Raw genomic sequence first — 72089 nt, forward strand, 5'->3', positions numbered from 1 at the left:
AATAATAATAATAATAATAATAATAATAATAATAATAATTATTATTATTATTATTATTATTATTATTATTATTATTATTATTATTATTATTATTATTATTATTATTAACGGAGCTACAGAGAAGATTTTATGACGGCATCTTCCCTGTCAAGCCACAGTCCTGTCAAGCAAACCCTAAACCACGGTCCTTCTCACTACTCTGTCAACGCTCACCTGGCTAATATGAGCCTAAGGACCACCGGTTATGTTGTCATAACCAGAATTTACTGCATGTACTGTTAAATTGCCTAGGCTTTAATCTCAACCTTAGAACCGTCGGGTGATATAATGTATAACTAGTAGAAAAATATGATATAAAAGTAGATTAATATGCATAAGTTCAACACAACACCTGAGAGTGTCGGATTGTGGCCAAGTGACCTTTTCTGATTTTTTATTCCAAATAACATTTATACAAAAGGGTGTTCTTTACAAAGGAATGCTAAAAAGAGATAGAAGTGTTGCCAAGGCCTGCCTTCACCTTAAAAAATGAAATCCTTATATAATGGATCCATCTCTAAACGGACAAAAACTTAATGGCCAACAAAATAATTACACCATGCCCGACAAGATAAAAAGGAAGTACTTAAACAAATAACTTTTATAAAGTTGATTCTTCCTTATTAGTAGGTCTGACTGCTTTTCAAAGTCTTTTGTCTCTATTATTCCAATAATTCTGAGAGATGGAGTCTTGTGTCTTTACACCTTTTCTTTTCCTTTATTCTTGTTGTTGGAAGATTCTTCCACAATTTCTTTGAATTGGTTAAATTATTGTAAATATTTTTCAATTTCTTCGGTGGCTTTCATATCTTGAGATACTCCCGCTATGACAGTTTCTTCTTCCATGGTATGACCTGTTGATGTCATGGAGATATCATCTGGTATCTCTATGTCCTGATTTTTATTTAAATCTCTCTTTACTTCCTCCATATATGAAGCCAATATTTTTGATTTATACATAGTCCCTTTCTTCATCTGAAGCTTTCTGGTTATTTTGCTAAAAGGACTATCATCCATTATTTCAATTGTGGTGCTTCTTATTTTTTATATTTACTGATAGCACTCTTTACAGCTTCAATAATTTCACTCCCATAGAGATTCTTCTGGAGTTATTTATTCCAGAAATTTGTATAAAAAATCCTCTTTAGACAGGGAAATCTATTTATATAAGTATGGACTTCTACGGACCATCTCATTATCCATGGTATAGAAAATTCTATAAAAAAGTACATTAATGCAATTCTAGGGAAGAAGATATTACTTCTTTGTAATTTTAATATTTTTGGAGATACTTCAATCCATTCAGTATATAAACTTTTATATAAATCTGGTAAAATATTCAATGAAGGACCATATGATATCCACCATTGACCAAACCAATTTGAAATTTGTTCTGTAAAATTATGAGAACAAATCTTTATAAACCAAGAATATTTTTTGTTTGGATTTTCATATAAAAGAGTTTTGTGAAAACTATCAACGTAGTCTGAATAATTGAATTTTATTGGAACTTTTTATTCTGGGTGGGTATAATCCTTTTCTTTGAGAGTACTAAGTACCCATTCATTTGAGGCTAATATCCCTTTTATGATAATTTTTGAAAAGTTATAAACCTTCCTAGTATTAGCTGGAGAAAAATGCTGCATTTCAGTTGATCCTGTTGATAAAAGTATAACCTCATTATGCATAATGTATTTATAAGTAGGGGTGGCATAATTTACCGTATCAAAATATCTATTCATAATCGGCCATGGAACATTTTTTCATTTTAAATCAGAATATTCTAGTAAATGTATAACTTGCTCACATGTATTCTTATCATATACCTTTGTGTTTTCCTTACTATCATTCATGAGTGTTGCAGAATATGATAGAGAACTATTATCTTCCTTCTGCTTGGATTTCATAAAAATCATAAAGTCTTTGTACATGGGATGGTATGTATTAAAACCAATTGTATTTGCAATATTTGAAGCTATTAGCTTTTGTTGTCCCATCTGGACAAGAATTTTATCTCTTCCCACATTTGTCCTTCCTCTTCCTCTTCTAATAGAAGAGGGATTGAAACTTGGTCTCATCTTGACAAAGATCAACAAAAAAATATTAATCCAGATATTCTCTAGTAAGAAAGTCAGGAAGGCTATTATCAGACTCTTTTTTATAAATTATTTCAAAATCAAATGGAGCTAACATGGCTTGTTATCTTGCAAATATCTGTTTAGAAATATCATATTTACAATATTTATTAAAGATAAACTTTGTTGCTTGGCAATCAGTTTTTATTAGAAACTTCTGATTGTATAAATTAGTCTAGAACTTTAATACACAATTCACTATGGCAAGGATTTCTTTAGCCACAGTAGCATAATTCTTTGGGAATTATTCCATTTTCTCGAATAGAATTGAACACGCTATTCTTGTTTATCAGGTGGTGAATATTATTTTAATATTCCACCATATCCAATATTCGAGGCATCAGTTTCAACAGCCTTTGCCCAACTTGGATTAGCAAGCGTAAGGCATGGAAGATTATTAACCTTCTGCTTAATTCGTTGGACTGATTTACTATGATCATCAATCCATGCTTTCAAATTTTTCTTTAATCTTTCATAAAGAATTGAAGTATCCTTAGCAAGGTCCTTTATGAAAGGAGAAATATAATTAAGGCTTCCTAGAAACCTTTGGAGTTGAGTCTTAACAATTATGACATCAGGGAGCTTGGATAAAAATTCAATGCTTCTTTGGATAGGAATTATTCTTCCATTTTGAATATTATGACCAAAGAATCTTACATTGGCCTGAAAAAGGGTCAATTTTGGTTTAGAAATGACTAAGCCATTTTGAATTATAATATTTCTAAAAAGATCCAAATGTTTAAAATGAATTTCAATATTTTTTGAAAATACTAAAATATCATCAATATAAACAATTATAAAATTTGTATAAGGCATGAAAATATCATTCATTATTTTTTGAAATTCCAGAAGGGGCATTTTTTAAACCAAAAGGCATGATATTCTATTCATACTGACCCATTGGGACATTAAAAGTAATTTTGTATTTATCTGACTCAGATATCTGAATCTGCCAATAACCAGATTTTAAATCAAAATTTGAAAATATTACGGCATCATGCACTCTATCCAATAAATCCTTTTTATTAGGGATGTGATATTTAATCCACTTTAATTATAATTGATAACTAATCTTGGAACTCCTCATTCCTGTTCAACATGTTTATTAATATAAAAAGCAGTACATGACCATTTAGACCTTGAAGGTCTTATAAGACCTTTTTGCAGTAAAGAATCTATTTCTTTTTTGCATAATTCCAAATGATCTGAATTTATTTGGCAAGGTCTAGCCTTAGTTGGAATATTATCTACCGAAAAGTCTTCTTCATAGGGAAGACTAACTATATGCTTTTTTCCTATTGCAAAATTGGTTTGGATAGTCCCCACATATTTGTAATAAAAACTGATTTTTTAGAAAATCAAAATTTTCTATAAGCGTTGGGTTTTGTAAATCTTTTGCAATAGTAAAACTACAAATTTTATTTTTCAAGAAATCTATTTGTCTATTTTTTGCAGAGATATTCTCAGTCATTTCATTTAAAAATCTTTTAAATGGTTGAGTTATAAAATCAAAACTAATTTCTTTATTATCAAAGGTTTCTGTAAAACATTGGGCATCCCATCTAGTAAAAGGAATTATATGATGAAAAAATGGGACTCCTAATATAATATATGGGATATATCCTTTACCAAAACTAATATTTCAGGTATACAAACCTTATTTGGCAAATAAAAGCTTTTGACAATTTATAAGAAATACGCATCCTATCACCACTAGCATTTCTTAATCTATGAGTAGTTTATGAAAATATCTCGAAGGTATTATTCCTTATTTAATACAGTTCAAATCTGCACCATTATCAAATAAAGCAGTAAACTCTTTTTTGAAATTATGGTCTATTAAAAGAGTAACTTTTATTAAAAAATTTGAGTAGTAAAAAGCTAATATTTTTTGTAAAAACTCATTATCAACCATATTAACTGCTCCTAGAAAATTACGTTTTGCCTCATCCTTAGAGGTACCAACATTACTATCATTAAAACCTTCTTCAGTAATATTAGTACTGAGCAGTATTCCTTTCAAGGGCTTCCGGTGTCAGTTGAAACTGCTGTCCCCGGTCTTGATTTCCACCTGTCTCGCTTTTTATATGTCTCCAGTTCCACATGTCTCTCCATTATACGAGTATTTAGAACTCCCTCCGTTTTAATTTATATGAACCTATTTGACTGGGCATGAAGTTTAAGAAAAGAGAGAAGACTTTTGAACTTGTGGTGTAAAATAAGGCACATATATTTTGTGTGGCTATAAATCATTTCATAAAGGTAAATTATTTCCAAATAAGGAAAGGGGCCATTCTTTTTGGCACGGACTAAAAAGAAAATAGATTTACGTAAATTGAAATAGAGGGAGAATGAACTAATATTACCCTATACAGTAGTTCACCCAGTTGTTGCAGCATAGGTCAGGTAGAGGCCCGCTATATCTTCTGAGGCCTTGATGAGGATGGATAAGTTTACCAAGCTCTTCCCTATTCATTTCAGTGGTTCACCTTTTGAGGACCCACATGATTACTTGGATCATTTCCACAAGGTGTTGTGCAACATGGGTATTGTTGAGACCAATGGGGTCGACTTTGCAGTGTTCTAGATGACATGTTCTACCAAGAGATGTTGGAGAGATTATGTGTTGCCCAGACCAGCTGGTTTGCCTTCACTTACCTGGGATAAGTTTTCATAACTATTTCTAGAGAAGTTCATTCCTTTCACTCTGAGAGAGGAGTATCGCTGGCAGTTTGAGCGCCTTCAACATGGTGGCATGACCGTCACCCAATGTGAGACTTGATTTTTGGACCTAGCTTGCCATGCCATTGTCTTGATCCCGGCTGAGAGGGAGAAAGTGAGAAGATTCATTGATGGACTTACTTTCAGTATCAGGCTACAGATGGTCAAGGGTATTGGAGATAATATTTCTTTTCAGAGGGCCGTAGAGATTGCAAGACGGATCAAGATGGTTCGTGGTCAGGAGAGGGTGCTGGTGTCTGACAAGAGGCCTTGTTATTTCGGTGGTTTCAGTGGTGCCTCATCTGGAGGCAGAGGTAATTTTGGTATAGGCCATCCTCCTAGGCCATTCCAGCCAGTGCTTCAGGCATGGTCCGTTTGGGTCAATCTCAGCTTCAGCAGCCAAAGCAATCCAGAAGGTGTTTTGAGTATGGGGGTACATGTCACATCAGGAGGTATTGCCCTAGATTGTCGAGCAACATGCCACAACAGAGTTCTCGTGCCATGGTTCCGGCATCGGTTGCTTAACCGCTCGCTCGGCCAGCTAGAGGAAGGGGTTAGGCTACTAGAGGTGTAGGTTAGGCTATTAGAGGTGGAGGTCAGGCCGCTAGAGGTAGAGGCTAGCCAGCTAGAGGCCGTCTGAGAGGCGGAGATCAGAGTGGTGGGCCCCAATCCTATTTTTATGCATCCCCAGCTAGACCTGAGGCCGAGTTATCTGACGCCATTATCAAAGGTATTATTCGAGTTTTACATAGAGATGTGTATAGACTATCGACAGTTGAACAAAGTCACTATTAAGAACAAGTATCTGTTGCCGAGGATTGATGACTTATTTGATCAACTTTAGGGTGCCAAAGTGTTTTCAAAGATTGATTTGAGATTTGGTTACCATCAATTGAAGATTAGGGCATAGGATGTCCCTAAGACAGCTTTTCAGACTCGGTATGGGCATTATGAGTTTCTAATGATGTCATTTGAGTTGACAAATACCCCAGCAACATTTATGGATTTAATGAACCAGGTATTTAAGCCCTACCTGGATTCTTTTATGATCGTATTCATTGATGATATCTTGATTTACTCTCGCAGTAGAGAGGAGCATGAGTAGCATCTTTGGGTTGTACTTCAGACCCTGAGAGGTAGTCAGTTATACACAAAGCTTTCAAAGTGTGAGTTTTGGTTGGATTCAGTAGCCTTTTTGGGACATGTTGTATCCGTTGAGGGCATTAAAGTGGATCCTAAGATGATTGAAGCAGTTTAGAACTGGCCTAGACCTACTTCAGCTACAAAGATTCAGAGTTTCCTTGGTTTGGCTGGTTATTATCGCCTGTTCGTGGAGGAGTTTTCATCCATAGTAGCCCCATTGATTAGATTGACCTAGAAGGGTGCCCCATTTAGGTGGTCCAAAGAGTGTGAGATGAGCTTTCAAAAGTTCAAGACTGCTTTGGTTACAACCCAGTGTTAGTGATGCCTACAAGTTCAGGATCCTACACAGTGTATTGTGATGCATCATGTATTGGGCTCGGTGAAGTATTAATGCAGGATGGTAGGATAATTACATACGCGTCACGACAGTTGAAGGTTAATAAGAAGAATTACCTTGTTCATGACTTAGAGTTGGCAGCCATTGTTCATGCGCTGAAGATTAGGAGGCATTACCTTTACGGTGTATCGTGTGAGGTATTCACGGATCATTGGAGTCTACAGTATTTGTTCAAGTAGAAGGATCTCAACTGAGGTAACGGAGGTGGCTGGAGCTGTTGAAAGACTATGATATCACCATTTAGTATCATCCCGAAAAGGCCAATGTGGTGGTCGATACCTTGAGTAGAAAAGTTGTGAGTATGGGTAGCCTTGCATATATTCTAGTTCGTGAGAGACCGCTAGCATTAGATGTTCAGTCCTTGGCTAATCATTTCGTGAGGTTAGATGTTTCGGAGTCTAGTCGGGTTCTAGATTACACGGTCTCTCAGTCTTCTTTGTAAGAGCGCATTAGAGAGCGTTAGTATGACGACCCCCATTTGCTTGCCCTTAAGGACATGGTGCGGCATGGTGGTGCCAAGTAGGTTACTATTGGAGATTATGAGGTGTTACAGATGAAGGGTCGACATGTATGCCCAATGTGGATGGGCTTCATGAGTTAATTCTTGATGAGGCCCACAGTTCACGGTATTCCATTTATTCGGGTGCCGGCTAAGATGTATCAGGATTTGAGGCAGTATTATTGGTGGTGAAGAATGAAGAAGGATGTAGTTGCATATGTGGCTCGGTGTTTGAATTGTCAGCAGATAAAGTATGTGTATCAGAGGCCTGGCGGTTTACTTCAGAGGCTTGAGATTCCCGAGTGGAAGTGGGAGCGTATTGCCGTGGATTTTGTTGTTGAGCTCCCACGGACTTCGAAGAAATTTAACACAGTATGGATCATTGTGGACAGGTTGACTAAGTTGGCGCATTTCATTCCAGTGGCAGTTACATATTCTTCAGAGCGGTTGGCTGAGATCTATATCCGAAAGATAATTTGCCTTCACGGTGTGCCGGTGTCCATCATTTCTAATTGGAGAACGCAGTTCACATAGCACTTTTGGAAGGCCGTACAACATGAGTTAGGCACACGGGTTGAGTTTAGTACAATATTTCAACCCCAGACAGACGGATAGTTAATGGTAGGCTATAATTACGTATTTTAGTCGCTTATTATACTCTAATTCATTATACTTTATTTGTGTTTGACCTTTAATTGGTAGTGTTTTGCACTTATTGTGTGTTTTATGTCTTGCAGGAAGTAATTCCAAGCTATTAAGATAATTTGGAACTAATTTGAATAAGTTGGAGCATTGAAGTCTGAGTAAAATCCCAAGAATTTAAGTCGGGATCACGTTCGGGGGTCGAGGACCAAGTCTGGATGTCAAAACATGGTCGCGCCATGCGTAGCGGGGCGCAGGGAGCTAGTGCAAAATTCCTGCAAAGTGAAAAAATTAGCTCTCTGAATTTTTCCACTAATGCCCCGCATGGCGCCTCTTCCCATGCGGCGCGCCTGTGTATTTTTTATAGAGTAAATATCCTATTTCGGCTAGGAAAATGTGATTTCGTATGAGCCCGACCTTAGTTGGTATAAACACATAGGAAAATATTATTTTCTAGACTTTTTGACATATATTCGACCTAAGGAGGCGAAGGAGGAGTTAGAAGAGCACGAGAACGAGGATTTCATCATTCCTTCCTCACTCAAGACACGAGTTTGGATTGAATTTATGTTTTCCTATACTTTAACTTTATTTGTGATGACTTTCTCAATATGTATGGAGTAGTTCCCTTTAGGGTTTTATGGATTTGGTATATTGATGATTGTTTGTGGATTATAACTCTAGTTTTATGTATTAAAGTATTTTTGGATGATTTAATTGTTGCATCTATATACACTTATTCAAGTAATCGAGAGAGGCATAACTTGTGATATCTTTGCATTATATTTTTGGTTGAGTTCATTAATTCTTCTAAGTAATCTAAAGAGGCTAGTTGAATCATTAATTAAACATAGTTAGGAGAATAATCAAAAGAGATTTTCCTAAAGACCAATCCAGTGCGCATTCGTGCATATCTTCACGTGCTTAAATTGGTTCATCTAGTGAGGTTAAGACTTAATCGAGAGAGAAATTTTAGATGAACGTTTGAACTAATAATTGAGTGAATTCGAAAGACTCACTTGAACATTAGAAGTGAATTATCTAGAGTTAGATCCCAAACAATTATCTTACACTTATCCCATCAATCCCTATTTTCTCTCACTGATAACTTTCTTGCTTATTCTTGTTTCAATTGTCATTAGTCCATAGCTTAATATCTTAGTTAATTTTAGTTAGAAATCATATAAATCTCAATTATTAATCATCTTGGATATCAATCAAACTAGAAATTACGAGAATATTGGTTAAATCCAATCCTTGTGGATACGATATTATACTATACTACATTTGATTAGCGAACATAATTTTAGTGTGTGTTCTGAGATCGTCAATAGTCTGAGCGCACCATTCAGATATTGAAGGATATGCTTCGCGCCTGCGTTATGGATTTTGGGGGTTCTTGGGATCTGTTCTTGCCGCTTGCAGAGTTTGCCTACAACAACAGCTACCAATCAAGTATTCAGATGGCTCCCTATAAGGCATTATATGGGAGGCGGTGTCATTCACTAGTTGGTTGGTTTGACCCGGAAGAGGCTCGGTTGTTAGTACCGATTTGATTTAGGATGCCTTGAAAAAGGTCAAGATAATTCAGGATCGACTTCACACAGCCCAATCTAACTAGAAGAGTTATGTCGGTCGTAGAGTTCGATATGTTGCATTCATGGTTGGAGAGAGGGTTTTGCTCCGGGTTTCACCCATGAAGGGTGTGATGAGGTTCGGAATTAAAGGCAAGTTGAGCCCTAGGTATATCGGACCCTTTAAGATTCTTGAGAGAGTTAGTGAGGTAGCCTACAAGCTTGCGTTACCACCTAGTTTATCGGCAGTTCACCCGGTGTTCCATGTCTCCATGCTCTATAAGTATCACGATGATCCGTTTCATGAATTGTCACGCCCCGTTTTCTCGCAAAAGCGGGTTTCGATATGTGACAACTCTTTTAAATGGGTATTAAAAGAGAAGAGTTGTCACCTAATAATTTTAAGGTGTGTTAGAGCACCTATTTATAAATAACTCTGTTTAACTAGTCTATATCACCAAATAAAGGGTAATGGCTCAAATTACCACAAAGAGAAGGGGTTAGGTACTCTTCGAGGTCCACAACTGTGGTTCTCAGCCGAATTTACGCTATGTGGTATTATTGGATTATAGTTGTCCTATGTGATCATATAAGCTAAAGAAAGATAAGGAGTCTAAATATCTAATTATAATGGGAAACAAATATTAAAAGAGATTGAACATATGAATGAGGTAGATTATACATTAATAAGTGATTGGTACAATCTTTTAAGGAATACAAGGTGCAACCTAGTTTGATCTAAGTTCAAATAAATAGGGGTGCAAGTAGTAAACATATATGGGGGGAGGGGGTCCTAAGTTTTTTAGACTAAAAGATCACCCCGTTCAACATATATAATACTTCGCAACTCCCTCAAAGGTAAGGATTGCTCATATTATTCAGCGGGCACATAAAATCATCTCCTGCTACCCAATTACTATCTTAAAGTTGTTTATCTAAAGCGTTCTAGTTCAATTCTAAATCGCGTCATATGTGTGCATTACTCGTCCCATGCCTATGGTCCATGAGGATTTGGACCTACTATTTTGGTGGTTCTAGACTTTACATAGGATGCTCAAAATGATAAAACTAGGCGCACATTCAAAACAAGTAGGACTGCACATAGTTAACAGTTAAGGGCTCAAATTGTCCTCCACACATAGGCACCAATGCACACAAGCAGTCATAAGTTCATGATAATAATGTTCCATATTTTGAAACGGTTGTATTTGTAGGTTTTCTGGCAAACTCAGTAGAGCTTATGACATGTACTACCGGTTTTGAGAATTGTAAGTTGTGTAATAAGGTTCTATTTTCTAATTATTAATTGTTGGTCAAATTCTTCTATTAATTCAGTAAGTGTTAGGCTTACCTAGTCTTAGAGACTAGGTGCCGTCACGACATCCTACGGAGGAAAATTTAGGTCGTGATAAATTTCACCTAGTAACAATTTCATCTGGCATGAATCTCGGGTTAAAGTTATATTTAGTACGCTTAGCCTTAAATTCTCTAAGTCTAGATTTTCTATTATTTTCTTGAATAACATCAATTGCTCTTCTAACATGAGTAATCTCAGTCGAAAATAAATCAATGTCACTTTTAACAATTAAATTATAAACATGACATGCACACCTAACATAAAAGATATCATCAAGTGGTGGTTGCATATGTAGTTTTAATAGTGAAATGGCGGCATTAATGTTAGAAGCATTATCAAAAGACATACACAATAGTTTTTTTATTAAGACTGTAAAATGCAACAACTTCGCAAATAAAAATTAAGTATGCAACTAAAATATTAAATAAGAGAAAGAGTTGGAACGAGTGCATCGAATTCTGCAATAAATTGACACTTGATGATTTTTGAAGTCTTGAAATTGAATTTCTAAACTACGACGTTACCACGAATAAAATTCAGATAATACCATAAATAAAATTTCAAAAAAATGAGAGCCAAATAATTGATAGCAATTTAGTTGAAAAATGAGACAATGACAATTGAGAATTTAGGTTAGAGAATTGAGAGATGAGTGAAGAAATGAAAAAGAGGTGAGAGAGGGGAGGAATGGGGGTCTATTTAAAGTTTTTCAAAAGGTTTAAATTAGTAAATAATGAAAGTGTTATTTTTTTTAAAAATCCCTAAAAAGGGCTATTCTTGCAATTAAGGCCGTTGGGCAATGGTCAAATGTCATTAAAAAAATGAAGAGGAACTTGTAGTTAAACTGGTCTGGGTCGGTCTGCTCCACCGGTTCAAATTTGACAAGATATTACTGGTTTTAGCTGGTATCAAAAACTCCACCAGCACAAGCCAATTCAACGGCTAGCCCACCTATGTCCGGCCCCTTTAACCGACCCGGTCCGGAACCGGGTCATCCTGACCTGGTACGGATTTACATTGAGTAGTATAAAAAAAGAAAAAAAAGAGAGAGAAAGAGAATGTTACAAAAGAACGAGGGTCGACGTGTCTATTGGTCAAGAAGTGGCCAGAATCAATTATTTCTAGTAGTATAAACTGTTTGGGAGATTTCTTTTTCCAATGGCCAGAATCAATTATTTCTGGTGCAACTCATTTTTTCCTTCAGGGTAGACAAGAAGCTGGCCCTATATGAATTTAAATAAATTACAATACTACTTCGTTTAATAACAATAGTGTAATCTAATCTATTATGTATTAGAATTTACCTGCATTATCTTTCAGATTGTTTCTTTATTTATTATGTGAAATTATTTTTAATATCTTTTAGGCAATTTAATTGTGTAAAAGTCCAAATATGTACAAGTTAAATTGGATGAAGTACACAAAGCTGTAAATGTGGATGATCTTGAATTTTTGTTGCCCGCAAAACTTAAAATTTAATATAGGGGTGTCAAAACTAATCTAAACTTATTTGACCTTCCCAAACCGCCCAAGTTTTAATGCGTTTGGGATGGAATAGTTTTAAAGATAGGTAATTTTAGGCTAGTCCAAGTTAACCCATCACATAACATCAGCCCAAATGGACCCATGATGATGCCCAATCTTGACCAATGAAAAAGCTACCTTGACCTATGTTATAGCTTCAATCTCTTGTTTAGTTGTTCATTTCCCATTCTCAGGTACTTGGTAATTAGTAATTTTTTATTCTGTTTATCCATGTTTGTATTTTTTTCTTAGCAGAATAGCCTGAGAGGCCCCTATACTTGTCCAGTTTTGTCATGTCGGTGTTCATACTTACAAGTTAGCCAACTAAACCCTCTACCCTTAAAAAATTGAGCATTTTAAACCTCGCTCATCCTATGTGATATTTTTTACTGGAGTGTGTGCTACACTCGTTTAAGGAGCGTGAGGCCTATTAAAAAGGCACCAAGAGCCATTTTTTGGTTGTCTATCTTCTTTCCGATTATTCATCCTCCATTGTTGAACAAAAGTGAGCTTTTCTTTATTGCTTTTCTCTCTCTCTCTCTCCAATATTTTCTGTCCAATTTTTTTTTTACTCTCTCTCTCTCTTCAACATTTTTTGTCCAATTCTTTCTCCCTTCCCCCATCTTCTTTGTTTGTTTGTTTCCTCAAATCTGAAACTTTATCATGAATTTAGAATCTTTTGGCCAATATTTCAGATCTCTTTTAAAATTTAATTATATGCCCTTTTGTTAGAAGGGAAACACATCAAATTATCAAAATACCAACAAACCAAAAAAAAGGGTCAACCAAAAAATTCTCAAAAATCACCACACCTCAAAATTAACCCATAAAGGATTTTGAAGCACAAATTATACATATTTTATCAATTAATTCTTTAAAAAGAGTAGAGCTTTTTGAGAAAATTTAACCCCCAATTTCAAACTAACTTTAACATCTCGTCGAACACCTGGTGTCTGCAATTCTGCAGATTTTATTTTTTGAATTGTTGTGACGATTGGTTCATTGTAGTTGTTGTTTGATCGTTTAGCATCAATCACTTGTTCAGTTGGAGTCAATTGGCATTGGGCTTGTTCAATTTGGACACTTGTAGCTCCATGCTCGACCAACTAGTGTTTGCCGACCATATTCAGTTGGTTGGAGGAGACTATTACGATATTGAAATTGTCTGAAACTTGGTGGGTCGATGGTATTTAAAGTGGAGAACAATATCCACTGCTTGGAATCACTCGATTTGAACCAGAACCGATATGATAAATATCAGTTTTTCCCAGGCGATTTTTCGCTGCAATACTCGATCCACCATTGTTGAAATCTGCAACAGCTTGGGAAGAAATGAGAGGGGCGCCTAGGCGGGGTGTATGCACAATGGTGAGACACATCTTTTGGGACTGGTCCTGCGATTTTTCACCACCGGACGACGGCACAATGGCCATTCCGTCATTACTGTGTTACTGTTCACAGCAATCGCACCATTTGAGGGAGGGGATCAGGGATTAATGTTTGAATTTTATTTTTATTTTAATTATTTTTAATCTACCATATGACATGACATCTACACAGTATTATTTTTTAACGTGGTAGCCAACATGGAAGAGATTATGTTACACGCACTGACAGCCTCTTGTCATAAGCATTTATTATACACGGTTTGAAGAAGTGTAAGTGTTCAATTGACAAATTGTTGAGTTTGGGGACCGACATGACAAAGTGGCACAAATATAGGTGCCATTTAGGCCATTCCGCCTTTTTTCTTTTATGAAATACTTTTGTCATTCTATTCACCATAAAAGTGAGACTACTACAATAACTTATATACATATATACTATTATGTTAATCAGGGACACTTAACTAGATGCCAATTATTTATAAGTATCATAATTTAAACTCAAACCTCTTAATATCTTGATTATAATTAAGGTAAAAAGGAATGACAAAAGAAACAGAAAAATAGTGTATTTTTGTTTTGTTTTGTAGTTACATCATTAAACATGATAAGATAAAAAACACTAATTTGGATCAATTAGTGTATTAGTATAACCTAAGAAAAGGTATGTTTGAAACTTAAACTAAAAGAACTCGTCGAATGATTTATTTAACTAACTGTTGTTGACAAAAATAATAATCAAACATGAAGAAAGTCTGAAAATAAAGCAGAAACACATTAACACTGCACTGAAAATAACAAACAAAATTTATATTAATAAAATAAAGGACGAGCACTGGGCTATTTTTGAGATACCGTAAAATAATTTACAACATATCATGATTTGAATCACAGGAGATTATTTGCGAATATATTTTTAATTCTTTTTAAAAAAATTGGGTTTGATTTGTTTTAAAATTGAGAATATTGAAAAGATTTAGATCAAATTGGATGGGTTGGGTTACGACCTATTGTTTAGCCCGTATTGATCCAAATAAATTTTGGACAGGGTTGGGCATTAGCTTATTTATACTCAGCCCATCTTGACCTGCCCAACTTCAACCCAAATAGCCCATTTGCCACCCCTAATTTAACAAGTGTTAGCCCTTGTCTTATAATCAACACTTTTAACCTTTGACGCTGAAGTTTTAAGCATAAAATAAGCGAATATCAAAAGTTAAAGACCACCTCTAAAATGTCATATTTCTTCAATTTTTTGAGTTAAACTCATACTCCATAATCCATATTATACCTTACGTACTTGGGAAAAGGCTCAAATATACCCCTCTACTTTCATATATTGTCTATATTTAACCTCCGTTATATTGTGAGGCCAAATTTATCCCTACAATCAGCAAACTTTTAAAAATACCCCTTGATCTGTTAAGTAATCCAAAATTTCCCAAATTTCTTTTATATCACTTGATGTTCTTCTTGGTCCACTATTTTTGAAATAATTGGCACTTACCTACTTTCTGAATTAGAGAAAAAAATAAGAAAAAAAATATTAAATAATACAACCGAATAAACAAAGTATAGTAAATTATAACAACATACCCAGTAATATCCCACACTGTGGGGTCTGGGGAGGGTAGTATGTACGCAGACCTTACCTCTACCTTGTGAGGATAGAGAGGCTGTTTCCAATAGACCCTCGGCTCAGGAAAGTATAAGCACAACAACAACAACAATAACAACCCAGTAAAATCTCACTAATGGAGTCTGGGGAGGGTAGTGTGTACGCAGACCTTAACCCTACCCCGAAGGAGTAGAGAGGCTGTTTCCGAAAGACCCTCGGCTCAAGCACCATATTAGTAAAAATATAGAGAAGAAGAGACAGTACCAAAAAGCCATATAAAAGCATAATAAAAAATAACAAGATAGTAAGGTGATCAACAATGAAAGAAAATAACGGTTAGTCATAAAAACCTACTACTAACAGAAAGCGAGACTGCGTGTGTCACGGCCCAAAATCCACTATAGGTCGTGATGGCGCCTAACGCGCCGTCGGACAAGCCAATGATGATTGATCCACTTAATTACTCATTTTTATTCCTTTTGAAATTATAATTTCCATTAATTAAATAGTATGAAATAGAATTTACAGGGTGAAACAATCATAATTACGTGAACTACTATACTAAACATCCAGTAGGAACCCCCAAAACCCGGTATCACAAGTGCATGAGCATCAACTAGGAAATATGATAAAACACATCTGACTGGAATACAAATTAGACAGGAGAATGCAAATAACTCTGATGGAGACTTTGTGTGTTGCAGACTCGTAATGTGGGATGCAGCTCACCTAAGTCCCCGCAATAGCCACGCCTCTGCACCCACAAAACCACTAGACATAAATATACTTGCACAAAATGTGCAGCAAGTGTAGTATGAGTACGTAAAATAACGTGTACCAAGTAAGTATCTAGTCTAACCTCGAAGAAGTAGTGACGAGGGGTCGACTTCGACATTTACTATAGGCTAACAATAAAATACCGAAATTATAATTAAGCATGGATTATGTAAATACAACTGAAAACTCAATAACAAAAAATAAATAAATAATTCTTTCACTGATAGTAAATCCCAAATTAATTTTCATCATTTAACAAATTAATCTCTCAAACCAATGAAAAACAATATCAATTATAATTGGACTCCAAGAATTAAGCACGAATTATATCGAGGTCGTATGACCCGAACCAACATACAAATACATAAACTGTGCACTGCCGAGGGTCGAACGACACGAACAATAGATGCATCTATCTACTACCGAGGCATTCGACCCGCTCCACAAGAAGATAAAATACTTTATAAACAACCGATTCAAAATTATTAAGAGGCTAATATTCAAAGAAACACCAATTCTCATTAACGATCAAGTGACTCGTCCAAAACTCAAGTAAATGAAGTTTAACTTTTTACAATTCCTTCATCAAGTTTCAATATGATTTAAGCAATTAAATTAACAAGTAGGGTACAAACATCGCAAGTATAACATGATTTGAGTCCTAGACTACCCGAACATAAGCATAATTAGTAGCTACGTACGAACTCTCGTCACCTCGTGCGTACGCAACCCTTACAAATAGAAGTACATATTAAATCAATTCACTTATGGGGTTAATTCCCTTTTAGAAGGTTAGAAAAGACACTTACCTCTCTCCGAAGTTCCATAACCAGCTCCAAAGCTTTTCTAAAAACTCAAACCGGTGCCCGTCACTCCAAAACTAGTAAATAAATGTGAAATTCCATGAACATATACTCTAATACTCATAAAAAATCAATTTATAATAATTTTCAACTCCGCTCGAAAAATTGATAAAGTCACCCTCGGGCCCACGTACCCAGATTCCGAAAATTTCCGAAGATAATCATTACCAATAACACTACGAACTCAAATATATGATTCATTCTCAATTACATGTCCAATTTCGTGGTCAAAATCCAAAAATACCAATTGCTAGGTTTTCCTTTAAATCCCATATTTCTACAAATTCTCATGTCTAAATCCATATATAAATCTTGTATTTAACTCACAATACGCGGGAATCACTTACCTTAATATAGATGATGAAAATCTCCCCTTAAAACTCTCCAAAATCGCCCAAACCAAGAGAGAAATGAGAGAAAATGGGCCAAATCTCGTTTTTAAAAGAACCTTCTGCCCAGACGATTTTTCGCATCTGCGATTCACTAGCCGCATCTGCGGCACCGCTTTTGCGGAATTCACTCTTGCCGACCAGCAGACTCAACCCCGCTTCTGCGAGTGCGCATCTGCGCAAAAGCGTCCGCTTCTGCGGACCAACCTCCCCACTCATTCTCGCTTATGTGCCAATTGCACCGCATCTGCGCACACGCAGGTGCGGAAAGGACCTCGCACCTGCGACCTCTGCCTGCTTCCTACTTGACCGCTTCTGTGGGCTCGCATTTTCGGTGCCCACTCCGCACGTGTGATTACACAAGCAGCAACCAACTTCAGCAAAATTCTTTAAGTTCAAAACTTGATCCGTTAACCACCCGAAATTCACCCGAGGCCTCCAGGAACTCAATCAAACATACCAACACGTCCTATAACACAATATGAACTTAGTCGAACCCTCAAATCACCTCAAACAACATCAAAAACACGAATCGCACAAGGATTCAAGCATAATGAACTTTGAAACTTCCAATTTCTACAACCGACGCCGAAACCTATCAAATCACATCTGATTGACCCTAAATTTTGCACACAGGTCACAAATGACACCACATACCTACTCTAACTTCCGGAATCGAAATTCAAACTCGATATTAAAAAGTCACTCCCGGTTAAACTTCCCAAAAACCTCCAAATTTTATTTTTTTGCCAAATGACCCCGAAATGATCTACAGACCCCCAAATCCACATCCGTACATGCCCCTAAGACCAGAATCACCATACGAAATTATTCCTAGGCTCAGAATCTCAAACGGACATCGATAACATCAAAATACACTTCAACCCAAATTTATAAAATTCTTCTAATATGCTAACTTTCCATAATAAGCACCGAAATGCTTTCGAGTCACCCAAAACCCAATCCAGATATACGTCCAAGTCCGAAATCATCATACGAAACCTATTGGAACTTTCAAATCCCGATGCCAAGGTGGTTTACTCAAAATTCAGACCTTAGTCAAATGTTCCAACTTAAAGCTTCCGAAATGAGAATTTTCTTTCCAAATCAACTTCGAACTTCCCGAAATTCAATACCTGAAGTGAAGCTACCTAGGGCCTCAAACCACCGAACGGCGCACTAGAGCTCAAAACGACTGATCGAGTCGTTACAGCGTGCTAATACTACTGTTATAAACACTCTAGACTACCTACTCTATTACCCTAATCCTCGACCTCCATATCTTCTTATCAAGGGTCATGTCCCCGGTCAGTTGAAGTTGCGCCATGTCTTTTGCCTAATCATCTCTCCCCACCTCTTCTTTGGCCTACCTCTACCTCTCCGTAGGCCCTCCAATGTCAACATCTCATACCCCCTCACCGGGGTGTCTGTGCTCCTCCTCCTCACATGACCAAACTATCTAAGTCGCGCTTCCCGCATCTTGTCCTCAATAGGGGCCACAGTATAGTAAATTAAAAAATCTAAATTAGGTAGATTTTCTAAATTCTAAAAGTATTTACAATATCCCAATTTTAATGAATTTGTTGCACCAAATGTATGAAAACTTTGCAAGTATTACTGATTGAAGTTGAAGTTCCTTGGAGACTTTATATTGTCTAATTCAACTTTGCTTTAATTAAATGCATACACATTATGCACTCTTAAGTTAGTCGATCGAACTCTATACTAACCAGGCAATGACAAAATATATTTGAATATACATGTATATACATGATGATCAACTGCATATAATACATAATAAATAGACCCACTAAATTCTATGGTGTGTATATAATTAAAAATAAATAAAATTTTAAACCAATTTTATTTATTACAAGAGAAATGAGTGCATTGGTAATTTAAAAAAATTATGAATAATTTGTATAGTTTAGCAACTTTAGTATTCACATCAATAGTAATTTTTGAAAATAATGGAGCAAGAGAACAAGTGATTTAAATAAAAAGAATTTGGGAGATTTTGGATTACTTAACAGATCAAGAGATATTTTTAAAAGTTTGATGATTGTAAGGATAAATTTGGTCCGAAAATATAACGGAAGTTAAATATAAACAATATTTGAAAGTAGAGAGATATATTTGACCTTTTTCCGTCCGTACTTTTAGGTCCCGTTCTTTTACCGAAGACGACATCGTTTCACTGAAACTCCTTGACTCTTGTACCGATGGTCCAAAAGCAGAGCAGAAATAACAGCTGGATGCCTGCAAGAAAGCAACTTCTTTCTCTGGCTTTGCATTGTACCCCATTTGATTGCTCTTTGTGTCTGTTTTGGGTCTCTGTGTTAACAGTAAAAGATTAATTACCATACCCCAATAATCTTTCTCGCGCTTCACTATTTTTTCTTCTAAAATCCACTAACCATGCACCTTGGTACTACCATTCAAAGCACAGATTCCAAAAGCTGCTACAAGACAATAAGCCAAAGGACAATAAACTGTGAGACTTGTACCTCTCCAATAGTACCTTTCCTTTACACCCCACTTCTTTTTTGCGCCTCTCCAGCTTTTTCTATTCAAAAAACTCACAAGATTTCAGCTAATTCTAACACTATAACCAACCCCATTTCCTTCATTCTGCATTTCCTCTCTAGAAAATGTTTAAACCCTGGTATTTTTTCCTTCTTTATTTTGCTTTAAATGGTATGTAACTGATCTTCAACTTCTACCAAAATCTTGTCTATTGTTTATTTGCTGTTCCTATGTGTAGTTTTCTTGTTTCACTTCCAAGTTCTAAGTTTCTATTAATTAATTTTGCAGCTGCAGTTGGTCTGAGTGACTCAAATCTTGTGCAACTACAGAGTTTTCCAAACACTGGCATTTCTATTGCAGTTTCTTTGCCTATTGAAGACCTTAAAAATGTCTACACTAGTGTTGTTGAAGCTGAAAAGTGGCTAAGGACTAATGTTCTTGCTCAATATCCAGCTACTAACATCACTACTATTCTTGTTGGTCACACTCTTTTGTGCAATGAAGAACAAAAAAACAAAGTGAGCTTAATCTTGCCTTCAGTCAAGAACATTTACTACTCTCTTACAAGGTGGGGTTTGCATACGGAAATCAAAGTCTCTACTTCTTTTTCTTCCAACTGTTTGGACCAAGATTCTGGATTTTACAATGTTCAAAAGGCTGATGAATATATTAAACCTCTCCTTCACTTCTTTCAACAAGTTAATGCACCCTATGTAGTGAGCTCAACAAGAGATTTGGATGAAAAGATTGAAACTTTAGTGAATAATCATTTAGAGTCTATCAAAAAGCTAGGAAATTTTAGCCAAAACAAGATTTTCTTGATAAGTGAGAACCTAAAACAAACAAGACCCTTGAGTAGAAAGCTCTCAGTTCTTGACTCAAAATACACTATCCCTAAAAGGCCAACCCCATTAGCCCCAAATCATGATTTTTCATCTCCAGCATTTGCTGCAAACAGTCCACTTCCTCCACTAATAGGAACCATTTCACCACCACCATTATCTCTTCCTTTTGCTCCTGAAATGCCTCCAGTATTCAATCCTATAAGCCCTTTTAATGGACCCCACTTGCCACCTTATATTCCATCTCATGGAGGTGGGGCCCATGAAGCAGCTCCACCAACAACAGGGGTGCATAGTAATGGGCTATGGTGTGTAGCTAAGCCAAGTGTTCCACCTGAGACTTTGCAAGAAGCTTTAGACTATGCTTGTGGTGAAGGAGGTGCTGATTGTGAAGCTATTAGTCCAACTGGAAACTGTTATTCCCCTGATACTGTTGTAGCTCATGCTTCTTATGCTTTCAATAGTTATTGGCAGAGAACTAAAAGTAATGGTGGAACTTGTGGATTTGGTGGAACAGCTATGCTCATCAACTCTGACCCAAGTAAGCACTTTCTTCAGTTTATCCCTAGTTTGAGAATTAGTGGGAGTTGTTTGATTCAAATGCTAGTTATGTCCGGATTATAGTACAATGAAGTGAATAATAAAAATAAATAAATTATTATAGACATGTTAGTTAGGACTTAGCTATTTTAAGAACATTTTTGTCTTTAAATATTAAGCTTCGCATTGCTAATATACTATTATTATTTTTACATATTTTCCGCGTAAAGAAATGCATAAATATTGTTAATATACGTTGCATTAGTTATGTGGAATTTTTTTCCTTGTACGGCTAACCAAAGGATGCACAAGTTATTTGATAATTGTTTTCCTAATACCTCCGACAAAACATTTTATAGTCGTAAATGACACTGTACAGTAGTTCTCAAAATATAGCCGAAATATATATATTTTTTGTAATAGTTGCCTTATTTTTTACACTGGACTTCATATTGGAATTACTTTGTCTAACCCCTCCAGCGAAAAATCCCTTAATTTCTTATTCTCTTCGATACTTTAGGCCTAAACTAAATCTTCTACGGATAGAAGATGAATGAACATTTTTGGTATATTATTGCAGGCTATCTCCACTGTCGATTCATTCTTGCATGATAAGATGAATTGGGACTTGAGATGCAAATTGCTTGGAGTGAAGCTGCTGCCACGAAGAGAATAGGGATTAAAGGTTAAATATTTTTTTTGGTGTTAGCTCTAGTATAGATTTGTAGGAATTAGGAATTTTCTTTATGATGTCTCAAACTGGGAAGTTAGGAGTTTAAATGAGCCCATGGCACTACAAACTCTTTATTCTGTCACTTCCATTTTTCATATATTAAGCCTATATTTTATTACTTAAAAGTTTGTCTCTCTGCCTTTGCTCGACTCTTTGGTAGAGTGGTGAGAGAGGCCATTTAAATTAATGTAAACTAAGCATGATGTGCTAATAATACATAACATGTTAACAACTGAAAAGAGTTGACAGATCAATGAAGATTCGGACATGCTCCTAGAATCCTAGTGTCTATGACCAGAATCAAAGTCATATTCCTATGCTCCAAAATCAAAGACATTTATTAGTTTCTAATTTCAAATGCCCATTTCCCCCCCTCAAATTCAACCATATATTCTCCAAACGCCTCCTAGATATTGTGTACTTCGAATACTCTTTTATTTCAACTTCAATCAAATGTTGTCTAAATGCCTACTACGTACTCTATTGCTTTACGCTAGAGAAATGAATGATGGAATGTTAATCGCTTGGTTCTCCATACTTTTCACGTTTTGCCATGTTGAATTTAACTTCTATTCTTACCGTAGAAAGAAAATTTGCCACAGTTTTGTGCTCCAAATTCGATTCAAGGTCTCTCTCAGCTTGTTTCTGTGAGTGGAGAATTGGCGTGGTGAAGGGGAGCAATGAATTAAAAAAAGTGAAGCATAAAACTTGTGATGGGCAATAAACCAGTTAAAAAGGAATAACATAAAACTTGTGATGGGCCAACTTCTTATTGGTTTGCTTCTTGATCATATCAGACATGTAATACCAAACTTGGTAAAGGAGGTTGGTTACAAGAGATGGGCGGAGACCATGCTCAAGTTTTTGCAGCATAATGTGATGCCTTGTCCGCGCATTTGCAAAAACTCAGCAAGTTCATTTTTTTGAATTATCCATTGGACGCTCGTCTTTAACGAAATGACTTCAATTCAAACATGTTTTTTTAATGCATTGACTGATTTCTTTATTTTTTTAAGACTATAAAATGGTGGCTACCTGCGAATAATATAAGGCCAGCTTCCAGAAAATCTAACCAACTTCTAATATGTTCTTTACCATTCAATTTTTTCCTTTGTGTGTATGTGCTTGGGTTGTGTGTGGGGGGGTCGTTCAACTTAATAGTTCAAACTCTACATTGCACAAGTTTGAGCATATAATGTCACGGACTTGCCTAACTTCAATCCTAAAGCTAGTTCATGAGTTGAAAGATTGCAGACTGGTTAAAAGTTGTGCAAGCCTCTCTTCTCTATTCGACATAGAACTGAGCATTACACCCCTATCCGTAAAATTTAGCTCATGATGTGAATTATTATAAGCTGTCATGGCCTCTCTTTCTTATCCGATGTGGGACTAGGCATTACAATAAGCTGATGAAAGTATTAAGCTAAGTGCAAACTGGACAGAGATATGGGTAATGGCTGAAGCCAAGATGTAGCCATACCAGTATCATCTATTCTGTCAAAAAGCACATAGCAGATATTACTATGTAAGAAGCAGAGAGCTCTACGTGAGAAGCAATCAAAAACCTTCTAAAAGAAATGGCCAAACAGAATAGAAAACATGCTGAGTGATGAAGGGGGGAAATCAAGATGGGACAGAAAGATGAGGTTGACCCTCCAAATGACATACTGCGTGAGTAGAATGTTAACAATGGACTTCCTATCCAGATAACTTAGAAATCAAATAGCTAACTAACTCAATTTATACATAGTGATCACCATTCATCATGTTGATGATAGCTCCTTCACCATTCAATTCTCTCTCTCGTTTGTGTGAAGGGTGAGTGGTTTGAGGTCTATAAATCCTTCAACTTAATAGTGCAAACTCCATATAGCACAATTATTTAAGCATAATCTTATTTACCCGCATAACTTCGACTTTAAAAGCTCATGAGATAAAGCATTGCAGACTGCTTATAAGCTCCCCAGGCCTCCCTTTCTTGTCTGATATGGCACTAGACTTTACACCGCCCCCACCCAAATTAACACTGCTCTTGCTGTCGTCCAACACTCAACTACGACACTAGCTTGAAACGAGGTGAGGCTTGCTATAATCTCACCTTGTCACAAACCCGCCTAACTTCAACCCCAAAAGCTAGCTCATGAGGCAAAGGGTTTATAAGCTGTCCAAGCCCCCCTTTTGTCCAATGTGGGACAGGGGGTGTTATAATAAGCTGTGCTGACTAAGGTACTAAGCAAGTATAAACCTGTACACAGAGACATAGAAAAAGGCTTGTATCATCTATGCTATCAAAAGGCATATTGCTTTCTATAGAGCTGAGAGATGTAAGTGAGAACTGAGAAGTAATCAAAAAGCATCTAGAACAATGCGAGCCTAAAAAAGGCGAAACAGAAAAAGAAAACATATGCCGAGTAGTGAAGAGGTGAAAATCAAGATGGACTAGAATGGTGGAGTTGACCACCCAAATGACATACTGTAAGTGTAGAATGCTAAAAATGGATTTCTATACAGATAACTTAGGAACAGAATATCTATTTAACGCGCTTATACCTTAATGATCATCATTCGTCAATATCAATGATAGCTCCTTCCAGGCCATTCTACCTTTCATCAGCACCATTAGTCACGTCAGCCGCTGCTCCTTGCAGGCCATTCTGCCTTTCATCAGCATTATCATTGAAACCTTTCTGCAAAAGATGAGGGTTGGCTAGTGTATTAGAACCAAAGACTAAACAAGTAGGGAAAAGAGCAGGAGGGATACTAAGGTAAAAGCTGCTCTGTGAATCGCAAAAATTCACCAGTTCCAAGGTTTCAATTGCATAATTATCTCTTTTCAGCTATTATGCTTTTACCATGGATATCCGCATCTATAATCTTCTTAGCACAGATTGTCTTAACTAGAAGTTCTTTCATGTTCTGACATATGTGCTAGAGAGCTCTATACACATCAGTTGAGCATTCTTGCATAGAGCTTTTTGGGTTCCAACTTTCAGCATTGATTTGAAATTAAAACACTAACTGCATAAAGACCACATATATCTTCAACTTATCTGGTCAAAATGACTGAACTCGGTTTCAACCATGCCTCTTCTGTTTGGGCTCTAATTAAATGGTAGCAAGTATCCATTTTGACACACATTACATATTTAACACCTGCAGCTAAAAACTTTTCAACAACTCGGGACCAGGAGTCAAGTAGATTGCTAAGTCAAAGTTGTACTTCCCAATAAGTACACAGTATCTCACAAAATAACTTAGCAGTGGCATCAAATTTAGCAAGTTACCTATACCCATTGGAAGCAAACAGAAAGTTATGCAATTAAAAATGTCATGCTTAATGCGAATTCTCAGAACTCGGACTAGTTAAATCATTCCTTTGTGTGCCGTAAAGACGAAAGGGAGAGTTGGGAAGACAAAAGAAATAAGAGTATTCCCTTTACTAGAGATTCAAAGACTCCAATACTAGGGGTTGAGAAGGTCCTTCACATTGAAACAACTATAAAGCAGATATAGGAACTAAGATAACAAAGAGACTTGACCACAAAGCTTTTCTACAAGTGTGATGAATATACCTTTTTATTTAGACCATGAGCAGTCATAAGTTCATAGAACTTGCGCATCAACATTTCTTCCTCAACCTAAAAGCAGCCGACATGCAAAATTGATACATTAAATTGAAATGCAAATGAAAAAAAACAGCTAATAAGGAAGACTTTGCTCTCACAGAAGCCAGAATATCAATAGGACTTTCGAAATTATTGATGTGGCATATAAAACAACGAAAGAGCAGAAAGCAATGGTGCACGTTACTAGATTGAATGTGCCCCTAACCAAGGGCATTGCTATTAAGGGTTGAGTCTCTCCCTTCCCTTTCCTCACCCAACCCAACTCCCACCACCTTAAAAGATATATCGTTTGAAAAATGTTTCCGTGACTGCAGAAATTTCATAACACATAACATCTGTACTACTTTTCAACTACAAGTGTACATTACATTTTTTTTCTTTCTTTATGATTTTCATATATCTAATGCTAGTATTTTGAATGTGTTCTTTCATTTTATGGCCATCCCAAAATAATGTCCTCTGATACATATTACGATATACACAAAAAAATAACAGGCCAAACTGATATGTTACTTGAAATCTATCCCAATCAAACAGATGTATCTGAAGATGCTTGGAGAGCACACAAAGGATACTTGGAGAAGATTAATATGCAACAACCCAGGATCCCCTAAATGGCTGATCATAGTGAATATGGTGGCTCATGGAAGGTTATATACAAAGGATCGACTAGCTCACTGGGGAATTATGGTGGATCAGATATGTCCTTTATTTCAGTTACCATTGGAAAGTACTCAACGTCTATTCTTCAGATATGTTGTATCTGCTTCTATTTGGGGAAAGCTATTGGAATGACAAGGTATATCAAGGAATGCTATGGAGTGGACTGAAGAAATGCAATGGCTTGAAAGTAGTTGCAGAGAGAAGAGTGCATCAGCCACCATACACAGAACAACCTTGGCAGCAACTGAGTATTTTATTTGGCAAGAAAGGAATATGGTGGTGTTTCAGAGCAAGAGAAGACAACCTGCAGAAATTATCAAGATGATCACTCAAGAGGTCTTTGTGAAAGGCAGCATGTGCAAGAAGCTTAACAGTACATTAAATACTATAAACTTTATCCTGCTTTGTAAGGATTGTAGGCTATTTGACATGATGAACTGAGTAGTGTTGGAGTGCAAAACTGTGGTAGTCCAGTTTGCTATTTTCTTTTATTCTTGAGCTGTAATTTTCTCAGTTGGTAGTAAAATTGCTTATGTACCCAAAAAAAAAGAAGGTCCAATTTTATTGTCAGCGCCACATGTTTTGTCAATCTATATTAAGCTCTCAATACGTGTGCAAAACCAAACCAAGATATCAAAGTAGGATAAACAAAATAATATTTTGTCCATCCATTTTTACATTTCGAAGTAGTCTAGGACCAAACCATGATATCAAAGTAGGATAAACAAAATAATGTTTTGTCCATCCATTTATGCATTTTGAAGTAGTCTAGGATACTTAGCTAGAGTCTCAATACCTTAGCAATTTTACTTGGAAATACTTAAGAAATTCTCGCCGGCTTTGATCTAGTGGTAAGAGCGCAAACCGTGATGTTTGATGTTTTGGTTAGGCGCACGTCACGGGCTACAGACAAATATAAAGACGGATTCAGGATTTAAGCTCTATGAGTTCAACCTTTTAAGTTTCTTAGCTTTGAACTCACTATATTTTTAAAACTATGGGTTCATATCAACTACTTTTTGTAATTTTAGTAAATTTTTACACATTAATTTATGCTCCATGTCGATAGCAACAAACATGATACTTATAAGCTGCATCCGCCACGGCCCCTGGGCAAAAACCTGGTATATTTAAGTGTTCAAGCTGTGCACCATTGGCCACGGGAATTTATCGGTATAAAAAAATATATACTTAAAGAGATTCTCTTATCTTGCAAGTTAGAGTTTGTATATCTGTTTTTCCTATCAATATATGATTACTGTTCAAGTAGAAAGGTTCTCTTTTTTGGTTGGTAATTTGGTAAAAGAAGAGTAAAAGGTTAAAGTGAATACCTGAAGTCTGTGCAATTCATCTGACATTGATTTATGGGCATTCAAGAGTAGTTCACTTTCTTTCTCCAGATGCCTTCACAAGAAAAAAATACATCATTCACACAAGCAGAACATTATAAGGAAAGAGGAAAGTAACTCAAAAACAGAAATTACTTAAAGGTTTCTCCTGCGTATTTGGGATCCATGAAAAAAATTGATTTTCTGCCACAAACCCTTAGTGCCTCGTAGAAGTTGGCTCAATATCAGGGAGAATCAAAGCTTCAGACTGATTCAACAATGGCACGAAATTCTAACAGTTAAAAGAATGATATTCTTGAAAAGAAGAAACGAATTATAGTTGGAATTCACCGTCAGAAGATCCCCAGTTGCTGGGGATCTTTATTATCGGTCCCCAGACAAGGATTTGGTTTATCAAACTGGACCGTCCCCGTCTAACTGAAGTTAACTTTACTATACGGTTTTAAAAAAATATAACAAATTAAATCCAATATTAAAGTTGTTTCATAAAAATATTTATATTTGTACCACACAATTTATTTAAAATAAGAATATTAATTATTAATCCCTAAACATAAGTAATTTGAATAGAAAATCAATAATTCTTTGTGCAAAAATCATGCCTTTTTTTCTCTTTATCTATTAGCTTTCCTTCTTTTTCTTTATCTTCTTAATTTTATTTTCTGCGGTAGCCAATATATTTTCAAAATTTGTTTCATTTTTTTTTAATTATCTTTCTTAAATTTTTTTCTTCCTTATTTCTTCCTTTCTTAATATAAAGATCTTACTTCGATAATAATATACGTTAATATATACAAAATATATATATAAAAAATATACATTGAAATTTTAAAAGAAAACCAAAACCCTAGAGAGAAGATGGAGTCTTTCCTCCCGCCCAATCTCTTATTCTTTTTCTAACCCTTCTTTTTCCCATTTATAATAGAGATATTCCCTCCACGAACAACCCTCAAAAAACATCTCCGGCAGAAAAGGACCCACGCACCCTCACGCGCCACCGGAAGGAGTTTTTTGGCGGTCCACGCGCCGATGCGTGACACTGTTTCCGGCCAGAATTTGGAAATATTTCTTCAGAACAGCCTCTTCTCCTCGCAAATTCGAGCCTACACATCCAATTAAAATCAAATACCGATCACTTTTATATTTTTCGGTGTGAACAATATTTTCTGGCATTTGAGTACTGCAGAATCCGGCATCGGTTTGGGAATATTTCTTCAGAACAGTCTCTTCTCCTCGCAAATCCGAGCCTACCCATCCAATTAAAATCAAATTTTGATCACTTTTATATTTTTCGGTGTGAACAGTGTTTTCCGTCATTTGAGTACTGCAGAATCCGGCATCGTTCAGTACCGAAAAATACATCTTTTCTTCCAATACCCTGTTTTCACCCACTGAGATTACTGAGATACTATCCTTTCCTTTAAACTCTCCTAAACAAAACTTATTTCTTATGGGGGAAAACATAATTTATTTTAACGCTGGTTTCAAATCTTTTGATATCACCAGATGGACCTCCAACAGTGATACATGGTTCGATTGGGTGGAGAGAAGTCGCAATATGATGAGATGTTCCACGTTAAGCAAAATGACTATGGAATGGGTCTGTAATGTGCTCAAAGAAACCTCTAATGACTAGAAGAATATGGTACGGAGATGGAAGAATAAGAACAGACTAACTGAATATTTTTGTACTAGGAAGTACAATAACCATGGGAAATACATGAGTATATTGTCTTTGAAAAGAGACAATCGTGAGGTCATTATAATCCCTGAACTTGCTTTGAATGCAGGATGGAGAGACATTGCATTTAAGATAGAAAGGTTTATTAAATACTCCCCCCAACTCAATTTCACAGGGCCACCCAGACTTTCTGAAGCAAATTACCCTTATGCCAAAGCAGTACAAGAGAGTAAATGGCAATCAAACATCCTTCATGAAGCAGTTGTCAGCACTAATAAAAGAAGTATCACGATCCTGGAGCCAAATGGGATGAAGGATAACGGACTTCTGACAAGATGTATCATTGGGTACTTTGGGAAGGAAACAACTGAGAGACCTACACTATCAGACATTCGAAGATGGGTATGTATAACGTGAAAAACAACATTTGGAGTGAACATGTATGAGATGGCTGAGAATCTTTTTCTGTTTGAGTTCCCCAACAGAAACATGGCTGAGCAAATTCTCCAGGAGAGTGGAGGTGGAAGAAATTCAAGCTTTATCTCGAATGGTGGAACCTCATCACCGGTTATCTTTCTAGCTCCATATCTGTCAAAAGTACCTAGATCAGAGCCATGTGAGTCCCCCTACATCTGTGGTCACAAAATATTTTCAAAGAAATATGAGACCTTTGTGGTGGGTGGAAAGCTACGGAAGAAGAGACATAACTCAAAAACCATCTCAAGTGGGCAAGAATTCAAGTGGCAGGAGATGGCCGGAATATACCAAACGAGGTAGTCATTGAGAGAGAGGGGGTTAAATTTTTTATACCAATATGGGCTGAAAGAAAAACTCGCTTTGAACTAGGGTCAGAGATTTTCAGGAAAATAACCGGAGATGACACAGGATCAAAGCCTCTGAAGAACCGTCGGACAAAGATAACCTACAAGGTAGAAGGGGTACATGATAGCCTTTTAGCTGTAGATGGGACGGGTAAGTACCACGTGGGGTGTACTGAGTACATTGACACAAAAATAAGGGAAAGGCACGTGCAATGCAGGAGGATGGTTTGGGAGAAAAAACATTACTTTTGGGCCAATCCAGTGTGCCCAACAATGGGCCAGCTATTAAAAATACAATTGGGCCTGACTGTGCAACCCAAGTAATCTTTAATGAATCATATATGGAGCCCACAGAGATCATAAGATTCGACTCTTTTCTAGAAGAGACGAAAGTTATTTTGCATTCACAACATGAAGTCAACCAGGAAAATCAGCAGAGGTTCATTTTTTATAGTTGCAAACTTGGGGAGTTCACCACATGCGGAGATGATGATGATAGAGGAGCCAAGAGAAGAAGAACGGAAAGGGTTACAAGAGATGAAGGTAAATGATACTCTGCCACTAATCGTAACTAGGGAACATCATCTTATTTCTAAAATTGAGTGTGAGAATCAACTAGATCTCAATTGTAGTGGGGAAAATTGGGAAGTCGAGTATGCTGAACCCCTTCTGGTTCAGCATCAAAGAGTCTTTTCTGGAGAAAGAGATGGATGCGACCTTATGGGTTCATCAACGTTTGCTCAAACTGAGCAAAATGTTTGGGGTAGATTTTCAGGGTCATGAAGAAGAAGCTTTGGAATTACTTATGCAGATAGATAGTTGTAGATAAGCTAGAAGGATAGAGCCAACACTGGACATCAAGAAAACCAGATTCAAAGGGCCACACGAGCTGAAAGGATTGGTTTCCTTTGATGTTAAATTCCAGAGCAACGGGAAAAGATTTAGGGGAAAAATCCTGACACTAGCTGATCAATGAAGTTCAAACTAGTTTCATGCAATGTAAGGGGACTTAGTAATTTGGATAAAAGAAGGATATTAAAGAGTTTAGTTAAACTCTGGAACGCAAATATTACCTGTTTTCAGGAGACTAAACTTGAGTAGGAAATACAAGAGCTTGTTAGGCAGATTTGGGGAGGGTGATGTGTGAGGATTGCTTGTCTGGAGTCTAGTGGTTCTAGAGGGGGCATTATAATGTTATAGGATTGTAGAATCTGAAAAGCGGAAGTCATTCAAATTGGAGCCTATACACTCACATGCAAATTTGAGGCACTCTTGCAGAACTTTGAATGTCACATAACAGGGGTGTATGCCCCAAACTGTAATATTGAGAAGAGGAAAGTTTGGTTGGAGATAGGAGCTGTGAGGGATTTGGTGGAGGGCCCATGGGCTGTTTGTGGTGATTTTAACGTTACCAGATTTTCTTCTGAGAAAAGGAACTGCCTTAGGAGATCTAGAGCTATGGTGGAATTTTTAGATTTTATAGATGATATGAATCTGATCGATCTTCCACTAGAAGGAGGTGTCTACACCTGGTTCAAAGGGGATAATCAAATAATCTCCTTAAGTTTGATAGAATTCTGATCTCTGAAGAATGGGATGACACTTTTAGGAACATCAAGCAATCCCTCCTCCAACGACTAATCTCTGACCATGTTCCTGTGTCTTTATAATGTGGTTCTTGGGAGCACACCAAGTCCTACTTCAAGTTTGATAACTGGTGGTTGAACACAGAAGGCTTCATAGATAGAATCAAAGAATGGTGGACATCTTTTGAATATTCAGGGAGGCCAGATTTCATCTTAGCTTGTAAAATGAAAGCACTCAATGGCAAGCTGAAGGAATGGAGTAGAAGTAACCAGGGAAATTTGGGATTGCAAAAGACCAACATGCTAAATCAATTAGCAATGTTGGACTCTACTCTGGAATATAGAGAGGAATCAATGAAGAAGGCTTCTCTTCTCAAGGAATATGAGGAACACCTGAAAAATAAAGAAATCGCATGGAGGCAGAGATCCAGAGCTCTTTGGCTTAAGGATGGGGACATGAATACAAGTTTCTTCCATAAAACTGCTAATGCACATAAGAGTAGCAATAACATTGATCAGTTAGTTATCCAAGAAGAAACAATTGTAGAGCCACAAAGAATCAATGTTGAGATCATTGACTTTTAAAAAGAGTTATATACAGAGAATGAAGAGTGGCGACCTGTGTGCAACTATGATATATGTCCTAAAATATCTGAAGAAGAAAAGGAGTTCTTACAAAGAAGCTTTGATGAACAAGAGGTGTTAGAATGTTTGAAGATGTGTATAGTGGACAAGGATCCTGGACCTGATGGTTACACAATGGGTTTTTTATCAAGTGCTGGGATGTATTGAAGCAGGACATTATGGAGGTTTTCCAAATTTTTCACTCACAAGAAATCTTTGAAAAAAGTTATAATGCATCATATATAGCCCTGATCCCCAAGAAGGTAGGTGCAAAGGACTGAGTGATTTCAGGCCAATAAGCTTGATAGTCAATGTATATAAGCTAATTTCAAAAGTTTTGATAGAGAGGCTTAAAGAAGTGATGGAGAAATTGGTGGATTCACAACATATGGCTTTCATCAAAGGAAGGCAAATAATGGACGCTGTTCTGATTGCCAATGAAGCTGTGGATTCAAGAACTAAACAGAAAAAGCCAGGAATTCTTTGTAAACTAGACATCAAAAAAGCATATGATCATGTAAACTGGAATTTCTTGTTAAATATGCTATACCAAATAGGTTTTGGGGTAAAATGGATCAATTGGATGAAATATTGTATCTCCACTGTCAGATTTTCAATCATCATAAATGGATCTCCTGAGGGTTTTTTTCCTGCCCATAGAGGTTTAAGGCAGGTTGATCCTTTATCTCCCTTTCTCTTCATAATAGTCATGGAAGGTCTGAGTACCCTGGTTAAAAAAGCAAAAAGCAATGGGTGGATCAAAGGTTTTGAGGTAGCTAGAAGTGGAAACAATAGTCTGGAAATCACACATCTTCAATATGCTAATGACACATTAATTTTCTGCGACGCAAAAAAGGTGTAGCTGAGGTTTCTAAAAGTTATTCTAGTACTGTTTGACGGGATTTCAGGACTTCATGTTAATTGGAAAAAGAGTCATCTTTACCCAATAAATGAAGTGCTTGATATGGAACAATTGGCACTAATCTTGGGAGGTGAAGTAGAAACTCTACCTACTGTCTATCTTGGCATGCCTTTGGGTGCCAAATCTAAATCCAAAGAGATATGGAACAATGTTATTGAAAAGTATGAGAAGAAGCTTTACAGATGGAAATCCAGTACCTATCAGTGGAAAGAAGACTCACCGTCATCAACTCAATTTTAGATGCACTCCCAACATATATAATGTCACTCTTCCCTATTTCTGCAAGAGTCATACAGAGATTGGACAAACTAGGAATAACCTTTTTGTGGAAAGGGAACAGAGAAAAAAAAGGGTTTTCACTTAGTCAAGTGGAAATCTCGTATAGTTGGCAGAGCTCATGGTGGACTAGGCATCAGAAATTTGAAGGATCATAGCAAAGACTCTCAAGATGAAATGGCTATGGAGGTATTCTCAAGAACCCCAAACCTTATGGGGTAATGTGATCAAAGCCAAATATGGTGAGGAAGACAAGTGGATAACAAAGGAAGTAAATACAGCATATGGAGTTAGCTTATGGAGATCCATCAGGTCACTCTGGCCTATTCTAAAGAACCACTCATCCATCAAAGTGCAAGATGGCAATAAAACCTCATTCTAGAAAGATAACTGATTGGGAGATGGATGCTTAAAGGACCTCTACCCTGATATGTATGTTCTGGCACAACATCAACACAACATAGTAGCTGAAATGTGGTCCCCATAAGTATGGACACTTGTTTTTAGAAGAAGTTTGAATGATTGGGAGGTGGCCAGGATGACTAACTTCTACAAACATCTGGAAAGATTCATAGGTTTACATAGTGGGGTGGACACAATAAGGTACCAGGGAAATAACAGTGGCATCTATAAGGTGAATACAACATACAAGATCCTGAATCAAGCTAACCAGCAGATTAATAACTGGCCTTGAAAGCATATATGGAAAATCAAGATTCCCTGTAAGGTAGCATGTTTTTCTCGGTTACTAGCAAAGGAGGTTGTTCTGACACAAGACAATCTTATAAAGAGAGGGATTCAATTGTGCTCAAGATGTCACTTATGCGGAGAAGATGTTGAGACAGTTAGCCATCTATTTTTACATTGCAAGATAACTGACCAGTTATGTAAGATCTTTATTAATCTCAGGGGCATAGCTTGGACAATGCCTAGTAAGATTACTGAAGTTCTTTTCAGTTAGGATGAAGGTGGAACTGGAGCAAGAGAAAGAAATAGATGGAGAACTATCCAGCATGTATTTGGTGGACAATCTGGAAAGAAAGGAATTCCAGATGTTTTGAGGATAGAAGAAATTCTGTGCAGAAGATCAAGTTTAATTGTGTTTTGCTTTTTTTGCTTTTGGTGTAAGCAGATCTACGCAGAAGATACTGTTTCAACCCTAGATGTCCTAAAATCTTGTTAGGCCCGAGGTCCAAGTTTTTTTCTTTTGGCTACTCACTTGTAAATAAAGTTTCAGTACAACCTATGTACTGATTTTATTATAATATACAATATATTACCATCTTATATATATATATATATATATATATATATATATATATATATATATATATATATATATATATATATATATATATATATATATATATATATATATATATATATATATATATATATATATATATAATATATACAAAACGTATATATAAAAAATATACATTGAATTAACACATATAAAATATACATAAAAAATACATCTTCAATTAAGATGACACTTAGACATGTGAAATATACATAAAAAATATATCTTAATATATATATATATATATATATATATATATATATATATATATATATATATATATATATATATATATATATATATATATATATATATATATATATATATATATATATATATATATATATATATATATATATATATATATATATATATATATATATATATATATATATATATATATATATATATATATATATATATATATATATATATAAGATGGCACTTCACAAATAAATATACAAAAATTATATGCATAAAAATATATTTTGAATTAAAGTGATACTTGATATACAAAGTATAAAAAATGTATAAATCACCACATCTTGAATTTAGGTCGCATTCACATATGCATCAGATTTTTAAAAATGGAGTGAAAAAGATGAATGTTGGAAAGGGAGAATGGAGATGGACAAAAAAAAGTACTTCCCGTGATTAGTGAGTCAGTTAACTTATTAAATACTGAGCTTAATATTTATAATATGCTAATAATGAAAAAAAATGCTCTTTATGGAATAAATAATAAATGATGCTATTTTTTAAAATAATAGTTAAAAAAGGATCAAACGTGTAAAAACACTCTAGCTGAATTGTGGGGATGCTAACTCCGGCCCTGTTCTTTTCCTACCACAAGCATAAAGCGGGTAAAATTAAAAAATAGCCAGATTTGTGTGTGGTAATTAAAAAATAGTCATATTTTCAAAAGTAATCGAAATTTAGCCACTTTTCATATAAAGATAAATCTGAACAAAAACACTGTCCAAAATCCGAAAAATATTCCAGCATAATATTCTGGAGTTCAAATTTTTTGCATGTGAACTTCTAGTATAACATGCTGGAATTTCATAATGTGCTTCAGTTTCAACATAATATGTTGGAAGTTTATACACATGTGCTCCAATATCTAGTATATTATGCTGGAACTTTCCTTGTGCTGGAGTTCCAACCTAATATGCTGAAAGTTCATACACAGGTGTTCCAATCTCCAGTATATTATGCTGAAAGTTTCCGTATTGCAGCAAGATAGTGACTATTTTTTATGACTTTACAAATGATGACTATTTTTTAATTAACAGTACAAAAACTGGCTAACACGTGCTATTTTAACGAAACATTTCTTTTCCTAGACTTCTGTAACTATTTGTACAGACAAAGCTCGCCGGAGCCCAGTGGTGTTTTTGTTTTTGTTTTTGTTTTTGTGTTTCTCTAACGAAGTTTTACATTCTTAGTCCCTCAAATATCGATAAATATATAGTTTGGTCCTTATTATATCCGACTAAGCAAAATTAATCTTTAATTAGTTGAAATGTTCACTTTTGATCCATCTGTTTGTGAATCTGTATAAATTTAATGAATTATACATCATTACATCATTATTTTACGAATTATATTAAATTTGTATTATCATTCCATATTTATGGTAATATAATTCTAAAAAATAGTATAAACGTTACATATTTCTAATAATAAGGGATAAAAAAATAAATATTTTAATGAAGTGAAAGTTAAAATGTATTTAGTTCTAAATCACAGGGACTAAAATTAATTAACTAATAACTAATGGTCCATTTTTTTTTTTTTGTGTGTTTTTTTTTTTTTTTTTTTTTTAAAGGATGTTCAGAACTCGTAAGACTGGAGCCAGCCAGCCAGGTGTTCCAAATAATAAACTTAGAATTTGGATTACCACAACTCAACCACTCTAATTCCTACTGTAGTAGCTCATTAGGAGTATAACTGTTGAACCACTTTGACCAAGCCATCTAAAGAATTGAAGTGCTCATGCAAAGATTCTATTTAATCGCTATTAAACTTCTAGAAAGTAAAATGTTTGTTAATGATGGAAAAAAAAAGGAATATGATGAGCAATTAGATGTAATTCGATTCTTTTAACCATCTTGGGACTGTGTAATTTCTTTGATTAAAATCATATATAAGAAATATTTTGGAATTTTGATTTTGTTGGACAAGGTGGCACTCCATCTCAATAATAAAATATCTATTAAATGGGTGAAAAAAAAGTTCGAGGTCCGTTACTTTTGCGCATATTTGAGCCAGTCCACTAACAATAGGGCATATCTAAGACCAAATTCAAATAGAGGGTAAATGTTTTATTTTTCATGGTTGAGGGATAAATTTGAGCCATTCCACTACTTATAAGGACATATTTGTGATCATATTCAAATTGAGGGCAAATTTACTTTATTTTCTCATAGTTGAGTAGAATTTTTGGCCCTTTTTCCAAAAAAACAAAAACAAGAAATATTAATCTGCTTAAAGCTTAGAACGTTGTATTAACATTAGACATATATATTGCCATGTTTTGACTTAAAATATACATTGTATATTAAGTATTCCTAGATAGTTGAGTCCGCACAGTCAGATCCCATATCCTTTCTACAATCAAATATTAATACTTTATTATAATTATCCCCATTCTGCAAATTTCACGAGCCTTAAAATTTGTGGTGCAGCAAAGCTAAAGCTAGCTCAGCACTCAAGCATCTTTTGTACTCTTAAAAACAAATGAACTTGTACATAATCTAGCCACTATTTAGTGTAACAAAGTGAACTGCAACTTTTAATACACTATATGTAAATGACTTTGTTTAAGACAATTTCTGAGCTTCCAAATTGACTGCTCACATTATTTGTTGATATCTCTTTGCCAAATAATGGCATAACATATAGATTTGTTCAACAGCAATAATCGAACAACTTTTATTAACTCTAGATAAATTTTAAAAAAATCATGCCAACCTTGGACAATCATAGAAATTTGCATGTTCTAAGCAATAATGAAGACCAAACAAAATTTGAACCATTTAAAGTAATCAAGAAAAGCAATGTGAACGAGATGAAAAATGGAGGCTATAAGTGCAAGTGCAGAGCAAAACAGAAGAACAAAAAGCATACTACTATATAATCAAAGTTAAAAAGCAGATTGAGCTTCCATTAACCTGATCCAATGCAAAGTCCATTAATTAAAGTGAAGTTGAAATTCTCAGCACTTTGGCTCCTACGTATCCTCCACTAATCTTGCATAGTCTAAAAACAAAATACCACCAATAGTTAATTGTCCCACACGTTTATATAAAGCAATGGGAAGGCCCACAAATCAATGAAAGTAACCCAATGATTAGGATATAAATACCACTCTAAACTTGATAATCTTGCATGCTAAGCAATCAACTTTGTAAGTGAGGCTATTGTATCCAAAGGTAAACCGAGTAAGATGGGAAATACCATTCTAAACTTGTGTTTTGTTTTTCTTTTTATGTCTATGGTTTTGCCTGTTCTTGGCCAAGGAGGACTAAAAACCGGGTTTTATTCATCGTCATGCTCAAAAGCCGAGTCTATAGTAAGATCAACCGTTGAAGCAGAGTTTAATAAAGATCCTACGATTGCTGCAGCTTTACTTAGGCTTCATTTCCATGATTGTTTTGTTCAGGTAAGTATTCACAGTATAGAGTTTTTCTAATTATTTTCTACTTTGCTATTATGAAAAGATAATTGCTTTATAGGGTTGTGACGGTTCTATTTTGATATCGGGAACTTCTGCTGAGAGAAATGCAGTGACTAATTTGGGACTAAGAGGATTTGAGGTGATTGATAATGCAAAAAAACAGCTTGAGACTTCATGTCCTGGTGTTGTTTCCTGTGCTGACATCCTAGCATTAGTTGCTCGTGACGCTGTAGACTTGGTAACTACTTCAACTTTGCTTTGACAACTTACAATGATTATAGATTAGAACGAGTAATTTTATTGAGTCTCACATGTCAAAGTCATACTTGTGTATTGCCAGGGGCGGAGCTAGCCCATGAGATACGGGTTCGGGCGAACCTAATAGTTTTGGTCCAAACCCTTTATTTATCTTACGAAATTTATTGAATATGTATTAATTATTAATTTAGAACCCAGTAACCTAAAATGATTAGAACTCCAAACTCATAATATTCAAATCCCGACTCCGCCTCTATGTATTGCTCGTGACTATGTATACTTGGTAACTACTTCAACTTTGCTTTCACATATTATATTACAATCATTATAGATTAGAACTTTTCATCTTATATATAGCACTTTTTTTTTCTATTCTGTTTAAAAGCAAGGAGACCCTTCAATATTAAGAATTACTTTGAATTTCCTATTTTAACATTAATGACAAGCTATGTTCTAACCGTAGTTTTGGTATGTGAAAAAAGTTTATTTGTCCAGTCAAAACACTTTTGTATAAAATGAAATAGATGGAGGGAGTAGTTTTAATCAATCATATGCAAAACATATTTTTTCCATCATTTTTCCTTCGTACTAGTCATCAAAAGAGAAAACTTACTTGTGTATGCATTTTAAAGTATATGTAGTGAAAATATAACGTTTGTGATAAATTTTTGATGAATAACGAGACTATTAATATTTGATCTTGTTGCATGTTACTTAGAGTGGAGGTCCAAGCTGGGGAGTGCCTACTGGAAGAAGAGATGGTAGGATCTCTTCATCGTCAGAGGCCTTAAATTTACCTTCACCGTTGGATACAATTGATGTCCAAAGGAAAAAGTTTACAGCCAAAGGCCTAGATGATCATGATCTTGTCACCCTTGTTGGTATATTCTCATTTTTGTTATACTATTACTATTATTATGCTTGCTCGGTTTCGATTTGTTTGAACCTTTTCAGAGTACGAGCGTCAATTGATTAATATTCGGTGTGAATTCGGACATGAATTCTTTAAGTATTTTAAAATAAAATTTATATATTTATAAACTGTATAAAAAGTACTATAAGTTAAAATAGTTGACAATTCAAAATATTTAAAAATTATTTACAAAAAGATATGGCAAAAAAAATCTTATTTGACTCCCCAAATAGTAAAAATGTTCATTATTTTTGAAGCGGATGGAGTATATAACTATTTGCTGACTGACTAAGCTAGACCATTGGAGCGGAGAATAACGAAAAAGTAATTTAAAAATATAAATCAATAAAAGGTGGAGTATAGTACAGTATTTAAAAAAGATACTTTTATAGAAAAGATTTTCATTTCAAGGATAAAAAAGTAATAAATTTCCATATATAACTTGGACAGTGGCTGCCCACTATTTAATATAACACCATACATTGTTGCGTGATAACTGATAAAAGAAAAACAAAAAACTGTATTTGAACATAAGTTAGTCCATATATCAGGGGACAAGCAAATTCCTATGCAAATACGACGCATAGTCTAAAAAGAAAAACATAAGGGATATGTGTTTTAAGACAAAGAGAATGATAAATTTTCTAGAACTAAACTGTAATTACTTATAATTACCCTTCAGAAAAGAATTTAAACTGCCACTTTCTTGAAATGTATGTAGGTGCACATACAATTGGCCAGACAGAATGCAGATTCTTTAATTATCGACTATACAACTTCACAACAACAGGAAATGCAGATCCAAGCATAAACGTAGCATTCTTGGCACAATTACAGACTCTATGCCCCAAAGGTGGCGATGGTTTGAAAAAGGTAGCTTTAGACAAAGAAAGCCAGTTGAATTTTGATGTAAGTTTTTTCAAGAATGTAAGAGATGGAAATGGAATTCTTGAGTCAGACCAGAGGCTGTTGGGTGACCCTTCCACAAGAAGGATTGTGGAAAATTATGCAGGGAATGTAAGGGGATTGCTAGGATTGAGATTCAATTTTAACTTTCCAAAGGCTATGATCAAAATGAGCAGCATTGAGATTAAGATTGGCACTCAAGGGGAGATCAGAAAAGTTTGTTCCAAGTTCAATTAAAGAGCTATTTATTAGCTAGCTGGAATGCTAGTGTTTATATATATTATTGTATAACGGAGATTTGTAACGTGAATATATTTTTATAAAAGCTTCAAGATATTTTCTTCCTATTTTGTCGCAACCGAAATCTCACGAGATCTAGATCTATATACTACATGCATGGTGCATATATAAGAAAATAGTATATATGACTATGCAGTTCTACTGTTCTACTATGTAATACAAGTACATAAAATTCATAATATTAAACTAGCAAGTGAAGAATGCCAATAGTATTATTCTAGTATATGATTACGATGTCCAAGTAGTCATACAATAAAATATCCTATCATGTTACACTAGTATAAGAGAGATGTCTATAATATTACACTAGCATGTGAAGATGCATGCATGTAGAGTCATGACAAAAGTTAATCAAGTAAAGCATACAAAATGAAGCATATGCTAAACAACACATAAATAGCCTAAAATCTATCCAAAGCATGGTACAACCTCGACATCTATATTTATGCTGGTCACCTCGTATATACGTCGCATCCAAACACGTAGCACGTAACACATAAGTCTATTTTAGAAAATTTTCTTAAGTCGAGGTTAATCAAAACACTTACCTTATCTCAAGCTAACTCTATTCCTCAAAATTTGCTTTTTAACTCCAAATCCACCAAACCAGTCCCATCTAGCCCAAAGAATCATCATCAACAATAACAACCCAGTAAAATTACACTAGTGAAGTTTGGGGAAGGTAGTGTGTACGCAGACCCTACCCCTATTCCGAAGAGGTAGATAGACTGTTTCTGAAAAACTCTCAGCTCAAGAGGAAAGCCCAAAGAATCAATACTAAAAATTTCAATTTTAGACAACACTCAAAAAAGTGTTCCCAAAAATATCTATATGAACGTTTTCAAGGAGTGCCCTTTGGTAAGGGTCTACGGCCGTGAGATTTAAGGCAACACTTCTAAGTCTGCCCTTAAAATGTAAAGATAACATTTGTTGATCAATTAAAAAATATTAGTTAATTTACCCACGCGTTTCTCGCGATTAGATATATACTTTTGTGACTATTATAGATACAAAAGGGATTAAGAATAAACATATAATGCATGATATACAAAAAAAAATATTAAATGCGAGGATATACTAAAACAATTATTCATGTGAATAACTTTTTTTCGTTTGCCTTTTTACCGTCCAAATAAAACTATCATAAAATGGGTATATCTAAGTAATATTTTTTGATCCTGCCCTCAACTAACTTCTTTAGATTCGGAGTTTTTCTTCTGCTTTGTTGAAATGCCCGAGTATTTGATCTTTCATTTATTTTCTGAAAAAATATATATGATAGTAATTCATATATTTTTTTACAAGCACATGATCGTATCTTGTGTCCGAAATAAGGGTGCCATGTGGGCCGGTTAGGACCGGGACCGGCCCAGGACCGCAAGCTCAAATGGGCGGTAGGCCTAAACGGTCCTAATCGGATAGGACCGAGACTGTGGAGAGGTGGGCTGGGTAGTGGGCCGGTCCTATAGGCGAGGCCCGCGAGACCGGGATCGTTTGGGACCGGGACCGGCTGAGAAGTGGGCCGGTTCAAGCGGTCCTAAACGGGCCTATCCGGGCCCAACGAATAATTTTTTTAAAAAAAAGAATATGACCGTTTGGCCATTTAAAAACTTGTCGTTTGGTCTGCCAAAATAGCCGTTGGCTATTTGAAAAATAGCCATTTAACCCCCAAACTTTTTATAATTACACTTTTCCCTATTTTCAACTATAAATACCACCTCATTCTTTTATTTTTCTAACAAAATTATCAATCTCTCTCTAATATTCTTCTATAATTGCTTACTTAATTGTTATAATTTGTGCAAAATTGTGAAGTTGGTGAATTGAAATCTTCAAGTCTTCAACGATAATTAATTTTTAACAAGTTGTTCATCAATTCGGTAAACTCGTTCCAACTCTTAAGTTTTAATATTATAGTTTTATTTATTTTATTTACTTTGCTTGATTAATTAAGATGGCTTATTCCTTAAAAAAATATTTAGTAAAAATAAGGAAAAATCCAAGAGTGGTGAATCTAGTGGCCAATCTGTTCCTCCTCTACTTTTTCCGACTCCCCGACCCAAACCTATTATCCGTCCTATACCTCCTATTCTTGATAGTGCTAATAGTTTATTACAATTTACCGAGAGTCAATTTTGCCATAATATTGCACCCGGTGAACAATTAAACCATAAATATATGAATGCTCTTTATGGTAATCCAACTATTGATGAAAATGATGATGAAGAAATAGATTTTGATGAAACACAACCGGATGACGATACACCCACTAGTCCTGCTCTTGAAGTTAACCCAACTAATAATAATCCAAATGATGCCGCGGCTGACCCTCCTGCTACTGCCCCAACTTTTTCTAGACAACCTTCTAAACGGGCAGAAACATTTGTTGTTTGGCCATTTTTTACTCAACTAAGAGAAAAAAATAGGGCTAAGTGTAAAACTTGTGGCAAAGAGTTAGTTTTTAAATATGTCGGAAGTCGAGGGGGAGGGGGGGAGTTTGACTAGATACATATTGCTACACCCTCAAGATAAAGCTAGATATTTTCCTATGAAAGCTTTGGCCGAGGGGACAAGTACACCTAGTCAGACTGACCTTAGTACCGGGTCAAACCAATTTCAACCGGAAATTAACACTGTTATCGGTAGTATTTTATATTATAATCCAAAAAAAAGATCGGGAAGAATTGGCAAAAATGGTTATTGTTATGTGCTTACCCTATAGTTTTCCTTCTAACCCTCATTTTGTGCATTATATTAGAAAAGTTTATAATCCTACTTATAAAGGTTTTCCTCGCACAATCGTAAATAGCGATATTTATAAATATAAACATGAATATGAACAATATTTGCGCTATTTATTTACTTGTCACACCCTATTTTCTACCCGCAAAATAATATTATGTGGATTAAAGGGTTTTTCCAATTAAAGTGACAAAATTGAGTAAGGATTATTTTATTTACAGAGTCGCCACTTAAAATTAATTTTGTTGGTGTTCCAAGTCACCTTTTATTTGAATCCCTAATCAAAGGAAGATTTGACTCTATTATTATTGGTCTGCAAAAATAATGTCCGGGTAAGGAATTCTGTTAACCAGGGAGAAGGTGTAAGGCATTCCCCGAATCCCGTGGTTCTAGCACGGTCGCTTTTATTGACTGAAATTTGGCTTGAATTATTTTTGGATAAAGTGTGTATTATTTGCCTTAAGTTACTATTGTATAGTGCTGCTTAATAATTAATAATTTTGGCCTAGGAGCGTGCAAGCACACAAAGTCCTTATTTGATTATATATATTAAAACAAAGAACGTGTCAGTACGCATGGTTTAAATACAATTAATAATGAAAAGTCAAGGAGCGGGAATGCACACATGACTACTTTATTAAAAAAAATCGACCAAAGACCGTGTATGAACACATGGTCTACATCTCAAACGTGCCTAAAATTGCCTTTCGCTTAAATTAATTAAAAAATACTTCTTTTTTATTTATTACTTGTTCGACTGAAAAAAAAATTATTATTAAAAATAATTTTCACTAATACAAGACATTAAACCCGGGTAAGCTTATGTTAAACTTTCATGGTATTGGGCCACTTATTTTATTTAACAAAAGATAATTTATTGGTTTTAAAGAAAATGTTCATCTTGCTTTCTATTGTCATTGGGCCTACAAATTTTAGCTTATTTGGCCATGTTACTTAAGAGCCTCGATGACCAAGACAATACAAAATAACAAGTATTCTTCTAAGCCCAAATTGCTTCTTACATTGATGTCCAAACTAAAAATTATTTTTTTCATAAAAGAAACTTACATGCTAATTATTATCTTTTATCTTCTTAACCAACTATTTCTTAAGGACTAATATAATATTTCTACTCATCTACACCAATCATGGCACTAATCAAACTACACTCATTAACAACATAAAAACCACGACTAAATATAAAAACTATATAAAAAAGGTAATACTTCAATGCTAAAGAGAAGAACTATATTAAGTATAACATTATGTTGACTATAATTCAAAGCATCAAAACATTTGAAGCTAGAAGTCTTTCTTAGATAATTATATATGAACCATGAAAGTAACTCATGGAAAAGAGTCCAAACTAAACAAACATGGTCAAAAGTGGGGTCTTTATTTTTTCCTTAAACTAAATAATCTTAACAGAACAATTTTAATCACATATATAAAGAAAAAAAATGATAATTTAACTAATTTTTAACAGATTTACATGATGATAACACTAATATAACATTCATCTTAAAAAAAATCAGATCTAATATGTTCCATCAACCAAACCGGGATCAAATCCTTCTTATTATCATCAAGAATCTGCAATATAAGAATTTGAAAGTTACCTGATTTGTGTAATAATAAAATACAGCAGTGCAGCAACAAAAAACTCAGCAGCAAATACAGTAGAAACAACAGCAACTCAAGTATTAAGACAACCCAGAAAACTCAACAAAGATGCTTGAAATTGGTAGCTATCAACTTCACAAATTGCCTAAGGGATCTTTCTATTTTTCTCGAGGTTTTCGCACTCAAATAATCCTCACAAAACTCTGAAATTTCAGCTTGTTATATGTATTAAGCTGCTGATTTTTCTCAAAGATATATGTCTTTTTGCAACTCTCCAAGATGTGTCTCAGTATAAGATAGAGTGTGTAATAGAGTGTCCCTCCTCTTTTCAGTGAGTAAAGAGCCCTTTAAATAGGCAAATAAATCAGATTTTTTGGACAAATTTTGGTTCACCAAAAGTTTGTCCAAAAGACTGACTTTGTGTGCTAAACACTGTTCAAAAGCTGTCAAAAAGTATTGTACTTGTCACCACACAATGACTTTTGAGTTTTGCACTCTAAAGTCTTTGCACAGTAAAAACAACCAAACTTGTACTATTCCTTCTTTAATTTCAGCTTTTATCAACACAAAAATTCAAATACTCAAATCCAATAAAAACAAATTCACTAAGCACTTGAAACTTCTATCATAAACTATCATGACTAAGCAAATAGCTATTTCAAAACTAATGAATAACTAATTATCAGTGATTAATAACTATGAACGACTAAGCTAACATAGATTAAACACAACTAATAATAAAAGTATAAATAATAATAATAAAAATTAAAAAAATAAAAAAAATCAAAAATTATGCTAGACATAAACTAAATACAACACAATTAGAAAAAATAGACAAAGGAAATGAGAATAGGGGTATACCAAATGAGGGTGTTCGGGATGGTCGCCGGAATTTGGCCGGATTTTTAGTTGCCGGATTTTCGGGATGGAATTGACATCAATAGGTAGGTCTTGATGAGCTCTATCCATTGATGTAGGTATTATGGGGGTGGTAGTGGCCGGAACTTTAAGATTTTGGGCAAAAAAGTGGCGGCTAAAGTTTCCTAGATCTAAAATTCAAGGCGTTTGAGGGGTTTTTGAAGGATTTGGTTTGGAGATATGGAAAGAGGAGGTTGTAGAGATTACATGGTGTGAATATGGGGGTGTTTGGAGGTTGGCCACCGCCGGTAGGTGATTTCCGGCGGCGGCGGCGCGGTGGCGGAGAGAAGAGAGAGAGAGAGAAGAGAGAAGAGAGAAGAGAGAAGAGAGAAAGAGTTATGGGGAAATGAGGGAATTTTTCAGATTTTAATACCTCTTGAAAGATTAAATATGGACCATTAGATCAAGGGGTGATCAATGGGTGAGATTTGATCTTGGGTCACTTAATGAAACGACGTAGTTTTGAGGCAAAACTACGTCGTTTCGGACCCTTTCAAGGGCAGCCCCTTATCTTGCACTTTTGGCCACTTTCTCTTTCAAATTTGGCCCAATTTCTTTCTTAATCCTACTTATTAAACTAAATTTACACAAATAAATAAATAAATTAAGTAACTTATTCAAGTGATCAATTAACTATATTAATTCACCAATTGAATAGTTAGTTAATTCCTAAAATGCACAAATAAAGAAAGAACTATTTTTTGTTCCTAAAATACCCTGTGTTACTTAAAGGAGTGTAACAGAGGCTGGCAACCTGTATTACTGAAAGAAGTGTAACCAGGGGTTGGAACCCTGTATTACTGAGAAGGAATGTAACTAGGGGTTGGTACCCTGCGTTGCTGAAAGAAGTGTAACCAGGGGTTGGCAACCTGTATTACTGAGAAAGAATGTAACCGGGGTTTGGTACCCTATATTACCGAAAGGAAATGTAACTAGGGGTTGGTACCCTACATTACCGAAATGAGTATAACCAGGGGTTGGCACCCTGTATTACTGAAAGGTGTGTAACCAGGGGTTGGTACCCTGTATTACTGAAAGGAGTGTAACCAGGGGCTGGCATCCTGTATTACTGAAAGGAGCATAACTAGGGGTTGATACCCTGTATTACAGAAAGGAGTGTAACTAGGGGCTGACACCCTGTATTACTAAAAGGATGCTGAATCCCCTAGGCGAAAAGGTTCTACCTAGGTTAAACTACAAAAAGCAAACCTGGGCGAAGAGTACTTCTACCCAACAATATAAGCTGGAATCCCCTAGGCGAAATGATTCTACCTGGGTTAAGCTACGTATAACATCCTGAGCAAAGAGTTCTTCTACCCGGAACTATGAGCTGAATCCCCCTAGGCGAAAAGGTTCTACCTGGGTTAAGCTACGAAAAATAGCCTGAGCGAATAGTACTTCTACCCGGAAACTATGAGTTGGATCTCCCTAAGCGAAAATGTTCTACCTAGGTTAAGCTATGAAAAACAAGCATGGGCGAAGAGTACTTCTATCCAAAAATACGAGTTGGATCCCCCTAGACGAAAAAGGTTCTACCTAGGTTAAGCTATTGTAAAACATCTGAATGAAGAGTACTTCTACTCGGAACTATGAGCTGGATCCCTCTAGGCGAAAAGGTTCTACCTGGGTTAAGCTACAAAAAACAGCCTGAGCGAAGAGTACTTCTACCCGGAACTATTTGCTGGATCCCCCTAGGCGAAAAAGTTCTACCTGGGTTAAGCGACGAAAAGCAAGCCTGGGCAAAGAGTACTTCTACCCAGAAATATAAGCTGGATCACCTTAGGCAAAAAGGTTCTACCTAGGTTAAGCTATGAAAAGCAACCTGAGCGAATAGTACTTCTACCCAGAACTATGAGCTGGATCCCCCTAGGCGAAAAGGTTCTACTTGGGTTAAGCTACATAAAACATCCTGAGCGAAGAGTACTTCTACCCGGAACTGTGAGCTAGATCCCCCTAGGAAAAAAGGTTCTACATGGGTTAAGCTACGAAAAAATAACCTGGGTGAAGAGTACTTCTACCCGGAACTGTGAGCTGGATCCCCCTAGGCGAAAATATTCTACCTGGGTTAAGCTACGAAAAACAAGCCTGGGCGAAGAGTACTTCTACCCGGAACTATGAGCTGGATCCCCCTAGGCAAAAAGGTTCGACTTGGGTTAAGCTACGAAAAACAAGCCTGGGCGAAGAGTACTTCTACCCGGAACTATGAGCTGGACCCCCTTAGGCAAAAAGGTTCTACCAGAGTTAATCTACGTAAAACAACTTGAGCGAAGAGTACTTCTACCTGGAAACTATGAGCTGGATCCCCCTAGGCGAAAAGGTTCTACCTAGGTTAAGCTACATAAAACATCCTGAGCGAAGAGTACTTCTACCCGGACCTATGAGCTAGATCCCCCTAGGCGAAAAAGGTTCTACCTGGGTTAAGCTATGAAAAACAAGCCTAGGCGAAGAGTACTTCTACCCTGATAGAAATGACAAAATAGTTGAAACGTCCCTTAGGCCTAGTCTTAATGGCATTAAATGCTTGTCAAGTGCCGGTCGGCCACTCCCAGATATGAACCGTCGCTGGAAAACTATAAATACCCATCCCTTTGTTCATTCAAACTTTACATCCAAGCCTTCTACCCTCGTGTCTAAGAAATTTCAATACTTCCAAACACTTATATTGTGGTTACTTTGAGATCTTTTATAAGAACTCTCATTCGTCTCCATATCAAACCATCAAGTGTACTCTTTTAACTTCTTCTTTTCCCTCATTTTTTCTCCATCTTTCAAAGAAATGGCGAAGACTTCAAAATTCGTTCCATAAAAAGAAACTCCCTCTACCTCGCGATCAACTACCGAGGAAACCGTCTCGCGTACTACTATCGAGGAGCCGGTACCGGAACCTCCTCTGAAAATGTTCATCCCCGGGGGGGGGGGGGGGCGATCAATATTGATTTTAAGGTCGAAAATCCCTCTTCCGTACTAGGCCGGTGCGAGGAGGTCTCGTGATACATCTGCTCGATCACCGAGAATATTCTCTCCGAAGTCAAAAAGGATTGCAACTGGGTTGAGAAAAAAAGGGTGATTCCCAAACCTGACGAAGCCATCACCACCCACATCAAGGGATTTTTAAGTATTTACACTTATCCCTTCACGTTGGGCCCCTTGGACCCGGTTATCATCAACTTTTGCAAAAGATAAGAGGTAACCCTTGATTAAATTCACCCTTCTTTCTGGAGGATCGTAATCCTCCTCCGTTTCTTTGTAAGCACTATCGAAGGGTGCCCCTTCACTATCGACCACCTCATGCGTTTATACAGTCCCCGACTCTACCGGGAGGGAATAATTAAGCTCGCCAGTCGGGCCAGTAAAGCCCCATTATCGAGTATCGATGAAGATCAGGACCGAGGTTGGCTATGTCATTTCGTCCGAGTGAGGACCTCGGACTTGATCCCGGTCGAGCACATGTCGTTCCCTGAGAAGTGGAACATGTCACGTAAGTATAATTTTGCTTCCAAGATTTAATTTATCGCTTTTTTCCTTCCTTCTTATCGGTATTCTGTGGTGGTGCAGCTGTTGCTCGGATCCCGAATGTAGTTCCTCGACTCAAGGAGTGGGTCGAGGGCATCGTATTACAAAGCCTTATTTCGAGCGTTCGTGGCACGTGCCTTCAAAGGTCCGATGGGAGGCACGTTCGCATGGTGAGATCTCTTTCATGAGTAATATTTGGTTTCCCTTTTGCACCATTAAGTTCTCACTTGTTTATTGTTTTTTGCAGTTTTATCCAAGGATGTAAAAATGAGGGCCCCATCCGGTAGTGATGATTTCCCCACCGAGTCCCCTGCTCCTAGACTGGGTCAAGAGGAGAAAATAAAAAGGGCTCCGAGTTATCCGAGCTCAGAGAAAAAGAAGCCAAGGAGAAGGTTGGTGCGTAAATCCAAAGAAAGCATCAGTGCTCAAGCACTGTCTCCGGATTCACTCTATCAGATGAGGGACGAATCCGAAGGAGAAGGATAAGCCTTCGATATGATGGCCAGCGTGCCGTCATGGCTCGAAGGTCAAGGGGCCTCCAAACCAGAGGGAGGCGATACCGATCTTCATCAAGTTAGGGAGGTTGAGGAGGAGGCCGGGACCGAAGCTTCCCAGGATGTGGACAATGCCCCGAAAGAAGCACTCGGTGTGATAGAGATCACCAAGTCACCCTCGTTTACTGAGTCCATGTACAACGAGGCCCAAACGGCTAAAGGACGCCCCAATGAAGGGGCCTATGAAGTGGACGACCCCTTTCGCAGGTTTTTGACAGAGAGGACTCTACGGCCACGGAGGACGTCATCGAGTTGGGTGACTTAGAGATACCAAGGAAGAGCCCATCTTCAGGAGCAAGCAGACTTTCCTCGAGCCCCAAACTGGTCAATCGATTCCCTGCTACGAGTGTGAATCCTGGCCGGAAACGATCCATCATCCTCCAAGTCATTCCCTTTGATGGCACATGTGTAGGAGGTTACATGCTCATTTGGGTCGGTCGTTATCTTTGGTGTATGGTGACCGAGGATGATCAGGCCAAGATGAACGAGGTGGATACACCCTGTCTCTTCAATTAAGCACATCAAGTGTTAAACCGGCTAATCTTCAGATCTTCCTCGATGGTTTTCAATTTGTACTTAGGATACTTTCTATATAACTCTAACATTTTCTCTTTGTGCTTGTAGGCCTCGGTCCTTCACCACGAGACTTTTCTCTGATACCGGGATGAGCTGAAATAGCTCGAAGCCGAGGTCAGAGGGATCACTGAGAAGAGAAATGCTTATAAACTTCTTAGCGAGCTATTTGAAGGGGAGGCTAAGAGCCTCCGAGCTGAGCTGGAGGTTGCTTAGAAGGAGCATGCCGACCTGGCCGAGCAGGTAAAAATATTTGAGGTTAGTGACAGTGAACTAGGTTCGGTGACTGATGGTCGAAATCCGCAGGTCCAACAAAAGATCGATCGGATCGATCAGTTCCGAGCTGAGATGGATACAAGTTAAGGCCGAGACCGAAGAATGGATAGGCAAAATGGATCGCCTGGCCTTGGAAAAGGAGACGGCTCGGGCGCAGCTGACTTTGGTTGAGGTCCAGCTTTGAGCGGTAAAGGAAAAGGCCGAGGTGCAGGCCAAAAAGGTTGAGGAACTCCAGTCTCAGCTAAGTGCGGCCGTCTCTGATCGAGAAAATAGCGCCCTCCACTTCCAACCAAGAGGTTGTGAGTTCGAGTCACCCCAAGAGTAAGGTGGGGAGTTCTTGGAGGGAGGGAGCCGAGGATCTATCGGAAACAGCCTCTCTACCCCAGGGTAGGGGTAAGGTCTGCGTACACACTACCCTCCCCAGACCCCACTAATGGGATTATACTGGGTTGTTGTTATTGTTGTTGTTGTTGTTGTTGTTGTTGTTGAGCTTGAATTGGCCAAGTCAGCGGCCGTGGTGGCCAAAGTCGAAGTCAACGAGATGGTGGCGTAATATAAGGCCGATGCTGAGGCGACCCAGGACCGCTTGAAAGACTTTGTTGAATATGAGAAGTGGCAGTCACGAAGACAGGCCCTCAAGGAGATTCATGCTTGGGGTTTTGATCTGTCGGCCGAGATCAAAACTGCTAAGGGGCTCAAGGCCGAGGCCAAGAAGTTGGCTTACCCCGAGGAAGAAGAAGAAGAAGAAGAAGAAGACTCCGAGGGTTCCGGTTGATTCGGGGGTGGAGAAGACCAGGCTATTTAGATGCCTTTGTAGATGTTTTTACTTTTTTGTTTTTTGTACTTATGCACTTTTATATTTTTTGTCAAGGCCGTTTGGCCTTTGTAAAGACTTTATGTATATATAATACAAGGCTTCCTTTTCCCTTCGACAATTTCTGAGTTTTGTTTTTCTTTGCTTTATTTTTTATGTTTGCAAAGATCGAAATGCCTTAGCATGAACTAGTTAGGTCATGTTTGGAGATTCAAACATGCCTTCCCTTTGACATTATTTTGTCTAAGGCATCGTGGGGGTTCGGTATGACCATGACTTTTACCCAAAGTACTTATAATTGTTTTTAGATTATAGTTTGTCGAGGGTAGCCTAAACCGGTTTAGATATTTTTCAAGGCCTTATTTTTTATTACAGGTCACGGATGTCTCCAAGCCGTTTTAATATGGCCGTAGCCTTTTAGTTCGGGTGTTGCCCAGTAGGCTTGTCACCTCGAGTTATCTGAGCTTGCCTAAGATAACAGTCCTAGAATGGGGATGGCCGTAGCCTATAAGGTTCAGGCGTTTCCTAATAGGTCTTGTGCCCCTGGGCTCCTTCAGCCTGAGCCGTCCGAGTGTGGTTTTGGATGGCAGTCCCCGATTGGGAGTGATCATTTGAACCCGGATAAAGGCACCCATTGGGCTCGATACCTTTAGGGGATCAAATGTAGGAAATTCCTTAAGAGGAAAGAAAAAAGATAAATACTTAAGGGACAATAAATTTATCCGCAAGGTAGAAACTTCTTTTTATTCTTATGTGTAATAGTTATACATGTGTACAAGCTTTGTTCCAGGGCTCGAGCAGTCTATGCGGGCACGGTTCATTTGATCGTTTGGCCCTTACAGTAAATCCTATCGATCAAGCCGAGACCATTCAATCATAAAGTTTCAATCCTTGCTAAAGTCATTATTTGAGGGTAATGCCCCCCAGTGTTCGGGGACGATCGTAGAGAGGCCTCAAATACTGTTGTCGTGATCTTCGATACCAGTTTGTAACCGGTCTTCAATTCTAAGTTAGCACGATTTACTGTTGCCTCGTTAAAAACCTTGCCGGAAAACCCATTTAGGACAAAACTAGTTTAAGGGAAAAAGAGTGCAACGCGTGCTTTCAGGCCTAAAAATTATATTGTTCGTTGTTTGTTACCTGCTAGTGTTAGTTCAAAATAAAAGAAATGAATAGGGCCGTACCTCAGCAATAATATCGTTTCAAGTGAGTTATATTCCATATGTTCGGTAGTTGCTTGTCGTTCATTGCTCCGAGTTTATAGGACCCCTTTTCGGTGATCTCGATAATTTGATACAGACCTTTCCAGTTCGGTCCCAACTTCCCTTCATTCGGGTTTTGGGTGTTTAGTGTAACCTTCCTTAATACCAAGTCCCCGACATTGAAGTGTCAAAGGTTGGCCCTTCAATTGTAAAAGCTCTCGATCCGTTGCTTTTGGGCGGCCATCCGGACAAGGGTGGCTTCGCGCCATTCATCTAATAGACCCAGGCTTGTATTCATGGCCTCGTCGTTTGATTCCCTGGTTGCATATCGGAACGTGAGACTTGGTTCTCTGACTTCGACCGGTATTAGATCTTCGGCGCTGTAAACCAGTGAGAATGGGGTGGCCTCAGTACTGGACTTCAAGGTCGTACGGTATGCCCATAAGACTTCAGGCAGGATTTCCTTCCATTTTCCTTTGGTGTCAGTTAACCTCCTTTTGAGGTTCTGGAGTATGGTTTTGTTAGTCGATTCTGCTTGTCCGTTCCCACTAGGGTGATAGGGTGTTAATAGGATTCTTTTGATCTTGTGGTCTTTGAGAAACTTGCTTAATTTGCTGCCGATGAATTGTTTGTCATTGTCGCACATGATCTCGGCCGGCATTCCAAACTAGCATATGATGTGGTCCCAAATGAAGTCGATTACCTCATTCTCCCTGAACTTCTCATATGCTTGGGCTTCCACCCACTTAGAAAAATAGTCGGTCATAAATAATATGAATTGAGCCTTACCGGGTGCCCATGAAAGGGGGCCACCAACGTCCTTTCCCCACTTCATGAACGACCATGGTGACATAACCGAATGCAGTAGCTCCCCGAGTTGATGAATCATTAGAGCATGTCTTTGACATTTGTCACATTTTTGTACGAACTCCATCGTGTCTTTTTCCATATCGATCCAGTAGTAGCCGGCTCTAGTTACTTTTCGAACCAATGATTCGGCGCTTGAATGATATCCACAGGTGCCTTCGTGGATTTCCCTCAGAACGTACTCGGTGTCTCCCGGTCCTAGACATATCATGAGTGGGTCATCGAATGTTCTTCTAAATAGGGTTCCGTCTTTAGACAAAGTAAACCAGGTTGCCTTCTTACGCAAGGCCCTCGATTCTTTTGGATCCGAGGGCAGTTTTCCTATCTTCTTATATCCTATATATTTGTTTCTACAGTCCCAAGTTAGGCTCGTTGACTTAATATCGGTATGGCCTTCTTCCACTATCGATCTCATAAGTTGTACGACTCCCCAAGAATTGAACTCGTCGTCCTCGATCGATGACCCTAAGTTAGCAAGGGTATCAGCCTCACTGTTTTGATCCCGGGGTACATGTTGCAAAGTCCATTCTTTGAACCGATGTAATGTTACCTGCAACTTATCTAGGTACCTTTGCATTCATTCTTCTCTGATCTCGAACGTCCCATTAACTTGGTTCACCACGAGGAGGGAGACGCACTTGGCTTCGATCACTTCTGCCCCAAGCTTTTGGCTAGTTCGAGACCTGCAATCATGGCCTCATATTCGGCCTCGTTGTTAGTCAATTTCACAGTCTTAATAGATTGTCTAACTACATTGACTGTTGGTGGATTCAATACAATGCCGAGTCCGGACCCTTTTGTGTTCGAGGCGCCGTCCGTAAAGAGGGTCCAGGTCCCCGAATATGTCCCCGAGTTCACCAACAACTCTCTTTCAACCTCGGGTATTAGGGCCGGCATAAAGTTAGCCATGAAGTTCGCCTATATTTGAGATTTAATAGCGGTCCGGGGTTGATATTCAATATCATACCCGCTGATCTCCATGACCCATTTGGCCAATCGTCCCGAGAGCTTGGGTTTATGCATTATATTTCACAATGGGTAAGTAGTCACAACACATAGGATGGCATTGAAAATATGGTTTCAACTTCCTAGAGGCGCTTAGCAAAGCGAGCGCCAATTTTTCTAGGTGAGGGTACCTAGTTTCGGCCTCACCTAGAGTTCTACTAACATAGTAAATCCCGGATCAGGACTCCACTTATCTCTATCTTCGATACTGCCAAGTATAGGTATAGTTGTTCGTCTGTCTTCGATGTGTGAAGCAGTGGTGGGCTCGATAGATATCGCTTGAGTTCCTCCAAGGCCCGTTGGCACTCCGGGGTCCATGAGAAGTTATTCTTCTTCTTCTTCAATAGTGAGAAGAATCTGTGGCTCTTATCGGAGGACCTTGAGATGAATTTCCCCAAGGCGTCTATGCACCCGTGTAATCTTTGAACGACCTTCACATTGTCCATAACCGTAATATCTTCGATGGCTTTGATCTTGTCGAGGTTGATCTCGATTCCCCGGTTGGATACCATGAATCCGAGGAATTTACCTGACCCAACTCCAAACGCACATTTCTCTGGGTTCAGCTTCATATTATATTTCTTTAATATGATGAAGGTTTCTTGCAAATGTTTTAAATGGCCCTCTGCTCGTAGGGACTTAACTAACATATCGTCAATGTAAATCTCCATTGATTTTCCTATTTGTTCCTCGAACGTCCGGTTTACTAGGCGTTGGTAAGTGGACCCGTCATTTTTTAATCCGAATGGCATCACGATATAGCAGTATGTGTCGTATTTAGTGATGAAGGGAGTTTTTTCCTGATCACCCTAGTTCATCCGTATTTGGTTGTACCTAGAGTAGGCATTGAGAAAACTGAGGATCTCGTGGCCGGCCATGGCATCGATCATGCGATCGATGTTGGGAAAAAGGGAGGAGTCCTTGGGACATGCCTTATTCAAATCCTTATAGTCTACACACATTCTCAATTTATTCCTTTTTTCGGGACTACCACTACGTTTGCTAACCAATACGGGTGTATAACCTCCCGAATGGACCCTATTTTAAGGAGTTTAGATACCTCGTCCTTGATGAAAGCATGTTTGACCTCGGATTGGGGCCTCCTCTTCTTCTTGACCAGATGGAACTTCGGGTCTAGGCTTAGCTTGTGAGTGGTTATTTTTTTGCGGGATCACTGTCATATCAAGGTGGGACCAAGCGTAACAATCTATGTTAGCTATAAGAAAGTGAATGAGTTTTTTCTTAAGCTCGGGACTTAACCTTGTGCCTAGGTATACCTTCCGATCGGGTAGATGCTCGATCAATATGACTTGTTCCAGCTCCTCGACCGTCGATTTAGTGTCGGCGGAATCATCGGGGGCTATAAAAGACCTGGGAACCCCGTAATCATCGTCTTCATCAATCCCTTATTTCTCTGGTTGGGTCGGGGCTGGTGTCGGTAATTGCTATTTAGCTTCTTGCTTTGCGACCGAACTCGGCCCCTTTGTCATTGCAAGTGCGGATATCGAAATTGCCTCTTCGACCGCAAATATCTTCTTTGCGGTTGGCTGTTCTCCGTAAATTGTTTTAATCCCACATAGTGTTGGGAATTTTAACACTTGGTGCAGAGTCGAGGGCACAACCCTCATGTTGTGGATCCATGGCCTCCCGAACAAAGCGTTGTACCTCATGTATCCTTCGATTACATAAAACTTAGCTTTCCAGATGGTCCCGGCGGTATTCACCGGTAATGTTATCTCCCCCTTAGTGGTTTCATATGCCATGTTGAATCCGTTTAGAACCTGGACTACAGGCACGATGTAATCTTATAGACCGAGCTGCTTCACAACCCTCGATCGGATGATGTTGGCCGAGCTACCTGGGTCAATTAACACACGCTTAACTCGAGATTTATTTATGAGTACAGATATTACCAGTGCGTCATTATGGGGCTACACGATCCCTTCCACGTCCTCATCGTTAAAAGATAAGGTTCCTTTCGGTATGTAATCTCGAGTCCATTTTTCCCTCATGATGGATACTTTGGTGCGCATCAATATCGGCCCCTAAGGGACATCGACCCCACCGATGATCATGTTAATGATGTGTTGAGGTTCTTCTTGTTCGGTCTGTTTGTTAGAATCCCTATTCCTGAAATAATTCTTGGCTCGGTCACTCAGGAATGCTCGAAGATGCCCGTTGTTGAATAGTCGGCCTACTTCCTCTATCAACTGTCGGCAATTCTCCATTCTGTGGTCGTGAGTGCCGTGATATTTACACACCTGGTTAGGATCCCTTTGGGTTTTATCGGATTATAGAGGTCGAGGCCATTTGGTGTCCTTGATGCATCCGATAGCTGATACAATGGATCCGATACCTCGACGTTAAAGTTGTATTCCGATAACCTCGGTTCTTCCTTAGGCATGATAGGCCTGTCGAAACCGTTCTTGCCCATGAGTCCCCGCTTACTTTGACCTTGTTCACTTCTCCTTTCACTTCTTATGATATTTCTCTTGGATCCGTTACGTCTTTGATCCCCATTGTACTGTTGATAACGATCCTTGTTTGATCTTGGTTCACGATCAATGTCTCTCTTGGCTCTATCGACGGCTCTGATGACTATGATTTTTGATTGATACCGGTTATGCACGTCGGCCCAAGTAACGGCCGGATATTCTATCAAGTTTTGTTTCAACTGCTGTGAAGCTACCGAGCTTCAAAAATTGAGTCCCCGGGTGAAAGCTTGAACGGCCCAATCGTACGCAACCGGGGGTAAGTCCATTCTCTCCATTTGAAATCGGGACACAAACTCTCTGAGCATTTCATTATCCCTCTGTTTTACTTTGAAGAGGTCTGACTTCCTGGTGTCGACCTTGATAGCTTCGGCGTGTGCTTTTACAAAGGAATCTGCAAGCATAGCAAACGAGTCAATAGAATTAGGAGGTAGGTTATGGTACCATATCATGACTCCCTTTGACAGGGTCTCTCTGAACTTCTTCAACAAGACAGACTCGATCTTATCATCCTCCAAGTCGTTCCCTTTGATGGCACATGTGTAGGAGATTACATGCTCATTTGGGTCGGTCGTTCCGTTGTACTTAGGAATCTCGGACATACAGAACTTCTTAGGGATAGGCTTTGGAGCCTCCTTGGAGGAAAAGGTTTTTGAACGAACTTCTTGGAATCGAGGCCTTTCAATATCGGCGGTGCTCCTGGGATTTGGTTGACCCTGGAATTGTAGGTTTCCACCCTTTTGTCATTAGCTTCGATTTTCTTCTCCCCTGATTCTACCCGGTTAGTTCCTCGAGCATCTTTATGATCTCGGGGTTAGTCTCTAATTCTTTTTCATTCGACCTCTCTGTGACCGGTTCATCCCTACGGGTAATTTTTCGGGACGGATCGGGTTCAATTCTACTCGGTGCACGGCTTTAGTTCTGTAACTGAGCTATTGCCGCTTATTGAGTCTGCAATATTTCGAAGATCACCCGTAGACTGATTCCGTCTCCTCCAATGTTTTGTGTATTTTGAGCTGCCGATCAGGCTTCACCACAAATGCTATTCTCGGGGTCGGTAGGCAGGTTTGTGTCGATAGCCACATGTGAATTAGCGTCGATTGGGTCTGCGACCAGAATTCCGATGGGATCAACGGGCGGTACCTCGTCACCGGGCGCTATGTTGTTCTTTTCACCGTGATGACCGGACTCATTGTCAACATGTAGGGGTTCTGATTGAGAGTTCGACATTTTGAATTTTAACATGAAATTAGAGACACTTCAAAGAACAAATGTAAAGTAGTTCGTGTTATGGAGATTTGTATCAAATAACCACTATTAGATTATAATTGAAATAAATAATGATAAAGTAAATGCAAACCACACGAATTGAACAGTCTCAACCTTGGAAGGTTAATCACCCTTGAGCCGGACGTACTTCGATCGGTATCAAGACACAGAAGAATAAGAGATTATAGAGAATAATAATGTATTGATTTGGAATGTGTGTTACAATGTGTTTTACAAGTAATCAGACCCCTTTTATATAGTAGGGGAGTCTTACATTAGTTACAACTCTATAAAAGGTAAAACATCTCTTGATCTGCTGATTGCGAGTTCCTTATTGATACGTACAGAGATTCCCACCGTAATATCCGACCGGTCACAGATATTTCGGTCTTCTGTTATGCTAACAATGTTTCTTCGAAGTTGTTTGAACCAGGACCGATTCCGGAGTCACGGCCTCGGTGTTATCGAAGGCAGGTGTTTGGTCCCGGTTGCTAACCCGGTGGGGCTTGGGGCCGATCTTCAATCCTTTATTGCCATGTCTCGAGCCCGGCCTATCATGTCGGATGCTAGGGTATATTACGAGCTCGATTTTACCAGTATACAGAAATAACAAATATAACCACTAACCATATGATATTGCTATTTACTACTCATATATGAAGTTTAAACTATGCAATAGAGATCACCACTTTATAAATACCTTTACCCTATTCCTCAAAAACGTTAATGGGGTAAGATGGGAAAACGACTTTAACTCTAAATTAGTTGATTAAAGGAATAAAACCTAACATTGATGCCATCAAACTGTTTCAATATCTTCAAGAAATAGTTGATCAACCGCTGCATCACCTGGGGGTTAATTCAATTCATCACCTGATATTGATGCCATCAAACCGTTTTAATATTTGCCCATTGATCTGATTCGTCTCTTTCATTGTATAAAAACACAAAGCCCATTGGCATTTGGTCTAAACTGAGTCTCAACCGATAAAATATATAACTTCCTTCAACACGCATGGATCATAAAAGACCAAAATAGCTATTAAAAGTTGAATAACAATTTTATCCTTGTAACAAATAAGAAGATCCTTCTATTAAATATTAATTTCAGCTGCATCTTAATCGGATAAATGGAGAAATTATTATAGTATGATTGTAACTCCATAACCTCCTCCATGATCTTCCTCTCAAATGCTTAGTGACATGTTCAATGACATATTTTGTAATAGTGATTCTTCACTTTTCATGCATATATAAAAGCCTTGTAATAGATAGAAAAATACACATAATTGAAGAAGAAAATCACTTCCTTCTCTCTGTCTCCATTTCTTATTCATATTTTACTAAATTGCTTTTATTTTATAATAACATTTATTGTTCATATTTTACTAAATTGCTTTTATTTCATAACACGCTATTAGCACGAATCTCTAACCAATCTGAGATTATTCGATTCAATGAAGTCTAATTTTTTTTTTCTAAATAAGTTTGAGCTAATTTTCTTTCCAATTTAGCTTGCAAAGAAACCAAAAAGGTATATGCTACTGATTAGCTAATTGTTGTTCACGAAACTCCTTTATGGAAGAAGATATGAATTTGCAGTAATTCTTTTGTAATGCTTCAAGGTATTGCTCTCTGTCTATTTATATTTTTTCTAAGCTCCTTAGGAATCACATGCCAAAATATTTACCCATTATTATGTCTATGATGACTAATGTGTATATCAATTCAATTTTATATTTTTTGATATCACTTTGATGTTGGTAGTCTAACCACATCAATCTCTAGCCTGTTTGATTTTCTCTATATTTACATATCAAGAATCATGTGAATGCTATGCATACACAACAGAAACAAACAATATAGACACAATGTTATCACATGACTTAAAATATTAGTGTGACGGAACATTATTTTTGCTAATCTTTTACATGTTCTAATATCTTTTTTGTTTCATATTTTAAAGTTACTATTGAAACTTTAATATTCTGATATTTTTTTCCTAGTGTACTTTTGGCATAATTGGTATAATACTATGATTTAAATTTGTAGTACTTTTGAGCATTCTGTTGCATACAATAATCCTAGTATTAAAATATGAGTAAAGACAACAAATGAGCCTACAACTGTTGGTAGATTTGCAATAGATAATATGACAATTAAAAGTGGCAATACTACTTTAAATTTTTCTATATTACAACAGAATATGTCTATGCCTACCATCAAAAGTGATAATATTTTTATGGGCTTGCTATTGTTACTTATTGAAGATAGTTACAAAAATATTTTCTGTATTATACATTTTGGAATTGCTCATAATGTAGCAATATTTTGAAAGAGATTTTGAGACATTGGGTTCTTTGTGTATGATGATTATATAATGTTGGGTTCAAGTCCCAAAGCATTATGTCTTAACACGACTTTATATGAGTAAGACATTGTGTTTGTATCCCAATGCATCATATTAATAATATAATGATAGATAAGGTAAACTAATATCCTTTTTATAAAATATCATAAAATCCGTCCCACTGGATCTGCTCCATTCCCTGAAGTTAATGTGGTAGCGGAAGACCAAAAGTCTGAAAGAAGACTAAATAATTATTGTAGGTGTATAAATTTACGTGAGCGTGGCAAAGAGACGAAATAATACTCGTCATGGTGGTAGTCAATATAATTAAGAGAATAATAAAGGTTCTCAAAGTAATCCTTCAAAAGATGAAGGTAGCATTTGTCATTGATATGGTAAGTCATGAGATACGTCCAAATAATTATGGTCCATTCTTTAAAGAGAATGCGACTTCGGATAAATATTGTAAATGCGGACTCATTCATGAAAGTGAATGTGGTATATGTGATAAATATTATACCGAAAAATGTACTTATGCATGGTTGAATAAATACTACAATTTATCTATAAGAGAGGTATGAGAGAAAGAAATATAATGGGTATTACTATGTGGTTACATAAATAAGATAATGAGTATTACTGTGTGGTTATATAAATATATCAACAAAAAAAATAATATGTTGTCGTGCCTTATAAGAATTTATTTAAGGCAATATTAAAGCAAGAAATGAAGTTGTTTATGATGATTTTGATCATGACAATTATTATGATATAATTTTCTTTGTGAAGAAGATATTCGTTATATGGATGGTGTGACAAAAGATCTTGTAGTACAAAAGCAATTGAAAGCTCTGAAATAACTAATTTGTTACTACCCGGATGAATAAAATTATTCATGACATTGATATTGTAGTAAGTCTCAAAAGAAACATTATGAGTTTCAAATGTATTAGGCAAAGTGGTTGGCATATTGAGATTATAAATGAAAGGAATATTGAATATCTTTATATTACTATAATCATACCGGTAAATATGAAAGGTTACCAGACTTTTCTTCTATTTGTACTACACAAGTGTATGCATGATGATGCAATCACATGCCACAAGTAAACTAGAGCTTTACTAAAATAAATATTAGTTGGCATGACCGATTGGCCATCCCGGTTCAATTAAGATGCAAAAAATTAATTGAGAATTACATTGGGATATATTGAAGAAATAGAAGATTCTTCAAGAATTCTCTTGTGTTGCTTATTCTCATGATATACCATTAAGGTTGGGATTGAATCCCTTGATTTATGGAGCAAATAAAAGGTGATAAATATATGAGCTCAGTCACCTGCCATGTGGACCTTTTATTATTATATGATTTTAATAGATGCATCTATTCTATGGTCACGTGTGCATTTGTTCAACTTGCAGTTTGACTTTTGCAAGGTTACCTGCTCAAATTATTAGAGCAAAGTTCCAGAATATAAATTATGATGATTTATCTTGATAATAATAGTTTAAATCCAAGTTGGTCTACAATTTCTGCTAAATCATTGATTATGAGAACAAAACTCCCAAAACAAAATTTGGCATGAGATGTATTATTTAATATACAATAACACTTGTACGCATCTAACCAAGTTATAAAATGTTCTCCCTATCACAATTGGTTCAGTGTCAGAAACCAACTAATTTTCATCTAGAAATATGGATGTGCTATATGATTTAATTATGCCACCACAATGCACAAAGATGGGTTCCCAAAGAAGGTTGGAAAATGTGTTGGCGAGCCCAACATTAGGAGGAGAAAAAGTGCAACTGAAAAATTGATACGTGGAATAAATTATTATGAATACATATAGATCCTCGTATAAGAAAATATGAACGTGAAGTTCAAGTGATAATTCATTTGCAAATTATTACCAGACGCATTTGCTGACCCAAAACTAAATGTTATATTTCAGCTGCTAATGCTCCAAATAGAATAATCTTTGATGGACATATTTTATGGCATGCATAAAGCGTAATTGATTAATCGGTTCCAAAGATAAAAATCCTTAAAGAAGGAGAGGAGCGAATATTCAAGATGGTCATAATAAGGAGGCAAATGCTCTAGAAGAGCACCACGACATAAAATTTCATAAGACCTTATGGGAGAAGCTCAGGTATCTTAAAATAATGAGATAAAGAGATCTCAATAAGTTATGTCTTTATTAGGTAATAATGGAACCGATATAAAATGATCGTCGACGGTGTTGTTAATTTAATATAGCGCTCAATATTATTAATATTGATGAGGATCTTGAGCTCAAATCTTTCATTGAATGTAGACAGATAAATGATTGGCCAAAATTAAAAAAAAATACGCAATCAATATTGATTTCACCTGAAAAATATGAAGTTAGACGGATAGTCCCAACACCTGAAAGTATAAAGCCAGTGGAGGTATAAATGTGTTCTTGTGCGAAAAAAAGTCAAGTCAATAGACATAAAGACGACTTGTGTCACAAGAAAATTTATAAATATCCTGGCATTGATTATATAGAGACATGTTCTTTTGTGGTGGATGTAGTCATTTTAGATTTTAATTTAGCAATATATGAAAAACTTGGTATGCGTATAATGGAAATCATTGAAGGATTTAAATTGTTCGGAAACATATTAAAGTTTCCAAGAAATTTATTAAATAAAGCTTCATAAATCATCATACGGATTTAAACAATCAGGACGCATGTGGTATAATCGCCTGAGTGAGTACCTATTGAAAGAAGGGTACAAGAATGATTCAATTTGTCCTTGTGTCTTTATAAAAAGTTTTGGATCTGAATTTGTTATAATCGCCGTGTATGTTGATGATTTAAATATCATTGGAACTCCTTGGGAGCTTCCTAAAGCAGTAGACTTTTTAAGAAAGAATTTGAAATGAAAGATCTTGGAAAGACAAAATTTTGTCTTGGTCTATAAATTGAGTATATGAAAGATGGAATTTTTGTCCATCAATTAGCATACACTAAAAAGATTTTAAAGCGATTCTATATGGATAAAGCACATCCATTGAGTACCCCGATGGTTGTGAGATCACTCGATATAAATAAAGATCCATTCCGACCTCATAAAAATAATGAAGAGCTTCTTGGTCTTGAAGTACCATATCTTAGTGCAATTGGTGCATTAATGTATCTTGTTAACACTACAAGGCCTGACATAACTTTTTCAATTAATGTCTTAGCAAGATATAGTTCTGCTCCTACAAGGAGACATTGGAATGGAATTAAACACATATTGCGGTATCTAAAAGGGACTACCGATATGGGCTTATTTTATGGCTATGTGTTTACATGTGGAGGCACTGCCATATCTTAGCGATCGACTAAGCAATCAATCGTGGCTACTTCATCTAATCATGCTGAGATAATTGCTATTCATGAAACAAGTCGATAATGTATATGGTTGAGGTCTATAATACATCTTATTCGAGACAAATGTGGTTTGAAGTGTGACAAACTACCCACAATTTTGTATAAAGACAATGCAGTATGCATAGCCCAATTGAAGGGAGGATTCATAAAAGAAGATAGGACAATGCAATAGATTCGTTCAAGTAATAATATGGCTGATTTGTTCACCAAATCTCTACTGATGTCAACCTTCAAGAAACTAGTGTACAAGATTGGGATACGAAAGCTCAGGGATGTGAATTGATGCTCTCATCAGGGGGAGTTAATACGTGTTGTACTCTTTTTTCTTTACAAGGTTTTGTCCCACAGGATTTTCCTTACAAGGTTTTTAACGAAGCAACCAAAAGGCGTATTTCTAAACATGTGTACTCTTTTTCCTTCACTAGGATTTTTTTTCCCATAGAGTTTTTTCCTAATAAGGTTTTAACGAGATACATTATCTATGAACATCCAGGGGGGGGTGTTATAGAAAAATTAAATTATGATAGATGTCTACTCTTATCCATTATCCCCATAACTCTCAATACTCTTATAATTATAGAGTTATGATTATATCTCCATAACCTCCTCCGTGATCTTCCTCTCAAATACTTAATGACATGTTCCATGACATATTTTACAATAGTGATTCTTCACTTTCCATGCATATATAAAGGCATTGCAATAGATAGAAAAATACACACAATTGAAGAAGAAAATCTCTTCCTTCTCTCTGTCTCCATTTCTTGTTCATGTTTTACTAAGTTGCTTTTATTTCATAACAACATTTTTTGTTCATATTTTACTTAATTGCTTTTATTTTATAACACTATATACCCTTTTTACATCTTTATTGCACTTTGCACTATATAAAAGTACTCAACAAAAGTGTCAAATCACTTTATCCTTTTTTATTTCTCCTTCTCAAAAAAAACTTTTTTCTCTAAAATTTACTCCCGTGTATTTGCTCAACACCATCTTGACATGTAATATTTCTTTTAGTTTCCTGCCAATGCACTTTCTACTGACTGCATTATGTTTGTAAACCTCTCTATTCTATTTCATTTTCTGAAGAGGAGTAGGTCCTCTTTACAATATATCCTCTTTACAATATATTAAAAGGCTTATGAAGTTAATTGAGGCAGACACTATCATTTTTTCCCTTTACACACATAGACTCTTGGCTCTGTTAATTTTCCAATTGGCCTCGAGGTTAACGACAGATTTTCTTAGTATTGGCTTGATAAAAGATAGTGTAGTGAGATGATTCATGTTAGATGGGAAAAATACAATTCATGTTTACGTAGAATACAAAAGAATGTAATTTTTGAATGCTTATTCTACATAACTCAAACACTAAAAAATATATGATATTTTGAAATATCAAAAAATAAGAAAACTGTCAACTTGAATATTTGATATGTTAGAGGAACTGCATAAGAAAAAGGTTATACCAATTCAGTTGAGTTTTTACAGCTATCAATTGTGAAAGAGCAATTTATGCTATATACCTTACTTAACACAAACTAATTATCCGTTTTTACCTACTCTCAAAATAGTTACACTATACACCTAGCCGACCAAAAATATTTACCCGTGTACCCATTTTTCTTATTCATTCTTCTACTGTTTAAAGTTGTTGTGTACTTTTTCCCTACATTTTTCTTCTCCCTTTCTCTTTTAGCACTTTCTCTAATTGGATTATCTCTCCGTTAATCTCTGATCTATCCACCTTTTTTATCCTCTCCTTTTCATGCATTCCAGAAAAACAAAGCTAGAAAGTAAATCTATAAAAATATTAGGGTTTAATAGCTTCTTCTCAAAATTCTCAATTTCATTGAGTTCGATAGATTTTTGCTTTCTCTATATGAGATTTTTATATGTGTTTGAAAACCCACCATTGTTGAACTTGAAGCTCTTTAATATGAATTATCAACCTGAAGATTTTGTTGTTTGATTCAAATTGGGTATTACAATATGTTGTCTATAGTACCTTTGGAAAGTTTATACTGAATTTTGGTTGCATTTGGAGCTCATTTGAGCTGATTATTGGAAATAATTTTTGAAGGCCTTTCATTATTTAGCTTGAAACTTTTTAATCTGAAGAAGAAACACAATTAGTCAATTACCCAACAACATATTGTTATAGTATACAATAATATACTATAAAAGTATATTGATATATTAGACAGTTTACTACTATATTGTAATTTAGCAGTACATACAATGGTATTTTTACAATAATATACTATAATAGTATACAATATACTGCAACAGGTATTTTTACAATAATATACTATAATAGTATACAATATACTGCAACAGTATATCGTTATCATTGGACCATTTTTCAGATTTTCAGGTCCTTGTTCAAATTTTAGACATGTTTTCATGGTGGGGATTTTGCAGTAAAGTTTTTAAATTTGGGTTAAAGCTGAGTTGTACTGAGAAGAAAAATTTGTACTATATACTAAAATGATATACTATATACTATTTTGGTGTACAATTTATTCCAACGGTATACTATTACAGTATACTAAGTAATGCAACAATATACTATTACAATTTAGACTTTTTTGAATTTTTTAAAATTTTCATTGAGTTTTTTTCAACTTTTCAAACGGAGTTCTCGTGTTTTTTTAAATTGTTTTCTTAAACCAAAATATTTAGTTTGAAATATTTGGTTGGAGGCTGTGTCTACAATTTGAGTTAATTTGGTAAAAATTGTGGAGTAGATTTTTCAAATTGAGTTTAACTAGCGAAGAAGATTAATTTATACTATATACCAAAATAATATACTGTAAACTATTTTTGTATATAATATATAATTCATTAGTGTATAATTTATTGCATTGAACTAGAAGATGAATTTGTATTATATGCCAAAATGATATACTATACACCATTTTGGTATAGAGTTCATTCCAACAATATACTTTTATAGTATACTATATAATGTAATAGTATACTATTACAATTTGGCCCTTTTAGAATTTTTTGAAATTTTCATTGAGTTCTTTTTCAATTAATTTTCAAATGAGTTCTTATTTTTTAAATTTTTTTAAACAAAATATTTAGTTTGAAATATTTGACTGGAGGTTGTGGTTAAAGTTTGAGTCAATTTGGTGAAAATTCAGGAGTATATTTTTAAATTTTAGGTTGAAATTGAGTTGAATTAGCGAAGAAAACTAATTTGTACAATATACCAAACTAACATACTATATACCATTTTGGTATATAATATTTAATAATGTTGACTAGGGGTGTACATGGACCGGGTTGGTTTGATTTTTATCAAAACTAAACCAAACCAACTATATCAGTTTGGATTGGTTCGGTTTTGTCGAATTTTTCAGGGTTTTCGGTTTTTTGTTACTTAAATATTATTTCAGTCTTACTTTGTTAAATTTTTGATAAGTAAATATATTATTAGTAAAAATATAAAAAAATTGACAAACATATTTTCTATTAAAATATTCTTATGGGGGAATTTTATTAGTAACGCAAAAGTAATAGGTATTTTTTTAGTCATCCGACAATAAGTTTTCGTTGATGTACCGTCACGATTCAATTTCACCTATAGGTCGTGATGGCGCCCAACACGAAATATGAACGCCCATTTAACCACGAGTCTACCCATACTAAAATTACTAAATTTCGATAACAATTCGGCCCTCAAATCCTCAAATTTAACCAGGAGGGTTTTTAAATTTTTTCAATTTAATTCACCAATCAAATGATAAAAATAGTGATGGATTCGGGTAATTTAACCAATATTGAGTTAAGAACACTTATCCCGTTATTTTCTCTGAAAATCTCTCAAATATCGCCTCAATCTGAGCTCCAATTATGATGATTTGGACCATGACAATTATTATGATATAATTTTCTTTGTGAAGGAGATATTCATTATATGGATGGTGTGACAAAAGATCTTGTAGTATAAATGTAACGACCCGACCGGTCGTTTTAAATATTACAACCCTGTTTTCCCATTTACTGCTCAAATTGGGCTTTACAGTTGTTGTGTGATTTGCCGGGGCAATTGGTTCGGGTCCGGTGAGGTTTTGGAATGAATTGGAACGCTTCGTTCTAATATTTAAAGTTTAAGTTAAAATAATGACTGGGTGTTGATTTATATGTAAACGACCTCGGAATTTAATTCTGATGATTCCAACAGCTCCGTATGATAATTTTGGACTTAGGAGCATGTCCGAAAAATTATTTGGAGGTCCGTAGTGGAATTAGGCTTGAAATGCCAAAAGTTAAATTTTTGGGAAGTTTGACCGGGGGGTTGACTTTTTGATATCGAGGTCAGAATCCGATTCTGGAAATTGGAATAGTTTCGTTATGTCATTTATGACTTGTGTGCAAAATTTGAAGTCATTCCAGATTGATTTGATGTATTTCGGCACAAGATATAGAATTTGAAATTTCAAAGTTCATTAGGCTTGAATTGAGGTGTGATTCGTGGTTTTACCGTTGTTTGATGTGATTCAAGGTTTCGACTAAGTTCGTATGATGTTTTAGAACTTGTTGGTATATTTGGTTGAGGTCCCGAGGGGCTCGGGTGAGTTTCAGGGTGGTTTCGGACCATTTCTAGGCCATTCTTAGTTGCTGGTTTTTGGCCACAGAGGTATGCATCGCGATCACGGACAAATGGTCACGATCGCGAAGAGCAATTTTGCTGTTTGGGCACTGTGAATCGCGATCGCGGAAGCCTTTTCGCGATCGCGTAGAGGAAAATCCTGTTGCACTGACCCGACTTTGGAAGCTTATATATCGCATTCTATAAGGAATTTGGAGATGATACAAAAATAAAAGTTGTAACCCTTGATGTCTAGTTTTCGAAAATATTAACCATTTGTCATTTGGATTGTGTATAAAAAGTTATGGTGGATAAACTATAGGCTGTCTGGGAAGAGTTTGGAAATCTCTGTTGCACAGGGCTGACTTTGGAAGCTTATATCTAGCAATGTATAGAGAATTGGAGATGAACCATACATAAAAGTTATATTCCTTGGTGTCTATTCTTTAGAAAGTTAAACCATTTGCAATTTGGAGTTTTGTATAAAAAGTTATGACCATTATACTAGAGGCTGTCTGAAAGTGTTGGGGAGTTTGTACTTCGCGATCGCGAAAAGCAATTTTGGAGCTAAAAAATTTTGTGCTTCGCAATCGCGAAGAGTAAATGCCTGGACAGAAGATATATTTTGAGGTTTTGGCCATTTTAACAAATTTGGAGCTATGGAGCTCGGATTGAAGCAGTTTTTGAGGCGATTTTCACCATATGGATTGGGGTGAGTGATTCTAACTCGGTTTTGGTTAAATTACACGAATCTATTATTGTTTTTATCAACAAATTAGTGTTTTGGGTTGAAAATAGTAGAAAAATTCATAGATTTTAATTGAGGATTTGAAGGCCGAGTTTTGGTCGGATTTGAGTAATTTTGGTATGGTTGGACTTGTGGTTGAATGGGGGTTCGGAATTTGTGAGTTTTATCGGATTCCGAGACATGGGCCCCACGGGTGATTTTTGGGGTGTAATTTCGGATATTTGAAAAATATTAGTATTTTGATATGGAATTAATTCCTATAATTTTTGTGAGCTGAATCAAATTAATTGTGACTAGATTCGTGCCGTTTGGATGTTGATACGCGCAGAATGGAATTTCTGGAGCATTGCTTAGCTTGCTCGACATTGGATTTGGCTTGTTCGAGGTAAGTAACTCTTCTAGTCTTGGAGTTGAGGGTATGAACCCTGAATATATGTATTATGTAAATCGTTGGGAGGTGATGCACATGCTAGGTGACGGTCGTGTTGGCGTGCACTATAGAAATTGTGACATAATTATTTCTGTGAAATTTTGTAATTAAATAATCTTGGCATTTTTCATGCAGTTTTATGTCTTAAAGAAATTGAGCTAAAAAGCATATTAAAAATCATGTTGAGGCTATGTGCCAGTATTATTGGGACCTACGGAGGTCATATTGCTGTGAATTATTTGTTTAAATTGAAAATTCATGCTCAATCATATTCATTTCATTACATATCATATCTCAGTCTCTGTTGCTATTTATTGATACATCATATCATCATTTTTGGGCTATTCTCATGACATTGTGAGCCCAGGAGAGAGAGACTGGAGAGATTGATGACTGAGGGAGGCCGAGGGCCTGATTGTGGGGATATTTTTGGGATCGGGTTGCACGCCGCAGCAGGCCATGTTGGCTTTATATATATTATTACTATTATATGGATCGGGGCTGCCCGCCTGCAATATGCCTTATTGGCTTATTATGGCACGCGAGTTGTCCGTGCAGATTCTGATATGATATTATAGCACACGAGTTGTCCATGCAACACGTGTGTTGTCTGTGCAGATTATAGCTCTTGGCCTGAAGGAGCCCCTCCGGAGTCTGTACACACCCCCAGTGAGCGCAAGTACCTACTGAGTGTGAGTGCCGAGTGCTGAGTGACTAGGAGGCATGAGAGATGGTGAAGCATGCCCGAGGGGCTGTTTACGAGTGATTGTGAGGTATGCTCAAGGGGCTGTTTATGAGTGATTGTGAGGTATGTGTCACGATTTCCTGTCATGATGGTGCCTATCTCAGTACTAGGCAAGCCGACAAAATCAATAACCCACAATTTCCTTTAAATTTAAAAATGTAACGTTTAATACAATACAAAAAATCTTGCAATTTCTGATACAACACTCCCAAAACCTGGTGTCACTGAGTACATGAGCATCTAATATGAGTACAAGTCTGGAAAATACGGTCTATAATAGTCTGAGACCAAATACAGTAAACAAGGAGATAGAGAAGGGGAGACAAGGTTTGCGGAACATGGCAGCTACCTCAAAATCTCCTGAAAATCAACTGCGCGAAATGATCAGCACCCGCTATGTTCAGAAATACCTGGATCTGTACACGAAGTGTAGGGTGTAGTATGAGTACAATCAACTTAGCAAGTAACAATAATAACTAAGGAACTAAAGATAATGACGAGCTACACAGTCATAGTTCACTTTCAGTAATTCCAGCAAAGAATAGACATGCTTTCAAATCCGGCAGGTTAAGTCAAATCAATTTATACAGTTCAATTTCAAGTAATCCGGATATAAATTCTTTCAAAGATTTCACAACAATGACACGTAGCAACCAAGTGCAACAACAAATGCAAAGCAAGTACAGCCTCTCAGGCAACAGTCACTCAGCTCGTCATAACAGCTCAACCACTCGGCTCTCAGCCCTCAGCACTCACACTCAATGGGTACCCGCGCTCACTAGGGGTGTGTACAGACTCCGGAGGGGCTCCTACAGCCTAAGTGCCATAATCTGCACGGACAACTCACGTGCTGCACGGACAACTCATGTGCTGCACGGACAACTCACGTGCTATAATATCCTGCACGGACAACTCACGTGCCATAATATCCTTACCTCACCGACAGGCCCTCGGCCTTATTCAGTCCTCAACCTCTCAAGTCTCTCGGGCTCTCAGAAATCACAAGATTAGCCCAAACAAAGATAACATAGTATATCAACAAATATCCAAAAAGACTGAGGTATAATACGCAAGAAAAATCATGTCTGAGTACAAGACAACAATTAGCAAATAATTCAACAAGTACGCGACCTCTACGGGTCTCAACAGTACTAGAACATAGCCTAAGCATGATTTCTAACATGATTTATAGTTAAATTTCTTCAACACATAGAGGTCATATAGCTAACAATAAATTATTCAACTTTACAGTTTCTCGGGATGGACCAAGTCACAATCCCCTCGGTGCACGCCCACACACCCGTCACCTAGCATGTGCGCCACCTCCAAAATAATCAC

General features: G+C 36.6%; 2 protein-coding genes across 2 annotated transcripts; both read left to right on the forward strand.

Annotated features, from left to right (window-relative positions):
• Positions 1–19443: 19443 nt before the first annotated feature.
• Positions 19444–21829, forward strand: LOC107794018 (glucan endo-1,3-beta-glucosidase 13-like). The gene is made up of 3 exons (XM_016616466.2): positions 19444–19760; positions 19878–20972; positions 21552–21829. The coding sequence occupies exons 1-3, from the start codon at positions 19715–19717 to the stop codon at positions 21581–21583; spliced, it is 1173 nt and encodes a 390-aa protein (XP_016471952.2). The 5' UTR covers positions 19444–19714; the 3' UTR covers positions 21584–21829.
• A 16120-nt stretch (positions 21830–37949) lies between these two features.
• On the forward strand, positions 37950–40659 carry LOC107794019 (peroxidase 25-like). The gene is made up of 4 exons (XM_016616468.2): positions 37950–38222; positions 38296–38475; positions 39214–39376; positions 40130–40659. Exons 1-4 carry the CDS (start codon positions 38007–38009, stop codon positions 40549–40551), a joined length of 981 nt encoding a protein of 326 aa, XP_016471954.1. The 5' UTR covers positions 37950–38006; the 3' UTR covers positions 40552–40659.
• The last annotated feature ends 31430 nt before the right edge of the window (positions 40660–72089 follow it).

Source organism: Nicotiana tabacum, chromosome 14, assembly GCF_000715075.1.
Source record: "Nicotiana tabacum cultivar K326 chromosome 14, ASM71507v2, whole genome shotgun sequence".
NCBI lineage: Eukaryota > Viridiplantae > Streptophyta > Magnoliopsida > Solanales > Solanaceae > Nicotiana > Nicotiana tabacum.

Coding starts and splice junctions, on each gene's coding strand:
- LOC107794018 (XM_016616466.2), top strand. CDS start 19,715: ATGTTTAAACCCTGGTATTTTTTCCTTCTTTATTTTGCTTTAAATG. Junction 19,761..19,877: donor TCTTTATTTTGCTTTAAATG/GTATGTAACTGA, acceptor TTAATTTTGCAG/CTGCAGTTGGTCTGAGTGAC. Junction 20,973..21,551: donor GCTCATCAACTCTGACCCAA/GTAAGCACTTTC, acceptor ATATTATTGCAG/GCTATCTCCACTGTCGATTC.
- LOC107794019 (XM_016616468.2), top strand. CDS start 38,007: ATGGGAAATACCATTCTAAACTTGTGTTTTGTTTTTCTTTTTATGTCT. Junction 38,223..38,295: donor TCCATGATTGTTTTGTTCAG/GTAAGTATTCAC, acceptor ATTGCTTTATAG/GGTTGTGACGGTTCTATTTT. Junction 39,377..40,129: donor TGATCTTGTCACCCTTGTTG/GTATATTCTCAT, acceptor AAATGTATGTAG/GTGCACATACAATTGGCCAG.